Here is a 72,089-nt window from a genome sequence, read left to right on the forward strand (position 1 = left end):
GCTTTGTTAGAGAAGGATGAGCTAGGGATCAAGTCAATTTGATGACTGATGTCTCTTAAGGGAGGAAGGTTTGTGGAAAAATCATTGGCAGTCACATCGTTGTACTTTATCAATAGATCCCTGATTTCATTTGGTATTGGTTATTTGTCTTTAGAACCAATGTTTTCCTTTGGCTGAGAAACATGTATAAAACCTTGAGAGATAGTTTCCTTCAATGATCTCATCATTTCCTTCTCTCCTATGGTGACTAGAGTAGATTCTACCTTAGGATGAGGTAGTGGTTTCATTGTAAGATTACCCTAGTCTTTGTTATGGAACACACATTTTTCCTACAATGGTGTGTGGAATCCACATCATATTGATAGGGTCTACCAAAGAGAATGTGAGAGGCATCCATCTCAACCACATCACAAATGACCTTGTCCTTAAACTCTACTATAGAGAACTGTACCCATGCTTGTTCAATTACCAAGGTTTGCTGACCTTTTATGAGCTAATAAACATGATAGGGAAAGGGATGAGGCTTCTTAGGTATTTTTAATTTTTCAATCATTTCAGAGGACACCAAATTTTTTAGTTGAACTATAGTCAATCAAAAGACTAGATACCTTGCCTTGGCATTTGATCTTTGTTTTGAATAGGTTCTTCTTTGGGGTGGTTCTTGGGTCTAAGGAATTTGTAAGAAAGCATGGCTCATCATCAAACATGTATGTTCTTTAGGTTCTAGATCCCTATTATCCTATTGGTCCTCTTCAATGAGTTATTCTCTCCTCTACCCTTTGTTATTCTTCCACTATTTAGGACATTTTCTAACATGGTGACCCAATTGGTTGCTATTATAGAATTTAATGGGGCATTTTCCTCTTCCTCTTCCTTTGTTGAAGGATTTACCTCCTCTATAGTTCCCCTTGGAACTTGACTCTCCCTGCTCCTTGTTCTAATCAATGGTCTTAGTGTCATTATTCTTTCCCTTACTCCAAGAGTTGTTCTTCCCCTCGAATTTCTTATTGCTTTTATTTTCCTTACCTTTGCCTTGGTCTTATTTCCTCTTCTATTTCTCCTCTATTGTGATGGATAATTGGTAGCACTTATTCATATAAATAGGGGTGTGTAGACTTAGTTCCTCTTGGATACATACCTTTAGGCCATTCATGTACCTATTAAGTTTTTCTTCCTCATCCTGCATTGTGTTTTTCTTTATGCACAATTTTAGGCACTCCTTTGTATAGAAACTCACATCTAAGTCCTTTTTCTTCTGACTCTACTTCCTTCTATGGAGTTGTACCCCATAATCTTTAGGCACATAGGTCTCTCTAACTAGTGCCACCATTCCATCCCAAGATGAGATCATGCTCCTTCCCTTCTTCACCCTTTCAGTTTGGATGAAGTTCCACCAAAAATGGTTGCCCCCTTCAACTTGGACTTTACCATTTTCACTCTTTTTTCCTTTGGAATTTCTTCACATTCAAAGAAACTTCTCAAGGCCTCAATCTAATCTAAGACCACATCTATGTTCATCTTGCCATTCAAAGTTGGTAGTTCCAACTTCCACTCCATGGTCCTCTTTTCCATGGATTTGAGAGCATTCAAAAGAGGTCTCTATTTTGCATGAAATTTACTATCCTAATTAGGTTATTTCTCTTCCTCCTCTCTTTCATCTTTATAATGTACCTTCTTGTTCTTATCCAACTTGCTTTCAAGTTCTTTCAACCTCTTTGCTAAATCAACATTTGTTGCCATTTTTTGGTGTAAATATGTATTTACTATTTACACTTTACTTAAGTTTACTTAGTTTAATACATCATTTTATTATTAGGCATTATTTTATTATTTATTTGGTGAGACACTTAGGATTTTGCATACTTTTATGAGTTTTCATGTTGAAAACATAGAAGTAAGCAACTCTAATTCAGCACATGGTGTCTACAACACGAATTTGCATGATTAACTGAGTTGTCATGTAAACAACACAATTATTCACACTCCTATTTTAGCACATGGTGTCTACAACATAATTTTTCATGCTACACCCTTGTAGGCTTATCCTCTCATCATCACACTTACTCATGTGCTTAATGGAGGATAATCCACTTCCAGTGGATATATGCCTAGTTGTATGACTTATCATCTTGTTGATTCCTATGCATTCTAGAAAAATTGCAAGGGCCTTTATACAAAATAAATCCTAGTGTACTTTCACATTGAATTGAATACATATCGATATTCTGATCATACTTTTTTTGGTCTACTATTGTTCTTGTGCTTGAATTCCTTGATCTTGGGTGAATTTTTCCCTAAGGAAAATTCTTACATGGTATCAAAGCTTGGAGAATTTCTCTTCACATAGCCATTTGAGACCATTGTTCCTTCAGCACCTTAGCCTAGATCCATAGTATCACAGTCATTGGGAGCATCTAGAGCCAAAATAGACCTAGCATTTGTATCCAAAATGTCGATTTAGTGAAAATTGACTATAAATTCGCCTTCCCTAGGCCAAAATCAATTTTGGGACAAATTTTTTTTTGCAAACTAGCAAAGGTTTGATTTTCAAATTTAGGTATGATCTATCAAATCTATAATTTAATTTAATTTAGATCAGTATTTTAATTTTCTCTATATTTTTGTCAGCATTATTTTCCTATTTTCAGAATTTTTTTGAATTTTTTTTAAGGTCAGGTTAGCCTGCAAAGAATTTTTTTTTTGCAAGAACTAGGTAGTGACACCCTGGTTCCTATAGAGAATATTCTATTTTAATTGGTGGCATATTCTTTATTTTTTGGTAGTCACCTTACCTCAATTGGCAAGCACCAGTAATCTTGCCCACCACCATCTAATCCTCTATGGTGGCCAAATTGATTTAACATCTACGACTACAATATTTTAAACACCATGCAAGGTGTTATCCCATCTCATGTGTGATATTTCATACCATTCTTGATGGTGAGCTACACATCTTTCCAATCATTTCATTCCATCAATGACCATCTCATCCTCACTAGTAGTGACCTATCTTTTTTGACCATGGGATAATACTCTTCAGCACCCATGAATCATTCTCGGCACTGCTCAGTGACTTCTAACACCATCATTGTAACTCATTGGCACTGAACATAATTTAGTGCCCATCTTTTGCTACTCTAACACCAAATCCCTATCCCATAGATAAACACGAGTCCACCACGCAGACCCATTAGTAGCTACCACGTGACACTCCAAAATGGTGTGAAGGACCCCACCACATCAACACAATGCTATCCACCCTACACTTCCACATGGACTATAGCTCACCATCTAGTCAACATGTATAGGCTCCATACTTAGGGACACCTGTCAATTAGGGAGGACCTTCCATGTTAGTGGACTTCTATACATTGTTCATACTATTCGTACCATTGCCACATCAGTGTACAACCCTATCACATTAGTTATGAGGGCCTGAGTTTTTGTTGATCTCAGCATTTCATAGCACTAAATTTGATGGTTGTCTAACCATCACTTCTAGGAATTTTTCAACTACTAAGATGGTCATTTGACCATCAAATTTTAGCTCATAGTTTCTTTCCCAAACCCCTCTCCAGATGCAGTTTTGATTTGATAGTCCAACTTTGGGAGGCCATAACTTAGTCATTCAAACTACAATTTAGGTGCAATTTTTTAAAAAAAATTTACGTAGAATTTCCTAAACTCTTCAATGATGCAATCCATTTCTAATTTTGGGTAAAAATTTGTCAAAATTTGCATTTTTGGTGACTATACTTGTCCAATCCTGCATTTTGCAACTTCAAACGCTCCATACAGGCTCACCTAAACACATTTTTAGGTTTTGATTTTTGAAAGTGTGTAATTTTTCTACATGCAAAGATATTGTATGGAGTAGATTAATGGAAAAAGGTTTAAATAATTATGTTTATGGTACAATTCCCAAACCCATTGATGCTACAACACTCTTTGATTGGTTAATTAAAGACCAATAGGCTTTTGGAATTATTAGGACTTGTATACATAGATATCTCTTCTTCCACATTTCCAATTTCAAGGAAGCCAAACCTTCTTGGGACAAACTTGAATCATTGTATGGTAAGGTGGATGAGGAAAAGGGATACCAAATTGAGGATGACCTACTTGTATTGGATCCAAAGAACTTTGACACAATTCAAGATTATATCAAAAAAGCCAATGAGTTTTGATCACTACTTAAAGATTGTGGCAATCCCATGAAGAATGATTGGTTGATTCATCACATCCTAAAGAGGCTACCTTCAAAGTATGCTTCCTTTGTTCCGAGTTATAACACTCATAGGTTAACCATGGGAAGTGCTTTCCAAAAGCCTACATTTGATGCATTTGCAGAAATGTTGATTTTTGAACAATCCCACTTGATAAATATGGTACTTCTCACATCATCAAAGACCAAAGCATTTGTGGCTAGTGATGAGCACCACTCAAGTCAAGGATGAAAAAGTTCTAATAATAGAAACAAAAAGTAGTGGAAGAAAAATCACAATCTGAGACACAACAATCCTCCTCACAACAAGGCAATTCTTCTTCCAACAAGAAGGGAAATAATGAAAAGAAGGATAAAAAAAATTGTGCTTATTGCAAGAAGCTGAATCATGATGAGAATCATTCTAAGACTAAGAGAATTGATGAGTTGGAAAAACTACTCAAGAAGAACAAAAATAAAGTGCCAAATGCTTCCAAGAATTTAACTTCAAAGGGAAAAGGGCAAGCACTTATGAAAAATACAAGTTCTTCATCAAAATGGATTCTTGACTCAGGTGCCTCATGTCATATGGATTCTTTAAAGGGAGATTTTTCTTCATTGAAGGAGCCATAGGTACCACACATATTTGTGGGAGATGATACAAAAATGGAAGTTGAAGGGAAAGGACATGTGGAGATGGAAAATGGAGAATTCAAAGATGTTCTCTATGTTCCACACCTAATCTCTAATCTCCTCTCAATTTACCAAATTACTCACCTTGGAGATGGCAACAAAGTTGAGTTCCTTCTAGATTTAGTAATGGTGCAAAGTGTCAAAGATGATTCATTGGTTGTAGTGGGGAAAGTCAATCATGACAAGAGGCTTTATTCTTTCTCCCACTTTGTGCCTAAGTCTCCTTCACAAGCCTTGTTCACTCAGTCACATTCACAAATCAAATTATGGCATGAGTAGTATGATCATCTTTCCTTTCACTATCTTTAGCAACCTTTCTCAAAAAACATGGTCAAAGGTCTACCTATAATCAATTTTTCTAAGAGTGAATGTTCAACGTATTCAGTAGATATGCATCTTGAGGAGAAGTTTGATAAAAGGAAGTCTTCAAGAGCACTAGTTCTTCTTCAAATGGTTCACATGGTATTAGCAAGTCCTTTTGTAGTGACATCAGCCAACCATGGGCACTACATACTCACTTTCATTGATGAATTTTCATGCTACACATGGGTCTACTTCCTTCATCACAAGAATGAAGTGTTTGATAAGATACAAGCCTTCAAGAGTCATGTTGAGCAGAAATCAAGGAAAGCCATCAAGGTTCTTTCAATGGATAATGAAAGTAGATATGTGGACAGAAGACTTAAATAATTTTACAAACTTGAGGGTATTGATCTCCAGAATCCACTAGCATTAAGTCTGCACAAGATAGATGTTGCAGCACTGAGGATATGAACTCTTAATTCCTTGGCAAGTTGCATGATACAAGCCAAGTCGCTTGATCCAACACTTGAAGTCGAAGATATTAGTAGTGCCATTCACATACTTAATAGGTCTCCTCATAGTGCCTTAGATGGTAAGACTCCTTTTCAGGCATGGTGTTACAAAAAACTAGTTGTGAAACACTTCAAAGTCTTCAGTTGTCCAGCATGGGCAAACATATCTTCCAGGGGATGCAAGGGACCACCACCTAGGCCTTGTACTTTAATTAGATATGAAGATAGTGTTAAGGCATACATACTTATGGATCCTAAGAGTCATGAAATCTTTGTGGAGAAGGATGTTCACTTTGAGGAAAGTTCACCTAGCTTATTCTCTAATCCTCTCTACACTTCTTACACTATGGAAACTGATAGTGACACCAGTGATAGTGATTCAATACACTCATATTTGTGGGATGCTATTGACGGATGCTCAGAGAGGTCACCTCATTAGTACATTCCACATGCATACATTACTACAATGATAGGTCCAACATAATAGGGTACACCTTGTCTTCTAGCTTTAGCAATAGGGGATGACTACATAGTAGATATTTTAGGTTTGTTTGTGGAGTTATAAATAGAAAACTTGGGGGCCATCCTTGATGATATTCATCATCCCTTTGATGACAATGATCCTTCTTCAATTGTTGTGAGGGTTCACTCTAACCCTCATGTCCATTCTCTACATAATCAATCTTCAAAAGTCGATATGATTGTGGATCCTTATGTATAGTAGTTGCAAGAGGTCTCTTTATCTTTTGAGAAGATGGTTCTTTGGGATAGGTTCTACATCCATCCTTACCAAATCTACACTTTTTCTTTTTAGCAATATTGGAAGGGGCAACCAATAGCATTTACATAGGGACAGTTGAACAAGTTTCAGAGACATCATTCATCAATGGGATTCTTTCTACACACAGGGGAAGCATCTCACTTATACCTTTGCCATTATTTTTTCCAGAGGGGAGGACCATTATTCAGCTCTCATGGACCATCTTCTACCTTGGAGTAGCTATCACTGATTGGCACTCTTCATTATGGGGGGGACTACCTTGTCTTTCTTCTTCTTTCTTATGGGATGGGGTTTTGTCCTTCTCATACTTCACTTTTGTATATACTTGATGTATGTATTGATGGGGAGTCTTGATCACTCCATCCATCCATGCATCTTTCTTTTTTCATCTCTCTTTTTGGGGATAATTTTTACCATGAGTTTTTCCCTCTTTCTCTGCTTTATGAGAAATTGCATTTCATTATGTACATGGGTACCTAATATTTCCTACTAGCTGGGACCCATTATGCACTTCATCCTAGCTTTTGTGAGCTTAAGTGCATTCCCCTAAGATGCACTTAAGGGGGGGTCTTGGTGTAAATACATAGTTACTATTTACACTTTACTTAAGTTTACTTAGGTTAATGCACTATTTTATTATTATGCATTATTTTATTATTTATTTGGTGAGACACTTAGAAGTTTGCATACTTTTATGAGTTGTCATGTTGACAACGCAGAAGTAAGCAACACTAATTCAACATATGGTGTCTACAACACTAGAGTTTTCATAATTAACTAAGTTGTCATTTAGAAAACAAACTTATTCACACTCCTATTTTAGCACATGGTGTTTACAACATAATTTTTCATGCTACAACTTTGTAGGCTTATCCTCTCATCATCACACTTACTCCTGTGCTTAATGGAGGATAACCCACTTCTGGTGGACATGTGCCTAGTTGTATAACTTATCATGTTGTTGATTCCTATGCATTCTACAAGAATTCCAGAGGCCTTTATATATAGACACTCCTAGTGCACTTTTCCATTGAAATGAATAGATATTGATATTTTGATCATACTCTTTATGGTCTACTATTGTGCTTGTGCTTGAGTTCCTTGATCTTGGGTGAATTTTTCCCTAAGGAAAATTCTTACATCCTTTGTTCTTTCATCATCTTTTAAAGTTCTAGATTTTTTACCCTTGTAGGTATTTCTTCATCTTAGTAAGGAACATGGCTTTAAGACCACTTGATGTAAGGAAACTTGGCAATAAAGAATATAACCATTTCCACATAACCCATAATAGATCTAAAATAAACACGGAATTAAAATCCACATGCAAGAGAATAGACAACATACCCACAAAATTGTGACACAAGATATACCCTGGGAAACCCTCATTGAGGGAAAAACCCAGCCTCCAAAAGCATCCATCACCATGTATTATTCAAAAAAAAATACCATTGCCATACAACCATGGAAGTCTTCATGGCCATATCCACAACCGAAAAAACTATGTGAACAAGCATGAATCCACACATCCCATGCCATGCTTTCAACCTTCACAAATGCTCCCTTGGCTAACTTGTCAAGCCTTGTCCCGCTCGACTCTTGCCTTTTGTCTTCTCCTTGTCACTCTCTCTATCTCTATAATAACTACCCTTGTGGCTGCTTATATAGTAGCAAGTCCCACAAAACCACTAAGTGGTATTACATAAACCATGTGCTAAAACCATGTGCTACCTAACCCATTGACCCCACATTTAATATTGGGCATTTAATTCTTTTCCCCAATATTAAATAATTACATAAAATATTTTCACAATGTTACAATACAACTCATCAAGAATATTCCATGGGAATCTTTACATGTTGCACGTCCACCTAGGCACAACATTACATAATAAAATAAAATAATAAAATAACAATATTATGCAATGTGTGCAACACCCATTATCTCAACAATCTCCCACTTGTTGTATACATTGCATAGGGTCAATCTGTAGCCACACAAAATGAACAAGGGAACAATCCCTCCCAGCACATCCACCATCATGGATCAAAATACACCAAGTGCTCCATCCTGGTACCCGTGACAAAATCAAAGTATCTAGCATCTCGAACATGAATGATCTCACCTCCTATTATGCCACTCCCATTGGACATACATAGAAGCCATCCAAAGAGAAAAGCCTCCCAACCTGTCGCATTAGAAGATCCTAAAATCTTGTACCAACTAAAATTCAAAGCACAAAAAACTTGATCCAAAGGTAATCACATGTATCCGTAGTTGTCAAAATATCCATAGCTGAAATAGAACCCACAACAAGTGCCAAACCCATCCAACTATCCATACCTCAAAGGTATAACAAGTGAATCTTATATCACTGACATATCCAATCTGCAACCTACAATCACAAGCCTTAAGAGCAATACCTGCCACATATATACCGAGAAGCTCCCACTGCAAAAGATAATGTCAAATCTATAACCAATCCACTCAACACATTTCAAAAAAGTGAATCCATGTAGCATCAAGGACATCCACAATACATAAATTGATATTCTGCAAGAACAAATCTCATAACAAGTCTCCAATGCTCTCTAAAATTCACCACAACCAACAGAGGAAAGAGAAAGCAATAACCATGTCATCTCTCACATGACATACATGAGCACAAACTAGTGATCACAATCTCAAATCCAATGTAGGCAAAACTGAACATCCAAGAAGATAACCAAGAACAAAGAAACCATGCAAATCATAACCTGTATCATGTCCTTCCACACACACCTCTAGATATAAACTGTGCATATATGATCTCCTCCATAAAACCCCAACAAGAAGCCTCAACAACACCCAAAACCATATCATATAACTAATCATGGATGTAAGCCTCTCACAAGAAGATCAAACTCATAAATCCATTCCTAAACCAAGGAATAACCATTCCTAATCCAAGGAATATGCCCAATATAAAACCATCTCCCAAAATCAACCAGCATAACAACATATGCACATGGAGATAACCAATGCTAAACCATCTCTCAAATGAACCCTCCAGAACTAACTCATGTACCATAGCTCAAGATCCATATCCATGAAAGACAAGCATAAATATAATGCAACTGAGAGAAACAATAGGCTATACCTCTCAAGTAGCAAACTGCCGAGTAGACCAAGAGTGGGGAATGAGAATACTCATCAAGATACCCAAGTCTCCAACCAAGACTCATCTAAGAACAATCTCCTCTCAAGTCCATATCAGGTGACTGCCCCTCGGACTTCCTGCTGAAACCATCAACCGTCCCAACAAATACTTCTCTAATCCAAGAGAAATTAGCATCACCACCATCTCTAAGTATCCATGAGCACCTGTAACCAATCAATCCATGCCAACTCCAAATGCAACATAGCAATATCATGAAGTATCCAACTTATGATTAGTGTACTCAATACCAAGAAACTAAACCAAGATCAATGTCAAAGTTCCAACCATGGCCTCAGGAACATAAACATGACAACATGATCTTACCATCTCAACTAAAGAGATAACATGCTCCATATGAACATACCATAACATGTCACAACTCTAAACGCGTATCAAGAGTATACCATGACATAATAATGAAACCATCCTCATACCAAGGATAACATGTCAAATAAAAACATAAACCACACCTTTGCCAAGAACCCTGTGAGTCCTCAAGATGCAACCATCTCCATACACCATGAAGAAAACCATCTCCACATACCATGAAGAACCATCTCCGCATACCATGAATATAACCAAGAACTCCATGAGTCTTCAAGATCTAACCATCTTCAAACACCATGAAGATAACAAGTGCACCATGCAAATGTCAAAGACGCTTCTGCAACAATAGGATCTAAGACAAACCTCCAACATCTGCAAACACTCAATAAATATATCAATGCCAACAACTCCTACTCAACTGTGGTACCAAGTTACCTATGGCATCATAAAATCCATCCTCTCCAAACCAAGAAGATATAAACCAAACCAAGAACTAATCCTGCACTGTCACCCCATCACTGTCACAAGCTCCCACTAAACCGTGTATCCAAGCTATCCATGACATAATGATGAAAAACCCATCCTCTAACCATGAGAATCAATTGAGGCATCAAACCATCAAAGAACTCAAAGTGCACATCATGAGCTCCTCAAAAGAAACTAAATAACCATGATCCTCAACCAAGAAGATATACCACCATAACTGAATCAAAAATCCAAGCTAATGAACATCAAGGATGTACCTGTATAACCAATCATGTCATGCCAAAATTCATGACACCATGATCACATCCATGAACTAAGCATCTGGCTCTCAATATGTCCAACCTGTCAGCATAGTCAACCACAATCCTCTACCATGACTGTACCTGGTAACAACATCTCATCCCTTCTACATGAACAAAATAGCAAATCATGTGACTCAGGGCATAGACAACCCAAATCCAAGCCACCAATCTGAATATGCACTAATAATGAAAGATCAATGGGCAAAGACAACCCATAACCAAGCTATAAATACAACCTATAAGTATAGACCGCTTACAACACTGCATAACTTATAGACCCAACAAGTCATCATGCATATCCAAACCAAAACAATGATAACCATATCATCATGAGACCAATCTAAATATGAACTGAGTATACAATGACATCAAAACTTAAATCTCCAATGTCATAAACTCACAATGTTACCATAGTCAAAATATATCTATAAACTATTCAGATCAATATATCAACAAATAAATGATGCCAAACCTACACCAAATCTAAACCAATGTGTAGAGCTCTCCAAGAGCTTTCCGTTGACTGCTTGAAGTCCAAAATCCGACTCTGTATGCCCAAGTTATGCCCTAATCAGTGCTCAAAATAAAAAACATCTGACTTTAGGGCTCTTAAATCCTGACAAAATTTTAAAATCATAGAACCAAACCTACACCATCTTGTAGTGCTCTGAATTAGCTTTCCAACACCTATAAGAACTCTAAAATCTGATATTCTGAGAGAAAGTTATGGTCATTTTACTAAGACAGTCTTTTTACCATTTTTAGTACAATTTTTCATTTTTTATTTTTTTTTCAGTGACGAAAATTCCGACGGGATTAAATTCGATGGCCATCATGGGATGAAACTAAAAAAATCTTTCATTTCCTCTAAACATGGCCAAACTAGGGCATATTATATATCAAAATTTATGGAAATGTCGACTCGGATCCAATGGTGAGGTCTGTTTTTACCCAAGAGGTCATTTCTGCAAGCTACCCCCCAAAACCCTCATTTTAAATGAAACATCTGAAAAAATATTTTTGTCCAACAATTTCACATGCCCAAATATTTTAACATCCCATCATAACAGCAAATCCAAAGTCCTCAGATTTGCAATAAATCATTCATATATCTTGCCCTTTTCTTTTATCCTCTCATGCATTCCCATGGATTCAATCTAGGGTTACAAATAATAAAACCATAGCTCTGATACCACTTGTAAGGAAACTTGGCAATAAAGAATATAACCATTTCCACATAACCCATAATAGATCTAAAATAAACACGAAATTAAAATCCACATGCAAGAGAATAGACAACATACCCACAAAATTGTGACACAAGATATACCCTGGGAAACCCTCATTGAGGGAAAAACCCAACCTCCAAAAGCATCCATCACCATGTATTATTCAGCAAAAAATATCATTGCCATACAACCATGGAAGCCTTCATGGCCATAGCCACAACCGAGAAAACTATGTGAACAAGCATGAATCCACACATCCCATGCCATGCTTTCAACCTTCACAAATGCTCCCTTGGCTAACCTGTCAAGCCTTGTCCCGCTCGACTCTTGCCTTTTGTCTTCTCCTTGTCACTCTCTCTATCTCTATAACAACTACCCTTGTGGCTGCTTATATAGTAGCAAGTCCCACAAAACCACTAAGTGGTATTACATAAACCATGTGCTAAAACCATGTGCTACCTAACCCACTGACCCCACATTTAATATTGGGCATTTAATTCTTTTCCCCAATATTAAATAATTACATATAATATTTTCACAATGTTACAATACAACTCATCAAGAATATTCCATGGGAATCTTTACATGTTGCACGTCCACCTAGGCACAACATTACATAATAAAATAAAATAATAAAATAACAATATTATGCAAGGTGTGCAACACCCATTATCTCAACACTTGATGCAATGAAGGCCGGTATAGTAAGTCTTAGATGACTAACTAGCCCTTAGATCCTCTTCACTCAAGGAATGTCCAACAAATATATCCTTGAAATTTTTGATGTGCTCAAGGAAAAATCACAAGTGCTCAAATTATAAGGTTAAGGTTATCATAACCTATCTCCAAACAAGGAAATTCCAATCAGAAGGAAGATCCCTTAATACAAGATAACTTATCACAAATTGCCTTATAAGCACAAAATGAAATTTTTTAAACACAAGACCCCGAAAACACACAATAGGATTAGGGGTGACTCAATTTTGAACTTGTTGTATATTTAGGTCTAGTATAAAGTGGATTGAAGGTTAAAACCATACTATGCAAAATTTAGGCAATAGTTGCTTCACAGATCCACTATTTTAGGCTAGTGGTCCCTTTTCCTGAAAATCAAACTTAACTTCAGCCATCTCCACATAACCCTATAATCAAATCATAGATTAAAATACCCTTTTGGGGAATACTAAACATTCCCAAGCACTAGGACTAGATGGTGTAATAAAATTTGGTTTTTCTCTAATTTCTTCTCTATGAAATTAGCCCTATTAGATCTCCTAATACAAAGAAGGTAAAAATTTTTAATGACCAAATCCCAAACCAAGAATTTGATCATGAAGGGGAATACAAAAAAAAGTCATAAATCTGATTTCAAGACCTGGTGTTACTTCTAGAATGAGTTAAGTGAGTTATTGATCAATGCTATAAGCATGCACATGGGACTTGCATGCCTAGTGCATCAAATTTCTCCTTGTCAATCTGCATATTAAAATTTGAAACAAAAGTCATCTTAATATACATGGTAAACACTTGGATTTTACCAAATTCCATTAAATGTCCATGGTGAAATCCAAAGATATGGCGAATTTTGATTGAAACCCTATGTATGACAACGTTTACAAATAACTTCTACACAAATGTCAATATCTTGAGTTAGGTGATTGATCAAGTTATCAAACCGAATAAATCTAAAAGGTATTTCATCAATTAATGAAAAAAATTAGATTGATCCTCCTGGTGTGTTTGTACATGTTTGTATAACTTGTTACAGCATGGAATTCATAGGAAATTTGAGTTATTTTATTGATTCAAAGATAACAAGTACACAATTTCATCCTACCACCCACCTGAAAGAGCTTATGTAGGAATCCCCAATGGTCACAACATATTTTCCAAAAAAATTTGGCCATTGGAGAGTGAATTTACAAAAATATGCAACTTTTTGCTAAAAGTTGCTTGACAACTTTTTAGCAACTTTTTCAATTTTTGATCCAAACATGATCAAACTTCATCTAAATTATCCAACTAGGACCAAAACATGATAAAACATCAAAATAAAAATATATCCTAAGACTTCAGGTTATTTGGACACCTTTGACCATACTTGACCAAGGGCTTATAATTGTGCCAATCTTAGAACTAGGTCTTACAAGTGGATCCAAATGTATATCCACTATTTTTAACCTATCCTATAGGTTCTTATGACCTTGAAGATGTCCTTGAAATGTATCAAGGATCTTCATTTTTTTAGGGTTTTTTTCCAACACAATCTTTTTCTTGATCTTATGCCTTTTGTTAGAGGCATTTAGACCTTTGAAATATAATGATATTATCTTTATTGACCTTGAGGAGAACACTTGGTTCTCCTCCTCTTTCTTTTTGATATTGTGAATTTCTCTTCAATTGTAGATTGTAACCCTACCTCTATTTATTCTTTCTCTTTTGATCTCTATAATTTCTACCTCTATGTTTAGGTGTTTTATTTTTCACTAATTCAATGTAAGGATATTAAGATATTTTTAGGGTTCATGAGAAATCCAAACCCTCCTGTACTTGTGGATGAAGTGATGATGAAAAGTAAGGAGGGGTGATTTTATCCTCCTATAAAGAGGGTTGATGGTTTTCTTGTAATTTCTTATTGATACTAAATATTCCCAATGATTTTATATCAAAATAGTCATAATCTTCTAACTACATGTAAAAGCCCTCCATATTGATCTTCTTGATCTCTTGCTTATCATCTACCAATTGAAAATTCTCATTCCCATAAGTGATAAACCTATCCTCTTCTACTAACTTATGTACCTCATTTACTAAAAATTCATGATTTTTTATTGTATGGCCACATCCTCCCATGATACATTTGTGATGGCTTAATTACCTCCATCAAATTAGATAAAAAGAATTTAAAGTTGTAAATTCCTCAAGTATATCATGTTTTGCAATATCATCATATATTTCTTATGCTATAAATATATCAACATCTTCTGCTAATATCTCAAGCTCTTCATAACACTTCTTGGTAGTATTTAAATTCTTTACCATTATGCTAGTCAAGATATTCATCAAGAAATTATGGAACATTAGATGTTTTACTAAATTATCCAACTTGCATGAGCTTGGTTATTTTTCAAGGTACATGTGTGGTGTATCTACAATCACATATCTCACCTAAACTTTTGATTTAGGGAAGCTAGCATCTGTATTCCATTATAATGTATCCCATTGAGAGATAAAAGGAATATCAATATTAATGGACATTCTCACAAATTGAGTTTCATATGAATAGCACATAGTTAAAGTGTTTCCTTCAAATATAATAATTAACTTGGAGATGATAGTAGAGACCTATTTCTTTTCTCTGAGCTTGGTAAGATGAAGTTATTATTTTGTGTATGAGTATGCATGACTAACTTCTAAAGATTATTATTTACTAGAAGGATATGGACACTATCTCTCACATAATGAATAATATATAGGTAATGTTAAAAATTATGTTAGAAGACATAATGCTTAGGGTCTGTAGAATAGTCTTTAAAAACTAAGATCACTTCCTATCTTTTGGCTTGGCACTGAGTGTTGGTAGTGTCCTAAAGTCATCACATGTTTATCCACTACAACTTCATCTTTGATTGATATGTCTTGTTTATAGAGACCTAACTTTGGCAAAATAGCTAAAATTGGAGGAAAATCTTATGTGAGATTCAATAACAAGAAAATGTTAATAGGTAACTGGGTATGTTTAAAAGGAATAAGATCATGTTTAACAAAAAAAACCCATATTATTATAAAACATCTCTACAATCTCTAGGTCCCAATATTCTAGAGATAAAACTAGGAAAGAGAACAAGAAGCACATAAAATTGTAGATACACTGACTTGGCTTAAGATTTAGAATGTGTGCTAGAGTGAACAAACCATAGACCTTACAAAACTAACCTTTAAAATAATGGTCCACATCTCTATATATTTTATAATGAAAAAGAATAATTAAATAGGAGGAATTTTAATCAAAGAAGAACACATCCTTAATTCCCTCCAAACATTCTTTATCCCAACCCTTAATCACATTAATTTATGATGTGTAAGTTGATAGATTACCAATAATATTATTTTTTCCTTAAGGAAAGAAATGTGAGGAGCTTGAGTAGATTAGCAAGATGAGTGATTTCATACTAGCCCTCCTTCTACATGACTAGATTGACAAAACTAGGCTTTAGATTTAGATCTTACAAAAATAGTAACTATTTTCTTTTAACTACATATCCTGACCTTTCTCCTTAACATTTAATGTTGACTCACATTTTGTGGGTCCTAAAGATGACTATTTATTTTCATTTCCCACCTCTTACTTTCCTTTGGACAATGTCACTTAATTATTATTTTTTTGAATCCCTACAAGTTTATGTCTATCTAAATTTAGATTGAAAGGAGGTCATGCATGTTGAATAGAGTCATCTATCCTAGCACAAAAAGAGACATGTTACATGGGGAAGAAGACAAAATGACATGCCTTGACATGTATGGCTATGAAATGTGCACCCATTGGGTGTGGGTTCTAATGATGATGACTACTACTTCTAGTTAAACACAATTTAGTAGAAACAACACAAAAAATCCATATTATATCATCACATTATGAACTATATTTTCTTCATTCTAAGAAAACTAGAGGATAAATAGGATGGTATCTAGAGGAAGAAAAGAAGCAAGAAAACAAGGCCTATGGAAAATAATGTGTAAAGAGAAAATTTTCACATTAATCCTAGCAAGGAGTTTCTTTATTTCGATATTTGATGGCATGTATCTTCTTTTATTGGATTTTGTAATGAAATTCACATTCTATGAAGCAATTCTGTGTTGGTATCTCTAACCATTATTGTCTATTAGTTTCAAACACTTATTCATTTACAAGGTAGAGTCAGACAGTCCTCATTATGACTGAGCTACTCTATATAGGTCAAGTCAAATGCATAAGCTAGTATAGACCAAGCTACTCTATAGGAGTTGAGTAAGTTATTCTCACTGAGTATTTTCTATATGATCCAAGCTCAATAGAGACCAAGCAAGTTTCAAGTATACAAGTGTTGAGTTCCATAGTGTGTGTTGAGGGCAATACATGTCGAGCATCAAAAGAGCATAATGCAAGTCAAGCAACAACAATGTCAAGCATCAAGAAATAGTAAAGGTCAAGAAACAAGGAGTTTGCATAAAATTTAGGAATGGATTAGAATTTGAGGTAAAAAAATAATCAAGCTAACTTGGAAGGAACATTTAAATTTTGTAGAGGTTGTTATCAAACATTTAATACTTATAGAGGTTGTTACTGAACATTTAATACATGAAGAGGTTGTAACAAAAAATTTACACAATGTGGATCACAGATCCCTATGTTGTGTGTCCAACAATTCAGATGAAGAGGAAAAACATGGAAGCATATACAAAAATCTTTACTAAACTCTTTGAATAGTGATGATCTTAACCTAGATGAGGGTTGAGAGAGTGATGATGGTTGAGAGGAGAAGGGAGATGAGAAGAAAATATGTGCACTATCAAATCAAAAGTCAGTGAAGGGTTTTGTTATCACTTAACAGAGCAAGTGACCTATTCATGGTAGTGAAGTGAAAAGGGAAGAAAAGTATTATCAAATCAAAGAAGAGGATTACTTAGCAAGGAGAAGACTTGAAATCAACTTGTAGAGAAAACTGAGAGTCATGTATTGAATCAGTTCTAGTCAACTTGAATTAGGGTAAATCTCTTAACAAAGTGGTTCTAATAGATCTTTGTAAACCTCCTAATAGATTCCTTAGTTTATTGTAAGTGTCAAATCCTCTAACAAGGTGAGACCTAGTAGTCTCTTAAGCTCTTAACTGGGTAGACCCCTCATAGAGTAGATAATATCTTATGATAAAACATTGTAACCATCAGAAGTTAACTTTCATTACTGCAATAGTGAAGATTTTTGGGTGTCATCCCCAGCCTAGTTTTACCTTCACCTTGGAGGGTTTCTAAGTAAAAAAATTTTGTTATGTGTTTATTTTCATGCATGTGATAGATCAGATTTACATGTTACAACAAGTTCACATTACATGTTTTACATCCACAAGTTTATTGATAGATCTAAATGAATTGGTGAAATTTTTTAATTTTATTTACAACTCCATCAATCAACATTCTACCCATTTTGTAATTAGTAAAGGGGATTTGATGGAGATCAAATTAGCAATTAGGGAACAAAAGATATACTTGTAGCCTTATAAAATTATCATGCTTCTTTGGGTTCTCGTGCATCTCTGGAGGGATAAATTACTAATGATTAGACAACTCATATTATTGCACTAAAACATATTTTCCAAGATTAGTGGATAAATTGCTTTAGATCATTTACTACTTTGAATATACGAGTTAAAAAGTTACAAAACCATTTATTTTCAACGGTCAACAGAATTAAACATAATTTTATTTTGTAACAATAGATGGTGATGGACTATCAATTGACATAACACTCAACTATTAAATACTACCGTAACCAATATTTAAAAAATTGCTAACACTAGTAATACATGTGACCAAGAATATTTTTCAATTTGGCATGATGCTATAACTATCCATAAGAGGATGTTGGATCATATTTTCCTTTCATGTCATGGAAGTAGTAGGAAAAGCCAAATGATTGTTTCCAAAAGATAAGAGGGACAAAAAAATTCCTAAGAATTAATAAATAGGAACCAGGATGCACTTGTGTCATGATTATAAATAAAAATAATGAATTCAATAGTAAATAATTTGATTTGGTAATGGGTCATGGTTGCAAAAAATGAAATTGTTTCATCGATAAAAACTATCAAAATAGTTAGTATGGCATGTTAACACATATGTAGCATTAACTCTATTTACCATAGCCACTTGGCGAGCATAACTTTGGATGGTTGAACAAAATGAAATGATGTGGAAAAATATATTAGTTTCTTCATTTTTTATAGGGACAAAATAGAAGCTGTTGTAATATTCAAATATGGAAAGAGTACTTATGGGGGGGGGGATGAATCAGAAGTATCACACTTTAGCCAATAAAACTTTTAATTGAAAGTAAATTGCATGCATGTAAATACATCAAATAAACATGAAACTAAACACATATATCAAGAACTCATAACACTGGAATTTGGTAACCTAAAGACCCTCCAGGAATAAGAAGGTAAAACTGGGGTGGGGTTGATACCCACAAAAATTACTGTAGCAATATTGTTCAACCACTTCTGATGATCTGCCCTGTTAAAGGCCTGCCCTATTAAAGGCTTTACACTATATCAATAGTGACCTGGTTAGAGAATTTATAAACACTTAACATGAAGTGTCACCCTGTTAAAGGATTTAATCACCTAATTAAAGGATTTATGAAATAGCTGTTAAGCTAACCTATCACCTTAGGATTTTCATTCTAATACAATTGCTAGAGAGTATTAGGTACAATGAACCTGATAGATTACAATCCTTGATTGCTGAATGCAAGCACCTATTCTATTTTCTCTGATCTTGATCCTTTTGTGATCTGATAATCCTCGCTTCTAAAAATAGAATTCCTTGTGCACCCTTGTATGTCTACTCATATATTTACAATGAAATTTTGTCTTCCTTATAAAGACATTTGAGAATTTAGGGTTAGGTATGGATCTACGATCCATATTCAATCTTCATTTTTCACTTATTATTTGCACTTCTTCTATTGGTTGCATGCCTTCATCATTTTTCTTATTGGCTGCATGTAAATTGCATAGGAAAAATAAAAGATTCGATCCCATTATTAAATCATTCAAGATTTACCTTATTTTGGCTGTAAAAACTGTTTGCATCATAGTTTGTGCAATTACAAACTCTTATGCTGATATACTGAGTTACTCAACTCCTGAAGTATTGCTGATACTCGGCACATGTTGTTTCCTAGATAGCTCGACACCTAAACAAAACTGTATCACTCGGCACCTTATGTTACTCGGCACTTGTTAACACTCGGCACCTTGTGTTGCTCGACACTTACACTTCACTCAATATCTAATCTTCACTCGGTATCTAAACTTTACTCTACATATGATCTTCACTCAGTATCTAAAATCTTTCCTAACTCGGCATTTATTGTGGCTCGGCATGCATGGTGTACTCGGCTCCAATGTGGAATGTGATCAAGTGTGTTGGCACTCAAATGTCAAAAACCATTATGAGGTTAACAATCTCCCCCTTTGACATGAGTGACAAAAACACTTAACAAACCTTATAAGTACATTTACTAATCTGATTGGTAAATACAAAGTTGAAAGAAAACTTGATCAAAATTTGTAACTCACAATCTTACAATATATACCTCAAAAATTTTGTAACTCCCCCTGAGTTGATTGTACCTTATCTGTATATCAAGCTCCTCCTTTGTGTCTTTTCTCCCCCATTAATTCATCTCATAATATCTGTATCTCCCCATATTATGTCTGTTTTCTCCCCCTTTTTTCACACTTATGTCAAAGAATGTTTAAGGGTTAAGACCATATTTAGCCAAAAATGTGCTATTTACCTCCATAATCATCCTGAGAGCTGCATCCCAATTTTTCAAAGCAATTTCCAGTGACTTATGATGGATGGCAATCTCGGCAGCAAGATGAATAAGTCCATCTGATGTAGAAAGATTTGGGTCTTTCTTGAGAATAGTTTCAGCATATACTTTCTCTTTATGGAGTATCTCTAAATTTGGGGTAATGGAGGACTGGAGCTATATTAATTTGGCCTTGATATTAGCCTCATCTACTGTTAATATAGCTATTTCTTTGTGAGTGTGAAGCGATTGAGAAAATGCTTCTCACTTTGAGTTGGATCATTTGGTAGTTGCATGCTTGAAATGTTTAAATTTCTTTCCAAGCTCAGTATCTTTTGGCTTGTTTCTTATGTGAAGTATGAAAAATCACACAACTTTTTGTACAACGAGAATATATTCTCAAGTACCTTTTTCACTTTGTCAATAAGTTTTGCCAATTCAACTTGTGAAAGTACAATTTGACTTGATATTTTCTCATTCACTTTCCCTTGAAATTTTCTTTCTGACCATTCCATAAGTTTTGCATTTGTTTCTAGGTCTTCATTTGTCACCTGGTCAACAATATCTGTTAATTGCTCTGTGATATGCTTTGACTCATCTGGTGATTACAAACTGAAGGCATCCATAAAGATGTCCTTAATCTCATATAGTGTTTTCTTATGTTTATACTCCTTGAGTATTTCCTATCTTTTCCTCCTATTCACTGCTTCTTGCACCTCATTGATTTGATCAATGGTTATTGATTTTGAGTCATAGCTTGGTATGACTATCTCCTCATCTAATTCAGGGTCTCCATAGTGAAGTACCCTTGCAACTCTGGTAGTACTAGATGTTGGTACAAATATTTGCAATGGCTGGTGTGAAGGAGTTCCCGAGGTAGGCAAATCTATTAATGTTTGTATTGCCTCCTATTCTTTAGGGGTTTTCACTATTTCCTCCTTCTTCTGTCTACCATGATCAATTACTATAATCTTGGGAAGTGCACCTTGTGTTTGTGCTATAGGATCAGATGTAATAGTCTATCCTATTTGTTCTATTCCTTTTTCTATAGCTGCACTTGGCTTCTGTCTTGCAGCATCAACTATGCTTGTTGGTATTTGAAATTGAGTACTAGTAGTTGTAGAGATGATAGAACGTGGTTCTTGTGGATTCACCTTATCTTTGACTATATTTTCTACTAGTTTTTGCAATTCATCTATACTAACGAATACTGGATCTGTACACAATATTGCTTGTTGTGTAGATTGGTCAAGAATTCTTTTAAGATCTTCTGTAGTTAATGGATTGATATTCTATCCAGAAGTATCAGGAACATCAGTAATAGTTACAGTGTCTGCAGGTGAGATGGATGCTTGAGGAGGGCTAGGGGGTGGCAATTGTGTGTCTTGCACACTCTAATCTGGTTGCTGCTCTTGCTCAGCTGTTGCCATTATATCCTATTTTTGTGTCTCTTCCTCCTCTCCATCTTTCTTTTCTTCTTCCTTCTTCTCTTGTTCTCTTTTCTTTTCTTCTTCTTCTTTCCTTTTTCTCCTCTCCTTTATTGGTACATCAGCTTCTTCCTTGTATTCTTCCTCAAGAAAATCTTCAATCTTTTTGTACAAGTTTTTCCATGATTTCATTATTCTTTGAACAATCTCTTCCATCCTATTTTGGAGTATGAAGAATGCCCTGTATTTAGGTGTAATCCTATTATTATGCCTTTTGACTACATTCCTTACTTGTTCCCTAGTCAAATCTGGCAATACACTTGCTAGGGTTGATTCCCTCATCTCCTTCTCCATTTTCAAACAAAAATGCCATCTATCTTCTACAATTTTTGACAGTTCTTTTGGCAATTGTCCATATAATTCAAGTGGAGTGTACTTGAACTGTGCCATTATTCCATAAAGTATTTCTTCTATCTTATTCTATTCTTCTTTAGTAAATTTACTGAAATCAACTTTATTTAAATTACTTAAGTCACCATTTCCAATCTTTTTACATAAGGTATCAACTGATGAATGACTTACCTTTTCAGATTGGTCTTCTTCATCAGTGTCAGGTTGAGCCACATATCTTCTTCTTTTCCTTGGCTCTTCCTGTGTTTCCTTGATTTTATTCTTCTTTGTAACTTCCTCTTTGGCCTTTTGAGTGGAGGCCCTTGTTGATGCTCATGTTGTTGGCTTTTGAGGTGATGGTGTGGTAGATTTCTTTGATCTGGGCTTAGCTGAAGGCTGTTCTGTTGCCTTTCTCTTCTTTGGCTCAGCTTCAACTAGTGCTTCCTTGGCTTCTTCTTTCTCTGCACCTTCCTCCTTGTCTTCTCCAAGACCTTGAGTTAATTCCATTGGCCCTTGTTCTTGCTCATCTTCATCATCACTGTCATCTTCTTCTTCTTATGCTTCAGCCTCAATTACTTTACCAAATTTCTTCTTAATCTTCTTTACTAATTTGTCTTTCTTCTTCAATGTGGAAGCAGTTTTTAATTCCATGTTTATCTTTGATCTTACCACATCATAAGTGCCAAAATGTGGAGCACTTTTATCTGTTTCTTCTGCCAATAATGCAGTTATTGCTACTAATGCCTCATCAATATTAATTTTATATCCAAATGGACTTAGCCATCTTACCCTTGGTATTACTAATTGAATATAGGTAAAATCAATGTCAACTAAGAAACATATATCATTAGTATGTTTTTCTACTAAGGAAGCTGGTATCCTTGATCTTTGCTTCATGGATTTCTTGAAATCCTCAAAATAGCTTGTCATCAAGGTATCAAAATTTTCTCCCATTTGCTCTATATATTCATTGATTTAGGCAATGATGGTTCTATCATTCCTCCATGCCACTTTTCCAAAAGAAGGAAACTCATTCTGAACATATAAGAATATGCAAACTAGGATTGCTCCAAATTTGCATTAAGTGCCTTTTTTTCTTCTTATGGCAGCTAAGTTTTCATTGATCTATTGTAGTTGCAGTTCTGCAAGATCATAAGTATGATCTTTTCTCACCAATTTGTAACCTACATCTACTGCAATGCATGATACACTGTTGAGTCTACTGGATTGATAGAATTTATGGGCGATGACTCTAATAGAAAACTCAACTAGAGGATCCTGTATGGTATGAATTGTCATTCCTCTTTTGTTCCACTGTGCACCAATATTCTTTTCAATAACCTCCTTTGATTCACTTCTTAGGGTTTTGTACCAATCTAGGGTTAGGTACCCTATTACTCTATGTATGATTTCTTTTGTCAATTTGGTGGGAATATCTTCTAACCACAAATTTCCACCATGAATTCTGCTCAGTACAAGTCTAACCCATTTTGTTTTGAATACAGTGGGAAAGCTTAAAACTCAGGTCAAACCCTTTCTTTCAATGATTTTGAATTCTTCTTTCAAGACTCCATCTACACACAGTTTATCATATGCTTGTCTTATTTCCATGTCTCGTAGAGCTCCTATCTTATAGTTGTAACATTTTATCATGTCTTGAACCATTACAACTATTGGGGGAATATGGGAGAGAGCTCCGACTGGGTCATTTTTGTAGGAAATTTTGAGAATAGGATAGAAATTAGGTTGCTTGACCTCATTTGAAACTAACTTCAATTCAAAAAACTCTTTTTCCTCGGTTTTCTTTGAAGTTGACGCCATTTATGCAAACTAGGGTTTTCACAACAAAAGGATATGAAACTACGTAGCTCGGCACAAATGAAAATACCTCAAGATTGATGAAAAAATGTGTTGAATGTGGTTGCAATCTGCTTGATACGCTAGATTCTTGCTATGAAGTCACTCAGCTCTCTTTCTTCTTCTTTGCTTCTTGATCACAATGAGTAAAACTGATTGAAATTGTGATAATATACCCTATTTCCATCGCATTAAATGCTCAACTACCAATTCGGCTTCTGAAGAAATTTTTACCTAACTCGGCTTTGCAATACATTTCCACTTTACTCGGCTTCCATTGGAGTTATCCAACTCGGCATCAGTTATTAGCTCAGTTGCTATTGGGAGCTTGGCATCTGTTGGAGTTTAACTCGGTATCCAAAGTCAACTCGGCAACAACATTTAGTTTTTGTCTTGACATCTTGTTTCATGTAGGTTTATACCTTGCTTAGTTTCTTTGTCTTGGAACTGATGTGTGATATAGCTTTGTATATCAGTCCTGTGTACTTCTCATGCTTAGTTTGATGAAGTGTGATCACTTGACCCATTGGGTGAAGTGATCCCTCCACTTGACGTGTTGCACTCATCTTTCTTTTTCCAAGTCTTGTTCATTTGCCCCCTTATCTTTTTGACATCAATCTTTTGTTTTCCTTTTTTTTCTTCAGTCTTGGGTGCCTTTGATCTTGTAGGATAGTTTCTGCTGATATGACCAATTTTCAAACAACTAAAACATGTAGTTTGATTCAACCATCTTTTGTAGTTTCCTCTGAAATGTGTTCTTATGCAGTTCTATGGTATATGTCCATATTTTTGACAATAATGATAGTTGTACCTGGTGTTGTAATCCCAATGATAATGACTTTCATTCCCTTCTATTTTTGCTGTTTGATTTGATGTCCACATAGGTTTTGATCTGCACTCAAATGCCCTATGTCCATATTTTTTGCAATTATAACAATGTCCATCAAATCTCTGAGTCCTTGTGACATTGGATCTATAATTTTGTGTCATATGTCCTTGCATGTTGCATTTGTGACAAAAACTCTAATTTTTGGGTGTGTTTGATTGATTGAATCTTTTACTCCTGCACACATTAGTTGTATGCCCCTTCTTATTACAGTGATGACAAGTGGGCTTTGAATTCTTACCTTTGTCACTTCTTTTTTCAGCATTCTTTTATGATTCCCCAACTTTAGTGCTATTGTATCCTAGTCCTGATGTATCATGGGCAGATTTTGGGGATTTCAACAACTGTTCAAAATACTTGATGGCTTCACTTGATTTGTTGAGATTCTCTACTACCTCTTTTTCTCTATTCAATTCATTCTGCATTTGTTCATTCTGCATCTTCAAAGTAGAGATCTCCATATCTTTTACATTGAGTTCATGGTGAAGGTTCATCATTTGGGCAAGTGTATCCATCTGCATGTTTGAGATCCTTGTCAGTTTAGTACATTTTTCTTCAAGTCTGTTTGCAAGATTTCTTTTTTCATTTTCCATCATCACTTTATCTTCAACTACTCTTTTCTTGTGTTCAATAATTTCACATATCATTATGCCCTATGATTAATGTTCCATCTTGAGAGATCTTATCTCATCTGCTTGAACTTTATTTTTCTCCATCAATTCTGCTATTGCTGCATCAAATCTTTTGTATCTCCGTTGGAAAATATGTTGGTGGTATCAATCTCCTTGTAGTGTACATCATTTTCAGCTATGGCTAGATCCTTCCTTTTTTTAATGAGTTTCTCAACTTGTTTCTAAATTCCTCTAAGCTATGTAGAGCAAGTTGCACATCTATCACCTGATTTTCAATTATCTTTCCAAGTTTTAAAGCTTCCATCTTTAGATCTTTTCCTCCAAGCTGTTAGGCTTTTCCTTGTGAGAACCTAGATTGGCTCTGATACCAATTGTTGGAATATTCAAATATGGAAATATTACTTATGAGAGGAGGGGGGGGGGGGTGGTGAATTAGAAGTATCACACTTTAGCCAATAAAACTTTTAATTGAAAGTAAATTTCATGCATGTAAATACATCAAATAAACATGAAACTAAACACATGCATCAACAACTCATAACACTGGAATTTGGTAACCTATTGTATTTTAATCTTCCTGCCAAATTCATAATTCATATTGCCCTTCCCGCCTTTGAAACATCCATAGCCAAATACCCTTGGAAATATTTAAATACCAAAGTTTTAAACCTTATGATATATTTTGTGGCCCGCAAGTTCTCCATTGTCAGATCTTGAGAGATCAAGGGCAGGCACCATCGCCCTATGGAGAAGTTGCACGAGATTTTTGTTAGTGACATAGTGCTTTTCGATGCGTGTTCGGTGGGTCTAGCTTGCAACGTAGAGGTTGGGTGTGGGTCAAAAAATTTTTGTGGCACCATGAGCGCCATGTCGCTATCGTGTGTTGGTTGGAGTAATGTCATAGCGACATAGCACCCAGTCGGCTGGAGGGTGCTTCGACAGTGAGTCCCAGTGTTTGGCGGGCAAGGTTTGCGGTACCAAAAAATGTTTACAGTGGGCAAGGAAAACATGTTTTGATGGGCCAAAAAGTTTCAAAAAGCGGCAAGGCGCCATGGCACCAATGGAAAACTCACAAGTTTTTCGTTAGCGATATAGCGCCCAAACAGAAGATCAGACCACGACAAGAGCAATTAGGCACGGTGGGTCCCAACAAGTACTTCGCATGCACAGTAGGAAAGTCCAATGCTATGATAGCCAATCAGATGGAGACACGTCTACAAAGGAAGGGAGTATTATCATTGGGTGCTATGGTGCTATGGGGATTTGGCCTTGATTTCCCCATAACGACATGGTGCTTGGTTGACACGTGGCATGGTCAGGATCAAACAATACCAGAATTTTCTAGATTGGTGCTTCAAAGGCCAATAGGGAGGTGCCAAGTGTATGAGTTAGAGCATATGTGGTTCATAGGCCCAACAATTTTTAGGGGGAAGGATGTGCAAAGTATGAGGTGGTTCTGATCGTCAGATTGAGATTGATCTATGATGGGTGCCATCAAGCTATGAGGAACTATTTGAGAGATATCAATAGCAACATAACACCCAAGCACTTTAATAAAACATGGTTAGCACGTGGAACCTTGAGGAGGTGGCAAAACAAAGAGAGACAATTGGCCCATGTGGCTTAGTTGGCACATAAGGAACTATTTGACTTGCTTTGAACTCGCCAATTCATGAGCCAAAAATAATGAATCAGGATTTTGCTGCGAGATTTTGATCCTATGATCAATGCCACTAACTCAAAAGTGAATGCAAAGTGCAAGGACATTCTACTACCATTACAGATCTATCTACTGTGTCAGGGGATGTTTTTTTGGCACCGTTTCTGTCTTCTCCAGGCTCTTTCTCAGAGGAATATTGGATTTTTGGTACTCAAAACCCTATTCAAATCAGATCTTTGATCAAATTCTCAGGGTGAGAAGTTAATGCCAGTAGGTGAGAATTAAATGTAATGCAAAAATCCTTAGTTATGCCTGAACTATAAAGGCAAGTTTTGTTTTCATTTTTTGGGGACTCCTTTTTTGATTTCTCTGCTACTACTTGCAGGTCTGCAGTGTAAAATTCCCTTCGTCTCTGAGCTGTATAACATTCTATATCATCTCCTTCAGCCATCAATGTGTATGTGCATCCATCTTGCCTCTCATTGATGTATTGTTGAGTTCTGTGGCTTGCATAATGTATCTATTCTCGGCCTATTGGATAATATATAAGTGAAATCCTTTTCCTTGTGTTATTCAGTTTGGTTTCCTGATCTGTATGCGGTTGTTGATTGACATAAGTTTGGGTGTGTATGCCTTTTGAATGTTATCTTGGTTTTGTAGTGCATATATGGGCAGAAATGAGTCTGAACACTCTATTTTGGTGCATCACCTCCTTAGATTAGACTAGGTATATTTGCTTTCGTGCTCTCCTTATCCCTTTTCCTCTCCAAGAAGTAGATAGGTGCACCTTGATAGTAAGAGGAAGCCGACCTTCTTCGAAGACTCAACCTCGCAGTTCAAGTCCCATAGCTTAGAGGTTGTTTCCATGTTTCACTAGGTTGTCCTCATGCATAGGCCTTGGACAAGGGTGCAAACCTAAGTGACAATAGTTTTTGGCATGCTCGGTGGGACAACATCTTATTAAAGATTTAAAGTCTACTGGTGTCAAAGAAAAAAGAGTTTCAAGATTAATACTAAAGAGATAGTACTAGCTTCAGTGTTTAAGCCTTCAAGAGGCTAACTCTTCAAAGTACTTGGTGACTTTGAGCTTCGACAAATCTGGTTCCAAGCCAAAGTTGTAGAAATTCATGCCCAGAGCTGAAACAAGGGCATCTTCTAGAGGTAAATTTCAATATCAAGAGCTTTCTCTTTCAAATGCTAGAAGGAGGACTAGAACTTCATTATCACCAGTTAGGGGTGTAATAATAGTTAATATACCTGTAAGATCTGTCTCTAATCCTCCTACTATTCGAACTCAGCCTAGATTGCCATCAACACTCATCAATAGAACACTTGTTTACATGGCACAACCAAGAATCCATGCTTTTTCCACCTTTAATGGTGGAAGTCCTCTATTGTTAGCCCAAAGACATGATAGACCAGTATCTGCACTAAAAAGTATACTTGATTTTACTGGTGAAACTTCCATCTCCCCTTTAGAGCATATCCAAGAAGTAGCAAATGTTTGTAATATTCATGGTATTATAGAGGATGATGTTGCCATCAGACTTCTAGCCTCATCTTTAAAAGGAAAAGCATTACAGTGGTATAGAGGCTTAGCTCATGGTTCTATAACTGATTAGGATGGACTAGGAGCAGGATTATGCAAACATTTTGAGGATAGAAGTGACTAGCTGTCACTTTTAAAGCAATTGACTACTATTAAAAGAGCCCCCCATGTGTGTATGACTGATTTTAACTATAGATTTCAAAAGACATGGGATAAAATACCTACTACAGTGAAACCTACCCCTGGTAATGCCTTCTTGCATTACCTTAGAGCTTTTAACAGTGATATTTCCACTACAATCCAAACTATGGGAGGAGATACCTTGCCCAATGCCTATGAGATAGCCATAAAAGCTGAGAACATCCTAATACAAGGAGGAAAGTTGGCTCCAAGGCCCCCTATGCCTTTCTTTCCTGATGTTTCCAACCACCAACCAGCAATGGCCCCTCTTCCTACAACTTCTACATCACAAGCCCTTCCTCTAGTCCCTCAAGCTTCCACATCCTCAAATGGGATAGATGAACTCAAAGAGATGCTCCAAGGTCTAGTGCTAAATAGAGATAAGAGAGAGAAGACCCTAGATAAAAAATTGTAAGAGCAGGGGAGGGAGTTGAAAGACCAAGGAAAGAGATTAGAGGATACTTTTTCTATGATACAAAAAATGAGTAACAAGGTGGTGGCCTTAGAGAGGCACCAAGCTCAAGGTGACAAGCCTCCCCAATTGCAATATCAAGCTCCAAATGGTGGTAGGACTCCTAATCAGTGGAATAGCTCTTTTGATCAGGGTAGGCAAAATAGTCATGTTTCTGCTTCAAGCTCAAATCAGAACAGAGCTATAGTCCCTCAAAATAACTTGGCCCAAGATCAAGATTTCTATCCTTCCTGCAACTATTCTTATGCCTATTGCATGTGCCATAAGGTAGAATCTTATTTGGCCCTAGCTGTCCAAGAACCTACAGCAAAGCAATCATACAAGGAGGATCATCCCAAGGAGGCCTCATACATTCAAGGGCATGATGATTGCTCTTTCATGAATCATCATATTGGGGAGCACTGTAATGTAAACCAGGATTCCATCGCTTATAACACTAGAAGCAAAAAAAGAGATATGGAAGATGTTGTCCCTCCTCCTCCTAATCAGGCGTCAACTTCAAATGCAGCATCTCATGAGCAAGTAGCAAATGGACGAACAAGTACTTCGTAGCAGTAAAGGCAAGATTCTAGAAGGAAAGATGCAAGTGATCCTTATGTTGCTCCATCTCAACCCCTTGTAAGTGTGGCTCCCAAAGTTTCTACCAAAGTTCCTAATGCACCATTTAGTGTGGTAGAGAAAATGAAGAAGACAAATGTGAACATTTCTATGTGGGATGTTGTTGCTACCATACCAATGCAGAAGAAGATGCTGTAGCAAGAATTAGAGAAGATTGAACCCAAGGATCAGCCATCTACCATGGAGAGTGCCACAAGTCTAGTACAACCAGTAGGGGATGTGGAGACAAATAAAAAGGTTAGACCTCCTCCATTCTATGTTTCTCTAATTATAGGGGGAAAATTAGTCCAAAATTGCATGATAGATTCAGGGGCTAGTAGCTCAATGATGCCTAGGTGTGTTGCTGACACTTTAGGAATGAAGTATGAGCCCATCATTAGGGATGTGTTATAGTTGGATGGTAGTACTGTCAAAACTATAGGTATGCTTAGGAATGTGGAGATGGCCCTACATGCATGCCCTAGTTGCACTATGATTCAAGACATATCTGTTGCTGAAGTTAAGCCCCACTTTGCTATCTGTCTTTCAAGAGACTTCACTACTCAAATTGGTGGATTCATATCCACTGATTGGTCATATATGTCTTTTAAGACTAGATATGGAGCCAATGCTTCAATCAGAGCAGAACCTCAAGCCCTTCATCACACTAAATCCTACACCCCCAACTTCATCAATATGAATTGTTCCATTTTAGAAATGAACAAAAAATGACACAGTAAATGAGCCTGCCACTTCCATAGTGGAGATTCCTGATTTCTTCTTGGATGAGTGGGCAAATGCATATCAGTTTGAGCCTATGTCAGAGACTCTTGAGACAGGCCTTAGTACATATTGCATAATAGAGAAAGATGTCCAAGTTCTTGATCTTGTTGGGACTAATGATGATATAAATGGAACATGGAGTATGTATTTTGATGGCTCAAGGAATAGAAATGGATTAGGGGCTGGTATTATGTTGATCTCTCATACACAAATAAGATACTACTTCTCCTTTAGACTCCAATTTAGTTTCACCAATAATGTGGCCGAGTATGAATCCTTGATTCAAGGCCTCCTACTTGCCCAAAAGAGAGGAATTTAGGCCTTGAAAGTATATGGAGATAGTGAGTTGGTAGTCAATCAGATAAGAAACTAGAACATCACCAAAAATGGCCTGCTCAAGTCTTACAAACACAAAGTCTGGGACTTTCTTGAGGGCTTCAACGCATTCAATATTCAGAGCATTCCTAGGAAAGAAAATAAACATGCTGATAGACTTGCAGCAATAGGTGCATCTTATGATGTACCGGGGAATCTTGAGGAGAAGAAGAAGCAACAAATAATGGTGGTAGTGAGGCCTGCCATCCCTAACAACAACACTCATTGGTAGGTGTTTGATTCTGATGAGAAAATTGTGAGTTTCTTATAGAATGAGGTAGAATTCTCAGATAGAAACTAGTCAAGACTGCAAGATCAGTATGGTGATCAGATCATTCATCTTAGTTATAACAAGTTGCCCAAGGGTCTCATTACCTTGGAGATTGTCTTGAATCCTGATGATCAAACAGGAGGCAAAGGAATGAATCTAGCTACAGAAAAGGATGATCATGCCCCAGTTACAATTGGTGATGGAAAATCTCTGAATATGGGGAAGGTATGTTCTGAAACTGAGCAAGAGAGCTTCATTCATCTATGTCAAGAATTTAATGATGTATTTGCTTGGACATATGATGACTTAAAAGGGTTTGACCCTAGTTTGTTTCAGCATACCATAGATTTAATTGATAAGGACAAACCAGTAATGAAAAAATAGAGGCCAGTGAATCCTAAGATTGAACCTCTGATGAGAAAGGAGCTATCCAAGTTGATTGAGGCTAATATAATTTTTCCCATGAAGAACTCATCATGGGTAGCCAACCTAGTCCCTGTTAGGAAGAAGAATGGAGAAATCAGACTATGTGTGGACTTTAGGGATCTTAATCAGGCTTCCCTTAAGGATCACCATCCTCTCCTTCCATGGAGCAGATTCTGTCAAAGGTCAGTGGTTCAAGGAGATTCTCTTTTCTTGATGGATTCTTTGGTTATAATCAAGTGCTGGTTAAAGAATCTGATAGACATAAGATGGCATTTACTACTAAATGGGGCACCTATGCTTATTGCAAGATTCCATTTGGGTTAACAAATGTAGGTGCTACATTTCAAAAGGCAATGGAGATGGCCTTTAAAAAATTAATTGACAAGTTTATCTTAGTATACCTTGATGATATAACTATATATTCAAAAAATGTAGAAGATCATTTTGATCATCTAAGACAAGTATTTCTAAGATGTAGAGAGTTTGGGGTCTCCCTTAACCCAACCAAGTGTGTCTTTGCTACAAGCCAAGGAAAATTATTGGGACACATTGTATCTAAGGATGGGTTGACCATTAATCCCGAAAGAACAAAGGCAATACTTGCCCTTCCTATTCCTAAACACAAGTAGGGGTTGCAAAGTTTCCTTGGTAGGATAAATTTTGTAAGAAGGTTTATTCCTAATCTTGCTGCCATGGTGAAACCTCTTACAACTATGCTTAAGAAAGGTATGGTCTTCTCATGGACCAAGGAAGGGAAGGAGATTTTTGAAGAGATCAAGGCAGCCATAGCCTCAGCCCCTACTCTCATGAACCCAAACTTTGAGAAAGATTTCATCCTCTACACTTTAGGTGGTGAGTCAAGTATCTCTACTGTCTCGACTCAAACAAATGACAAGGATGAGGAGTAGCCCATAGCTTTCTTCAGTGAAGGGCTTAAGGAATATGAAAATAAGTACAACTTTGTTGAGAAGCAAGCCCTTGTAGTCATCAGAGCCTTGAAGAAATTCAAGCACCTCTTATCCCACAATAAGATCCATTTATTGGTGCCCCATGCTAGTGTAAAAGACTTCTTGTTAAGCAAAGATATCAGTGAAAAGAGAGCTGGATGGATCACTAAGGTAATGGAGTATGATGTTGATATTCAGATTACCAAGCTGGTAAGAGGGAAAGGGTTGTGCAAAGAAATGTTATCAGGCCAGGATTCAGATGAAGAGGCTGCTATGGTAATAATAGAGTAGCAAGAGTTAAGAAATGTTAATGGCCCAAGGAGCTAGATAAATAACATGAAGAACTTCTTATTAGGGAATGGATACCCTCAAGGATTGGACAGAACTAAAAGGAGACAATATAGACTACAGTCCATTCCCTATGTTGTAATTGATGGTATCCTATTCAGGAGGGATTTTAATGGGACCCTATTGAGATGCATTGAAGAGGATTAGGCTAAGAGGATGATTAAGGAACTTCATGACGGCCCTGATGGTGGCCATTTCTCTGCAAGAACAACTGCCATGAAGATCATCAGGGCTGGTTATTATTGGCCATCTCTGTTCAATGATTGTTATGGATATGTGAGAAAATGTGAGAAGTGTGCTTTCTTCTCAGGCAAACAGAGGCTTTTAGCTCTCCCCCTTCGTCATGTTCAAGTGGATCAGCCCTTTACCCAATGGGGGTTGGATTTTATAGGCCCCATTAGTCCTCCATCTAGTGTAGGTCATAAATGGATTTTGGTTGCTACTAATTATTTCACTAGATGGACAAAGGAAGCTCTGCCTTGAAGGATGCCACATAACCATCAGTTGTTGAATTCCTTGATGGAATTGTATCTAGGTTTGGTGCTCCTTCTACTATCATTTCAGACAATGCCAAGTCTTTTGTTGGAACCTAGATTTGTGCATGGGCAATGAATCACAATATCTACCTGAGCACATCATCAAATTACTATCCCCAGGGTAATGGTTTGGTTGAGTCTCCCAACAAGAATCTGATTAGAATCATGAAGAGGACAATAGAAGACAATCAAAGGGTCTGGCATAAGAAATTAAGAACTGCTCTGTGGGCTGATAGGATAACACCCAAGAGATCTATTGGGAATTCACCTTTTGTGCTGGTATATGGTAGGGAAGCCAGACTCCCAATCTCATTAGAATTCCCATCCTTGGAGTTGGCTCATCAGCTTGAATTGATTGAAGATAGTGCCATGTCAATAAGAATGGTAGAGCTAATTGAGTTAGAAGAGAAAATAAATAAAGCTATGTAGACCGTAGAGATGCATTAGCAGCAGATGAAAAGGAGTTTTTATAAGAAAACTAGGGTCAGAACCTTCAAAGAACAAGATTTAGTTCTAAAGTGGTATGCAGATAGGGAAAAACCAGGAAGACATTCCAAATTTGATGCAGTATGGAGTGGCCCCTATCTGATTGCCAGTTGCAAACAAGCTAATGCATTCCAGCTAAGCTAGCCCAATTGAGAGATTTTGCCCATTCCAGTCAATGGGATCTATCTGAAGCCCTGTTTCTAAAATTTTGGAATCCATGTACATAAGTAGTTTAGTTTCTTTTCTTTTGTTTCCTACTTTTTGATAAGTGCACGTGCATGTGGTTCTCTCTTTGAGTTTCCAGCTTCTAAAGTTTTGACAGTTTTGAGGTTATAGAAGCAGAGCTAGGGTTTTCAATGTTTTGATCTCCTCACAGAAGGGTTAGGGTTTTGCAGTTCTCAGATTCATACTTTTTTGACTCCATGACCCAATGGATTGTTTATAGGCACTAGTCATGCATCAAGCAGGCTCATGCCCCCTGTGAGTCGCCAGAAATGTTGTATTTTAATCTTCCCGCCAAATTCATAATTCATATTGCCCTTCCTGCCTTTGAAATATCCATAGTCAAATAACAGTGGAAATATTTAAATACCAAATTTTTAAACCTTATGATATATTTTGCGGCCCGCAAATTCTCCAACGTCAGATCTGTAGAGATCAAGGGCAGGCACCATCACACTATGGAGACGCTGCACGAGATTTTTGTTAGCGACATAGTGCCTATCGATGCATGTTTGGTGGGTCCAGGTTGTAAGGCAGAGGTTGGAGGCAGGTCGGAGTAATGTCATAGTGACATAGAGCCCAGCTGACCGGAGGGTGCTTCGACAGTGAGTCCTAGTGTTCGACGGGCAAGGTTTGTAGTACCAAAAAAGTCTACGGCGAGCTGGGCGAACATGTTTTGACAGGCCAAAATGTTTCAAAAAGTGGCAAGGCACCATGGCACCAAAGAAAAACTCACGATTTTTTCATTAGCAACATAGCGCCCAAACAGAAGATCAGACCACAACAAGAGCAATCAGGCATGGTGGGTCCCAACAAGTACTTCGCACACACGATAGGAAAGTCCAATGCTACGGTGGCCAATCAGATGGAGACATGTCTACGAAGGAAGGGAGTATTATCGTTCGGTGCTATGGTGCTATGGGGATATGGCCTCGATTTCCCCATAGTGACATAGTGCTTGGTTGACACATGGCATGGTTAGGATCAAAAAATACCAGAATCTACCAAGTTGGTGCTTTGAAGGCCAATAGGGAGGTGCCAAGTGTATGAGTCAAAGCATATGTGGTTCACAGGCCTAAAATTTTTTAGGGGGAAGGATGTGTAGAGTACGAGGTGGTTCTGATCGTCAGATTGAGATTGATCTACGATGGGCACCATCGCACTATGAGGAACTGCTCGAGAGATATCAACAGCGACATAGCACCCAAGCACTTTAATGGAACATGGTCAACGCATGGAACCTTGAGGAGGTGGCAAAATAAAGAGAGACGATTGGTCCGCGTGGCCTAGTTGGCACATAAGGAACTGTTTGACTTGCTTTGACCTCATGGATTCATGAGCCAAAAATAATGAATCAAGTTTTTTGTCGTGAGATTTCGATCCTATGATCAATGCCACCGACTCAAAAGTGAATGCAAAGTGCAAGGACATTCTACTACCATTACAAATCTATCTACTGTGTCAGGGGATTTTTTTTGGCATTGTTTCTATCTTCTCCAGGCTCTTTCTCAGAGGAATATTGGATTTTTGGTACTCAAAACCCTGTTCAAATCAGATCTTTGATCAGATTCTCAAGGTGAGAAGTTAATGCCAGTAGGTGAGAAGTAAATGTAATGCAAAAATCCTCAGTTGTGCCTAAAATATAAAGGCAAGTTTTGTTTTCATTTTTTGGGGACTCCTTTTCTAATTTCTCTACTACTACTTGCAGGTCTTCCGTGTAAAATTCCCTTTGTCTCTGAGCTGTATAACATTCTGTATCATCTCCTTCAACCATCAATGTGTATGTGCATCCATCTTGCCTCTCATTGATGTATTGTTGAGATCTGTGGCTTGCATACTGTATCTATTCTCAGCCTATTGGACAATATATAAGTGAAATCCTTTTCCTTGTGTTATTCAGTTTGGTTTCCTGATCTGTATGCAGTTGTTGATTGACATAAGTTTGGGTGTGTATGTCTTTTGAATGTTGTCTTATTTTTGTAGTGCATATATGGGCAGAAATGAGTCTGAACACTCTATTTTGGTGCATCACCTCCTTAGATTAGACTAGGTAGATTTGCTTTCGTGCTCTCTTTCTCCCTTTTCCTCTCTAAGAAGTAGATAGGTGCGCCCTGATAGTAAGAGGAAGTCAGCCTTCTCTGGAGACTCAACCTCACAGTTCAAGTCCCACATCTTGCAGGTTGTTTCCATGTTTCACTAGGTTTTCCTCATGCATAGGCCTTGGACAAGGGTGCAAACCTAAGTGATAACATAACCCAGAAACCCTCTAGGAATAAGAAGGTAAAACTGGGGTGGGGATGATACCCACAAAAATTACTGCAGCAATATTGTTCAACCACTTATGATGGTCTGCATTGTTAAAGGCTTTACACTGTATCAATAGTGACCTAGTTAGAGGATTTACAAACACTTAACATGAAGTGTCACCCTATTAAAGGATTTAATCACCTAATTAAAGGATTTATGAAATAGCTGTTAAGCTAACCTATCACCATAGGATTTTCATTCTAATACAATTTCTAGAGAGTATTAGGTACAATGAACCTGATAGATTACAATCCTTGATTGTTGAATGTAGGAACCTATTCTATTTTCTCTGATCTTGATCCTTTTGTGATCTGATAATCCTCACTTCTGAAAATAGAATTCCTTGTGCACCCTTGTATCTCTACTCATATATTTACAATGAAATTTCATCTTCCTTATAAAGAAATTTGAGAATTTAGGGTTAGGTATGGATCTACGATCCATATTTAATCTTCATTTTCCACTTATTATTTTCACTTCTATTGGTTGCATGCCTTCATCATTTTTCTTATTGGTTGCATGTAAATTGCATGGGAAAAATAAAAGATTTGATCTCATTATTAAATCCTTCAAGGTTTACCTTATGTCGGCTATAAAAACTGTTTGCATCATAGTTTGTGAAATTACAAACTCTTATGCTGATATACTAAGTTAGTCAGCTCCTGAAGTATTGCTGATACTCGGCACATGTTGTTTCTTGGATAGCTCGACACCTAAAAAAAATTGTATCACTCAGCACCTTATGTTACTCAACACTTGTTAACACTCGGCACCTTGTGTTGGTCAACACTTACACTTCACTCGGTATCTAATCTTCACTCGGTATCTGATCTTTACTCGGCATCTGATCTTCACTCGGTATTTGATCTTCACTCGGTATCTGAAATCTTTCCTAACTCGGCATTTGTTGTGGCTCAGCATGCTTGGTGTACTCGGCTACAATGTGGAATGTGATTAAGTGTGTTGGCACTCAAATGTCAAAAACTGTTATGAGGTTAATAGAAGCTACATAATATAAATAAGGGATAATATGAAGGTGCACTAATCAAAGATTTTAACAAAATATGACACTTTTATTTGTTAATATTGTGTATCTACATTTCAATTAAGCCTAAAAAATAGCTTAGTGGAATTTTCCCATAGATGTGACATATCCCATTGAAATACCAATTTTTTCCTTCTTTTGATACTTGATTAACCTAGCCAATAAGAGAAACATATTGCAAATTAATAATTAATGGTTGTGTGTAGATTCAAGAAAAATATGGACCATGTCCTCCTACTAGTAACCATAATGAAATATGTGACACTTCATGATCACACTAAACAATAATGTTATCAACATAAATATGGAAGTTTTGGTAACTGTTAGATATTTTTGCCACCATCCATTCCACCATGGATAATTAATATGAGAAAATTCCAATGGCTTGAAATCTATCCTAGTGGGTTAACATGTAAAGTGTATGGTTGACCATCATGCAAAGCTTGATTCTCTATTTCATAGTATTCACTCTTTTCCCCTTACAAAATGGACAATCCTTTATGCTTTACCACATAATTTATATTGAAATTAAGGTCAATTTTTCTATTAGTTACTCACACTTAGTCAATATACAATTGCTACCAAGTTTCTCAATTTCTACCAAGCTTTAGAACCAATGTATAGTTTATGCCAAGTTCCATAGCGTTTACTGAGTTGTTTGGTGCAAGTGATGGAAACTCTAGTGTTAACCAAGTTCCATAGTGTTAACCAAGTTTCACATTGTTAACCATGTTCTCTAGTGTCTACCAAGCTAGGAATATTAGCACTGTGAATCTAGTGTTGACTAAGCCATAGAGTGTCAACAAAGTGATTTAGTATATGTCAAGATTTACAGTGTTCACCAAGTCACACAATGTTGACTAAGTTCAAGCTACTTGGAAGTGATCAATATGAACCGAGCCTCTTTGTCAACTGAGTGCTAGATGATATCAAGTGTTGATAGTGATTTCCAAGTATTAGAATATCACCAAGTTTGTCTTTAGAACTTGAGTTACAAAAATTTGGCCAACTTTGTAGATTTTGGTGAAACTGGTATTGTAGCCAACTCTAATAAGTTGTGATTTAGAATCATATATATGTAATGCATTATATCATATCTAGACAAGAAGTGTAAGCATATGATAAGTAGAAGTGGGAATTAAAGAAATCTATAAGTAGTATAAGGGACAAAAAGTATTATCTATCATAGCAAGGTGATCATTACAATTCAAGGAATCTCAACCAAAAAGTTAGAGTTGAAAATCATAGATCAACCACTAGTTCATCCTAACAAGTGCATCAGTCAAATACTTTAATAGGGTAGACTTGATAGTATTTGATAAATCTCTTTAATAAGTGCATGCTTCATTGTATATTTTGTAAATCCTTTGACAAGGTGAACCTCAAAGTCCTTATTGCTCCTAATAGGGTAGATCATCAGAAGTGATCAATTGTAAGCCTTAACAGGCCAACTTTATACTATAGTACTAAACCTTGTGGGTACCATCCCCACCCCAAGTTTACTTGCTATTTGGAAGGTTTTTGCGTCACCATATCTTGTGTCAAATTACTATGAATGTATATTTTCTTTCATTCTTTCATGCATGTAATTAGGTCAGAATATTATATAAAGGAATAATTGATGAAATAAGATTAAGTTTTATTTGTTCTTGATTCACCCCTCCCCTCTTAGTAACCTTGCATACCTCATTTTTCCAACAATTGTTATAAGAGCATTGTGGTTCTCATAGAAGAAGTTTAAAAACTTGAGAAAGATTAGAGGCAATGGAGGTATACAAGTTAGATAAAGCTATTGACAATTAAAAGTTGGATCTTGAATTAGCCATTGGGAAAATAAGGCATGAAAATGAGCAATGCTCTCAATCATTGAAAGAAGGAAAGATCTTGTAGTACAAATAAATGGCATTATCAACACTAAAGAAGGAATTAAATATATCTATCCAAAAAGAAACTTAGATAAATTTGATGAAGTAATCAAACACCTATTAAAAAAGAATTCCAATCTTCAAGAAGAAGTTAGAAAGCTAAAAAGAGAACAAGAAAACCAATCAGTAAGATTATGTGAAGTCATGGAAGAAAAAGACAAAGCCAAAGAAGAGATAGAAGAAAAGAACAATTAAATTCAACATCTATCCCTTTGGTAAACAAACTTCATTGATCAAATCACAAATGAAAATGAAGAACTTATGAATCTTAGGTCAAAAAATGAAAGACTGCAGAATGATCTAACTACTAAAAAATAAACCAATGAAAGGATGTTGAAATCTTAAGAAAGCATGAATTAGTTGAATGAGAAAAAATAGTATAGACACAAAGGCAAAGAAGGATTAGGTTATACAGAAGAAGGCGAATCATCCATACAAGGAGCTCTAAAGAATAAAAGGCCTACTTGCAATAATTTTGGTAAGATAGGTCATACATCAAAAAAATGTTGAAGTAATGGTAAAGAAAAATTTAATAGAAATTTTTGCATCAGCAATAAGCATGGTCATAGAGCAAGTGAATGCAAGGAGAAACCTAAGTTTGAAGGTAAATGTCACAATTTCAAGAAATAAGGACACAAATCTTTTAAGTGCAAAACCAAGATATTGAATCCAATAGAATATATCATGAAAGCAATATTTGGATGGGACTCAACATGTGGTGTAGATGTCACTACTATAGAGAATTTGAGTACATTGGAGAAAAATGTGTAAAACATCATATGAGGAAAACAGATACCACTAAAATATGCTTTATTTGTAAAGAATTTGGACATCTTGCCAAGACCTGTATGAACATAGGAAGAATTGAAGATGAAAAGAAAGCTAAAGCTGAAAATATTAGAAAGAAGATGAAGAAGCAATAGATACCAAAATAACTTTAGAATGCAATCCTAATTCATGAAGCAAATGTCACTCAAGAGTTGGGTGACTAAAGCATCTCAACTTAAATCCCTATGGGAATAACTAGAACTAGGACTCTGAAGTAGACATCTCTCATCAATTCTATCTAGCTAGAAGAAGAGATCTATATCAACATTTAAGATGCAAAAGGATCATCGACTGGTTATTGAAATCATAGACCTTATTGAGCTAGGTCGAGTCACAAGTCCCTACCAAGCAAGGTTGAGATACACTAAAGTGTCGTATGTGGGCACCAAGTTATTAAAGACTTTACCAACTAATAATGATTCTACCAAGTTATGAATGTCTACCAAGCATTAAAATCTAAACCAAGTCGAAGATAGCTTGTTGCCAAGTGAACAAATGAACCAAGCATTAATGGTGATTGTAAAAAGGAAATTGTTAAAAGGAAGAAAGTGAATGCATTGTTTCACCATGAATTTCCAAAGCTAGTTGAGAAGAGTGATTTCAAAGCTTAAGAACAATTTAAGTGTTTGTCATTGAATAAATTTCTAGTTTTCCAAAAACCCTACTGAGCATGGCATCTTCTAGTAGAAAAATAAAAAAGGGGTCTAAAATGTTGGCTCGAGGAGGTGATTACAAGGCACCAAACTTCAAATTAAGTCTAGTAATTGCAAAATCACTTGATCCAACTAGTGCACAATCACAAATTCTACCCAAAGTGTTTCTTGTACACAATATCTATTCATATTATAAATGTTCTATCCAAGAGCTAGGCACTCACGAGATGAATGAAGCATTGAATGAGTTATGTGCGAATGGGATTCTAAAACCTAAGCATCAACATATGGAAGCTAAGGGCTTAACACATATTTCACATATGCCAAGAAAAATTTAGTCAAAGTAGATAAGATTTATAATAGGCCAAGTTCACAATGGAAATTTATGGTTAGACCAACCTATTCTAATCACAAGGAAAATGATTCACATAATTAATAGTCTTCCCATGTTTGACAAAGAAAAAGTGACCAAAAACCTAGGTCAGGTGCAACTAGAAAAGAAAAATCTTGCTGAGTGGGATGGAAAAGGAATGAAGATTAGCAATGTAAATGATATGAAATTAGTTCAATAAGAACATGGAGAGCATTAGAGGTTCCAAGAACAATTCGTGTAAGTTTTGCCAATCTTGACTTGCTTATTTTTCTTTGTGCAAAAATTCTTCCCTTCTAGAGGATCACTAGTATGGAGAAAAGATATCCCTATTTTATATCAAATAAATGAGTATATAGTAGAAATAGGTGAAAACTTTGAAAGAATCATGGACAACTACTTTGGAACATTCAAAGAAAAGATGCAAAATAGATATAGGATACCTATGAATCTTGTATAAGAATAGAAGGATGATATATGTTTTATGGTAGATTGTGACAAGGTATATATTCAGGTAGTCAAGTTTAGAACAACATGGGTTAAGCCTTTGCAGTATGAGGTTAATATAGATGAGAGGAGAGATATCATTGAGGCTCTATTGAATGAGCTTGTGGATCCTAAGGCACAATATTTTGGGACTTATGAAGAAGCCAAGGCAAGAATATAACTTTAAATTAAGCTTCCTCAAGTAGTTTTCAAAGGATGAAAGAGGATAGCAAGACTAAATCAAGCAAGTTCTACTCTCCTACTAATAGAAGGAAAAGGTCACAATGTAGAAGAATACAATGCAGAGGCTAAAGATGAGGAATCCAAATTTGAGGAAGAAGAGCCTATAAGAAATAAAGGTAAGGTTATCATAACCAAACCTACTAAGTCATCCTCTATTGTATTCACAAGAAGGGCACCAAAATCTAGGAAGAAATTGAAGTTAGGTGAGGAGGGTGCTGAGAAAATTATCTTCAAAAGACCTGCACCTACTTTTTAGGGAAATTTAAAGGAATTGGAAGAAGGAATTAGCATGGCATGTTTCAAGTTCCTCAAATATGAATCAAGGAATGCATATGGGAAAAGACATATTGAAGATGCCATTATGACCAAATTGGTAAAATGGAAGTATTCTGCTAATGAGCTTATGCAAGCAATCAAGCCTAGATGGGAGCATGCAAATAAGACTAGAAAAGATATCTTTGAATAGACTTTGAGGAAGATCATGTAGAGTCTCAGTGAAAACTAGGTGAAAGAATATTTGAAGAAGAATGAATAGAAATTCACTCTTAAAATGAACATTTTTATGATACTTATAAATAACATTGAATATGTTGTGAAGGTTTCTACAAAAACATGGAGGAATATTTACAAATTGCATCAACCTAGTGATTTTATCATTCATGTTAATGACAAATGTGATGATGGTGATGAGGAATAGGATGTGGAAATAAAAGATGATGAAATAGATGATGTAAATTAGGATGAGGAGGAGGAAGAATATGAAACTACTAGAGGAAGTCTTCTAGAGATTCAAAGCATCGAGGAAACTAATGCAAACAAGATTGCAGCAGTAGTAATGGCTTCATTTCCTCATTCTCCAAGAAAATCCTTAGTGCAATTTGGCTCTACGAAAGATTATACTGATTTGTTTGTGACTACCACTACAAAACCATGCACCCAACCAAGCTCAAGACCTATTCATCTAGGTATTCTATTAATCGAAGTGGTCAACACTTCATTTACCAAGCAGCAAGCACCTCCATCATCAAGTTATATTATGCAACAACAATGTATTTCTACTATTAGTAGCATATCTATATTTTTTGCTAGCCCCTTTAATTCTACTATTGTTTCTATTCCACATATAGCTAGTATAATGATAGTTGAGAACAAGTCTCAACCGATTACTAAAGTTTCAAATAAGGGTAAGAGTAAAGAAGAAGATATTGATCTAGATGAGGATATAGTTATTCCAAATTGGGATATCTCTACTCACAATCCTAATCAAATGAACACCATGGGTGAATTATTGCAAAAGAGAGCTAAGTAATAGAAGCTTAGAGAAGAGGTGAGAGAGAAAACCCAAGTGCTTGAAGATATAAAGGACATATTTGTAAATTCATTAAGTATTGAGGTTGATAGTACAGAACCTATTTTGGATCAGTTAGTAGAAGTTGCCTAGAAATTAAATGAAGACTAGAATGGACAAGATAAGTTTCTACAAAGAGAAAAAAGAAAATTTGAGAAAAAGGTATTGGAACAAATGGCATAGAAAATTACAATAAACCAAGTAGAATTGTCTACTACTCTTGTTTTATTGGACACATCTATAAATACTGTCACTTTATTATTTGTTAAGTTGTGTGACACATCTATCTTCACACAAGAAATTAAAAATAAACTATCAAAGATTAATGAATACATGAAGGCAAGTGCACACCAACTGCCACTTGACCCAAGCTATAGTTCTGCTAATTATTCAAAGATCAAATTTCTAAAAAAATTGCAAGCAAAATTAATAATGGAAGAAGTAAGGATCAGGGACACACTTGCAGAAATCTAAGGCATGATTCTTCCAAACATGGATGCATCATAGACACACACTACTTATGCTAAGGCAATCATCCATTAAAATAACCTCTCTGTAGTTGTTCACATGATGGAGTCATTAGTAAAAGTTCATATTGCATTGCATGCAAGAAAGGCGTTACAAGAAAATTGGGACAAGACAATGGAATTAATCTTAAAGGTACACTATGAATTCTTGTCACATTTTGGTATTAACATATATATATATATATATATATATATATATATATATATATATATATATATATAAAGAGGGAGAAGTATATGTAAAGAATTCATGTGTGGGGGAGAAATAATCCAAGTATATGTATGGGAGAACAATATTGTATTGAACAAATAAGCAGAAATCATCCTTTACAAAAGAAATTTTGAAAAATCTGAAAAACAAAGTATGTTACCAAGTTGTAGACACAGAATGGAGATAAAAGAACATTTTGACTTATAATTCCGAGTATTTGGTTTTTGGATGATAAGTGCTTTTGTCACTAATGCCAAAGGGGGAGATTCTTGACATTAAGGTCAATTTGTCTATTTGTGACTCATACTTATTCAATATATAGTTGCTACCAAGTTTCTCAGTTGCTACTAAGCTTCAGAACCTATGTACAATTTATGCCAAATGTAATAATGTTTACTGAGTTGTTTAGTGCAAGTGATGGAAACTCCAGTGTTAACTGAGTTCCATAGTGTTAACTAAGTTTCACAATGTTAATTGACTTGTTCAGTGTCCACTGAGCTAGAAGTCTTAGCAATATGAATCTAGTGTTGACTGGGCTATGGAGTGTCAATAGAGTGATTTAGTATATCTTGATTTTCATAGTGTTCACTAAGTCACATACTATTGACTAAGTTCAAGCTACTTGGAAGTGATTGGTATGAATTGGGCCTCTTTATCAATCAAGTTCTTGATGATGCCAATTGTTGATAGTAGTTGCTGAGTACTAGAACATCATCGAGTTTTTCTTTAGAACCTAAGTTACAATAGTTGGGTTGACTTTATCGATTTTGGTAAAACTTGTATTATAGCTAACTCCAATAAGTTGTGATTTGGATTGGTATATATGTAATGCATTGTATCATATCCAAACAGGAAGTGTAAGAATATGATGAGTAGAAGTGAAAATTAAAGAAGGCAACAAGCAGTATAAGGGACAACAAATAATTATCTATCATAACAAGGTGATCATTACAATTTAAGGAATCTCAACTACCAAGTTAGAATTGTAGATCAAAAATTAGCCACTAGTTCATCCTAATAGGTGCATTAGTAAAATCCTTTAATAGGGTATACTTAATAGTCTTTGATAAATCTCTTTACTGAGTGCATAATTCATTATATATTTTTTAAATCCTTTGACAAGGTGACCATCTATTGGAAATTTGATTGAAAAGATCATTGCGAGAACACGATTGATTGAAAGAGAGAGATTGTTGATAAAGAATGTTTTCAATCATTGTTTTGTCATTGATGTCAAACCTACTATTTGTAGGAATGACAATTTCTTATAAGATACAAGTATCACCACTTAGTTGATTGATGAAGAGAATTTAATCAACAAGATGTAACAAGAACACCTAAGGGAAAGATTGAGTTATGGTTTTGTAATGAAGTCCAAGGATCGGCTAAGACAATGGTTAAATTATTTATTGATAATATACTTGAAGATACAAAGGTTGGTCACACATAGAAACACTAAAGGATTAAGTTGTAACAAGGTTGACTGCAAAGTTTAACTAAGATCTTCAGTGAGTGCCGAGAAAGCTAGTTTAAGCCAAGAAAATTTTCAGTTGGAGCAGAGCAAATGCAAAACTTAGTGTATGCCGAGTGAAGTTCAAGTGCCAAGTGATATAGTTGGAGGCAAGCAAATAGAAAACTTAGTGGATGCTAAGTGGATCCACAATAGGTGCAAAGCATCAATAAAATGTAGTGGATGTTGAGTAACTCAGTATGTGTTGAACACCATAATTTCAATAATGCCAAGCTACTGCATTATTGGAAATGTCAAAGATTCACCAAATCTAAGCCAACAAGTTTGTTACCTTGAATTTTGTGAACTAGTTGGAGGATAAGGATGATGAGCTGGTGGCACATAATTCTATGTAAACTATTTTTGAGTGAATTCAAGAGGATTCTTCATGATGTTTCTAGAAGAAACAAAATGTGGGTTAGATTCAATGAATCCTACCTAATCCATACAAATTAAAATTGAAGTAGGGAAGAATCAAGTGGAAAAAGAATTTCCTAATTTCTATTTAAGGAGTCATAGACCAAGAAGCAAGAGTTTCTAGTGTGCCATATTGGGAAGTGGTTGAAGGGTGTCAAAGAAGAAGGCATCTAGGAGAAGGAAGACCAGAGTATAGAGACTTTTCTTCAATCAGTGGTTAGAGAGAGATGATTGCACTAGTACATTGAGCATGGAGACTCAAAGATACAAAGCTTGAAAGGAGGGAAAGCTATCAGAACTATAGAGACTAAAAGCTAGGCAATGTTATGAGCTGAAGAGTGATCTGGAATCTGCAAGTTAAGTTGTATGTTGTAATCAGGTCAAAACCCCTTATTGTTACTCTCTAGCAATTGAATCAATTAGGATAAAAAAAAAAATCCTATGGACTTAGGTTGGTTTAACAACCATATGTAAATCCTTTAACAGGGTGACAATCCAAGTGAATGTTCGAAGTTCCTCTAACCAGGCCCACTTTTAACAGGGTGGTTAAATCCTTTAACCAGGTCACATTTAATAGTGTGTTGTAGTCTTTAACAAGGTAGGCCTTTTACAGTGCATCACTTAAGAAGAGTGAGAATTGAGTAGCATGTTACTAGTGGTTTTTCCCAAATTGCTTTTCCACATAAATCACTATGTTATGTTTGCATGTTGATTTATAGTAACTTGTTGAATATGAATGTCTAAGCTTGGATGAGTAAATAATTAGATGGGCACACTTCACTTGATGAAAATTTTGAATTGGACATTTGGACCTTGAATAAATGATTCAAACACCCCCCCCCCCCAACCCTCTTAGTTATTATAAAGCATTTCTCACAATTGGTATCAGAGCCATTTGCTGATTTAGTTTCAAGGTACTAGAAGTAAGAAGATTAAGATGTCAAAGAGAGAAGTTCCCAAGCTTAATAGAGATAACTTCACTGCATGGAAAAGTCTAATAAAATTTCACCTTGGATCAATAGGTGACAATGCAAAAACCTCAATTGGAACATAACATGTAGACCCAACTAGACCTCTTACTGCAAATGATTTGAGCAAAAGGAAGGAGCATAATCAGGCAATGTTGGAGATTTCCTCTGCACTTAGCTATGCTGAATTTGATGATATCAAAGGATGTGACACTGCATTGAAAATGTGAAAAGCCCTGACATATATCTATGGAGGAGACCATAATGTTTAGAGAGAGAAAAGAGAAAGCTTGAGAGGAAAGTTTGATCACATGAAAATGGAGGAAGGTGAAAATGTCACTCAATATGCTGCTAGAATGAAAGAAGTGGTAAATACAATAAGAAGTCTAGGTGGTCAATTGGAAGAAGGGACTATCAACAAAAAATACTTGAGAACCCTACTCCCTATCTATGCTATTAGAGTTTCAACCATCCAAGAGCTAAGGTGTGTGCAAGGAAACACACTAACCTTTGAAGGTATAGTCATAAGAATTACTGCATTTGAGTTATCCAACTTTGACAACTATAGACCTAAGAACCTTGAATATACTTTCAAGATACTCAGAAGGTGACATCAAAGAAGAAGAGTAGAAAAGGAAAACATCCATCCAGTGATAGCAACACAGATGATGAAGATGTGGAATAGTTAGAGGCACTACTGGCTAGAAGATTCCACAAAGGAAAAGGTAAATTCAAAGGTAAGTTGCCTATCATTTTTTTTAATTGCAATGAAGTAGGTCATATTGCTCCAAGGCATACATAGAAGAAGAACTACAAATAAGGAAACACGTACAAGAACAAGAGAGAAGATGATAGCAGAGACTACAAGGACAAAAGCAAAAGATACCACATTATTGAAGAAGATTCTAATGAGAATGATGATGAAGTAGTTTATGTGGCCATGAAAGATGAATCAGATGAAGATGAGGCAAGAACATTGGTAACTTGTGTAATGCCCCGCGTGAAGATCCTTCGAAACAAGGATTCAAATCAAGCCAAGATATTTTTTTTTTACAAGTATGAATGCACAAGATAACATCATACAGCGATCACAAAGATCACAACGGAAGACTTCAACACAATCTCGGCAACCAACAAATCTTCGAACGCCACTACCCAACTGACACTACCAAACAAAAGCCAACAACCACCACAACAAGATGAGGGCACAAGAAAAGACCACTCATCAACAAAACACCAACCTGGGGTAAAATGCAAAATCCCAAAATTTGGCTAAGACTGAAATCCTAAAGACCTAAAAATTGGCTAACTCTGGATTTTTGAAGCCCTAAAATTTCCTAGAATCCATAACTTATCTCCAAGAGGTCTGCAACCTATCTCAAACAATTTGTCGCATATATTAAAATATATCTTAAGTATCAACTTATACTTAAACGATATATTTTAAACCCCAAGAGACTAAAACAGAAACACGAAAACTCGATTTAAGGAGAAACCAACAGAATTCAAAATACAATAGCATAAGGTCAAAGAATGCCCAAAAGGGTATCCAAAACCACTCTCAAAAAGATCAGATCACGAAGAAAACTGCCCGCAGATGGTTTCACAGAAATTGTGCGATACTTTTTACTAAGGGAGGGTGATCCTTCTCCTTAAGGCGTGCGACACTCTTCTAGTGTCGTACGATATTTCTCAAGAAGGCATACGACACTTTTTAGCATCGTACAACATTTCTCAAGAAGGTGTGCGACACTCTTCCAATCTCATACGACATTTTTCAAGAAGGCGTGCGATACTTTACAGTGTCGTACAACATAGTTTGCATGGGCGTGCGATACTTTTTAAAGTGTCACACCATGCTAAACAAATGTCGCCCATAGAAACACGAAAACACTCAAAGAAGAAAAAATGACCAAAATTAGAGCAAAGAACCTCCACACTAGGGAGTACCGGATCCACAAAGGCTCGAGGAATGAACACTCGAGTGCAAGAACAACACAAAAAGGAGAACATCTATCCATCTAAACTACAATAGCAAAGAACACACTAAAATAAACATCATAGAGAACTGAACAACCAAACTAAGTACATGGTTCCTCCCAATCGTCAATAACATCATAAGAACATCATGGATCCTTGCCATCCCCCGCACATAACATCCCAAGCCATCGACCAAATCATCAGTACTATCATAATAGGGATGTCACTACTAAAACATGCATAATAACAGCATAAGAAAATCTAACATGCTAGTGATAACGCATAAGATAATCCTACAGTAGATAACATCACCTATCACATGCTAAACAATAGTAAGAAACATATATACTACTAAAGAAAATCACATCATCTAATCATATGCTAAACATCATAATAAGGGAATGCACCAAATAAAATAACATCATCTAAACATGATATACAAGCATCCCAATGAAAGCATAAATCACAAGAAAGCATACTCCAAAACCCGAAGTACCAAGTGAAGACATCCAACAACAGTCGCACTAGGACAAAAGATCATCTCTGTACACCGATCCCTAGTAGTAGTGAAGGTAGCTATGCCTCCCAACTACGTGGCACCCATAGGTCCACACCTGCCGTGCTAATGGAGATAAAGATCCAACCACAAACACACAAAAATCACAACATCCATGGCTAACACTCACGCCAGATAGTATGATGGCTGAACCAAGAACCTAAGACAATGCAAGGAGTACAGGTCTTGGTTAGACACTCAATAGGCTACTATGTAGGGACTAACATCATGGAGAGTCGCTTGGCATCAAAAATCCCAAGCTAAGACTTGCACAGATTCAACATCCCTCAACAGAAAGGCTCTTGCACCCCAAATATTTTATTATCTTAAGTTTTATTACCAGTCACGCATTTTCTTAATTTTCACTTAATTGAAGCTTCCTTCGCCAACCCTTTGGGCACAATGATCACTAGGCTATGAGGTAGAAGCCCCCTCCATATGCTACCCTACCCTACCCATGCTCATCCTACAACAAGTGCCCGTGGGCATGCATACTTCCATCCCAACCCCAACGATCATAACTTTTGGCAAATCCATGAAAGATCGGGCCTCACAAGTCACCCAACAAATGTATGCGCACATACTCGTGTGTGGCACACCACCATCACGAAGATCATAACACAAGGAAAAGAATGAGAACACAATGCAAAGAAAACACCCAACTGAAAGCAACATGGGAAGGATGCATTCTACATGAAGCCCAAAGCCAATAAAATCATACATCATGAAATCACTCAACCGGCCTCAATCCGAGAGTATGGATTCTACATGAATCCCAATGATGTAACAAGACCAAACATCATGAACTCACTCAACTGGCCTCAATCCGAGAGTATGGATTCTACACGAATCCTAGCATTCACTAAAAAAAAGCAAAGGTCCAACAAAACTATAACAAGTATAAAATCACTCAACCAAACACAACGTTAGGAGTACGGATGCAATGCGCATCCCAATGCAACATAAAAGTGCAAAAGTGGTCTGACTAATATCCAAATGAATCATCAAGGTCCACGACCCACATTATGCTAAGAAAACTCAAAAAAATAGGGCAGCACGCAAAATGAGGTAAAAACCTCAAAAATTTGAAAAACTTCAAAATTAAAACCCATTTGGCCTTTGGGTTCAAAAACCCCAAAAATCCAAAAATAAATGAAATCGAACACCATATGCAAAAACGACCAGCATAATGGCATAAAATCCCAAACCCTCATCCCAAAAAAAAAGGAAAATATTCATACCTGTCCAATCAGGTAGAACTAACATACAGAAATGAAGGGGAACACTAGTTCTCAGCCTCCAAACAAACGGCTACCAAAAATAGAAGCTGAAAGGGAGCAAAAACAACAAAAAAGGAAAGCCTTACCTCATAGCCAAAAGGGAAAAATGAGAATCTGAACCATAAAATAAATATCTCACAGAAGTAGCTAAAAATCGCAGCAATCCAAGGTTTCCTCGAGCTGGATCCAACAAGCCCAACCTCACGACGATCCCATGCCCGTAGCTCCCACAATGAACAAAATAGTAAATCCTCATGAAAAGGATTTTGGGTTTTACTCTCCAAATTTCCAATTTGAAAGTGAGAAGTGAGGAATTAAATTTCTCTTTGGATACTTATTCACTTTTCAGGTGAATAATCGATTAGGGCATTTAACCAGCCAATAAAGTTAAACCTCGAATTGACCCAAACGAAAATAGGCTATTCCTATAAATAGGAATTCATCTATGGCAAAGCTATCAGAAATTAAAATAAATCAATTAAAAAGCCCAAAAACCCAAAAACACAAAAATCTCCTTAACAACTTTCACGACAATGCGAACCTCTAAATGCACAGACACACTCACTGGTCTAATCACATAATGCAAATGAGTTCAAATTTACTAATCACCACAAGGTTTAATTTAAACATTTTAATAAAGGATATGTTGACCATACAAGGACGACATTGGTAAAATATGAAAGGCTGAATCCTTAACTCCATGTGCCACTACCACGGATATAAACCTGCACACTAAACAACACGATCAAGTGTAATTGCATATAATAAGATAGCCAAAGCAATAAATGCATTAAATCACCTAATTTAACCATTTATTTAATTATATTAAAATAATCTATTTACATCACTCACGTTCGCATAAAGCATAACAATGTAGGAATGAAGTAAATAACCATAGCATTAAATCCATCACATAACAAAATCAGAGGTATGTCCAAATACCAGATAACCAGATATCATCATGCAATATGATTAACTGAACAACATAGTAGTCTAATATCTATGATAATGGAATCAAAGAGTAACATTTGACCCTCAGGTCATCTCAAATGTAAAACATCACATAAGAACAGATATCTCTCAAATCAAAATAAAACAAGGTAAATGTCCGCAGCACATAATCAAATAATCCAACAAGAACAATCCATTCTAATTACTTAAGCATTTAATAATGATTGATTACTCTGCATTAAAAAGGCATTTAAAATACATAAGAAAACACAGTCATAAACATGACTAACCACTGCTACAGGAACCCAGTCCAGTGTAGCATGGTAAAAGAACATAGTGCAATCTTTGCACACATCTTAGGGTAATCACGGAACAACCTCATGATACCACATCGATCCTAGTAACCACTGGCACAAACCTCAGTGAACCAAAAATCACATCATAATCTCAAAGATCAATCAAAAGCATAATCAATTCAATTGATAAAGAAACATAAATCCAAACACCTCAATGGTGTAGACCACTCAGGGTCACAATCATGATCCATCACAAAAAAAGATCAGCAAGGGTGCATCCATCAGGATGACTTACAAAAGTCAAATGAGAGAGGCACTACATCATCCCCCCCAAAGACTAGGCTTACTCCTGGAAGCCTGCAATCCAAGAATAGAACCCAAAACACACAAGAACCAAAATCAAAAACGACCAATAGGAATGACTCAACAACTCTGTACAAGTCAAACCCAAATCACTCCAACATTCTCAAACCATCACGTTAACCCCCAAATAGGTTAACCACGAGAGAATGAGTGTCACATAGACACAAGGTCCTCCAACAAGGAACCTTCTATGTGCTAGGAAGAACCCAACTAGCCATAGAGTCAACAATACAAGGTAAGGAAAATCCCTCTCTACCTCTTCAACAGGTGCCCAACTACAAAATGCACCAACCACAAGACCACAAACAAGGTCAAAACAAGACACACTTCCAACAAGAGTTGAAATCATGGGGAAAAACCATCCCATAATTCCTAAGAATGCTATCATGTCACACATGATCATTCTAGAATCCACGTAAACTCACCCTTAGGACAAAGAGGATGAAATTTTACCAACAAAAGGACACACTCCAAAGGACTACTCACCACCAAGCGTAGGAGCACAACACCTCACCAAGGCACAAAAACTCAACTACCACTGGAAACTAGGGTAACATAACCCAACCAGACAAGATATCACCTTTCCACAAGGTTGCACAGACTTTCGTCAGTGGACACAATCATCAAATGTATGCATACCAACTCACGAGATGGTAACATGTGTCCAATGATAACATGTCCCTCTAGCACCATGCTAGGAAAACTACACCCAATCTACTACTAAACTCAATCTCTAGCCTCAAGTCAATAGTTAAGGAGAAAACTTGACTTAGACAATCCACATGAAGATATAAGCTTAGGGAGAAGGATACTATAGAGTATTAGGACTGAGAGGGAGTCTCTCTCTCAACCTCTACACTAACTAGTCCATGATGCATTAGGAAACTCACAATTTCACCAACCATCAACATACTCACCTGAAAACACTAACTGAGTTAGTGGCATAACCATACTAGCCTACTCTCACAAGAGAGAAAAGGATACAGAGGTGCACCGAAGACAACGTCCAAGAAGGAGAATCTAGACTCATCAAAGAACTGAGTCACTCCCAAAAGACAAGGCAATAACAACCTCAACCAAGGAATGCTCACAAACCACACTACACCTCACAAGGGTGGGTCAGTGCAATAGGAAACACAAAAACCCAAGCACAAACTCCAACAAGTACCTAGTAGATTATGAAGACAAGATAACTCTTCTGTTATGAATAACATGAGGAGTTAAACTTCTCCAATGGCCATAAATACAATATGTCATGATTGAATTGGACTCTACTCGAAAAGGTACTCAGAAAATTGATCAACAACTCCAAAAGCCATAGCTTTCACATCTGGACTTAGATTGGATAGAATCCATTTGAAAAGCATCAAAAAGATATCGACAAGGACTACAACATGAAGAAGCTAAGAGAGACCTAAGACCTACGATCTGAGTCACCACTCAAATCAAAACAACAAAGACAAAACCAATAGCCTTGGTCACCAAGACAAGTAATGGATGAAATGTCCAAATCCACACAAGAGCACACATGCCCAAAACAACATAAAGCATGGAATGAAAGGTAAATCACACATTGAAACCATCATTACTTTTCTTTCATAATTTCATTAATTAAACATAATATAAGCACTAATGCACAATGAAACTGAAAGATTTCAAGCAAGGGTCCAAGAGTCACCATAAAAAAAGTACATACCTTTCAATTTCTGTCAAAAATAACATTAAGTTTATTCACCATTTAAACCATTCAGTTACGATAACAACTTTAGATCTAACAAAGACACACTAGCATGTTCTCCATGATATTATCCCTTGAACGTACTACCAAAGGTTTGAGATGAACATGATAGAGTCACAACACACAACCGAGCGGCAGTAAAACACATCCAGAATAATTATCATGAAACAAAATAAAAAACCCAAATGGGAGAATTGCCGATTCCAATAGTAAGTACCAAAAAGAGCTCATTTCAACAATAAGTCAAATGTGACAACTGCCACAAAGAGAGCGATAGATAAAATTTGATGACTACTCCAAGAGAGGAAAGTACTAAAAACCAATGCTAGCCCAACAACATGAGGAAAGTACCTCTAGCCCAATAAAATAAGGCATCAAACAAATCACTTTACAGGTGATGACTGAGTACAGTCAGACAAGAGGGATAATTCACCACACAATGCTAAGGAATACATCATCCTAGCAATGTTAGAGAACACATCACACACATGTTAGAGAACACATCAAATAGTATACCATCAGTAATCTCATGCATATGCAAAAAAAAAAAATTTCCATGCAATGCAACATTTAGATATCCATCAAATTAATATAGTTTTACATAAGCTTAAGAAATAATCAGATTGGGGACTTAAGTCACTAACCCAAATATATAATGCAAAACTACAACTTTGCAATGATTCACAATAAACACTCATTTTCAATGAAAGGAACCATTTCATCATTATAACAACAAATTAAAGAATCACAAATAAGATTCATTCATCAACTTACAATCAGGAGAAAACAGGGAAACAATGCACCTAACCCCACAAGGAGAAACAAGAAGAGGCACACAAGCGAACAGATGGAAACCAATTAGTGGCTCCATCCAAAAAGGGTCACACATGCAACCAACCAAACAAGGCACATCGATCCCACCTACAAGGCCAGGAAGACTCACTTCCTTCTCCACACACTATTCTAGTTGCATCTACTGGACAAGCAAGTCCATCACAAGTAGATACCAAAGCAACAAAGATCATGAGTTCTCACCAAGACACTCACACTCAACCAACACAGCAACAACTACATGATCAACATAAAAATAGAGATCGCAATGTTTGAACATGGGCTCTGATACCAGATGTAATGCCCTACCCAAAGATCCTTGGAAAAAAGGATTCAAATCAAGCCAAGATATTTTTTTTTTACAAGTATGAATGCACAAGACAACATCATATAGGGATCACAAAGATTGCAACGAAAGACTTCAACACAATCCCAGCAACCAACGAATCTTCAAATGCCACTACCCAACTGAAACTACCAAACAAAATCCAACAACCACAACAACAAGATGAGGGCACAAGAAAATACCACTAATCAACAAAACACCAAGCTGGGGTAAAATGCAAAATCCTAAAAATTTGGAAAACTTCAAAATTAAAACCCATTTGGCCTTTGGGTTCAAAAACCCCAAAAATCCAAAAATAAATGGAATCGAACACTGTATGCAAAAATGGCGTAAAATCCCAAATCCTCATCCCAAAAAAATAGAAAAATGTTCATACCCGCCCAACCAAGTAGAACTAACATACAAAAATGGAGGGGAACACTAGTTCTTAGCCTCCAAACAAATGGCTACCAAAAACAGAAGTTGAAATGGAGTAGAAACAACAAAACAGGAAAGCCCTACCTCACAACCAAAAGGGAAAAATGGGAATTTGAACCATAAAATAAATATCTCGCAAAAGTAGCTAAAAATCGCGACAATCCAAGGTTTCCCTGAGCTGAATCCAACGAGCTCAACCTCGCAATGATCCCACGCCCATAGCTCCCACAACAAACAAAATAGTAAATCCTCATGAAGAGGATTTTGGGTTTTACTCTCCAACTTTCCAATTTGAAAGTGAGAAGTGAGGAATTAAATTCCTCTTTGGATACTTATTCACTTTTTGGGTGAATAATCGATTAGGGCATTTGACCAGCCAATCTAGTTAAACCTCGAATCGACCCAAACGAAAATAGGCTATTCCTATTAATAGGAATTCATCTATGGAAAAGCTGCCAAAAATTAAAATAAATCAATTAAAAAGCCCAAAAATCCAAAAACACAAAAATCTCCTTAACAACTTTCGTGACAATGCGAACCTCTAAATGAACAGACACACTCACTGGTCTAATCACATAATGCAAATGAGTTTGGATTTACTAATCACTGAAAGGTTTAATTTAAACATTTTAATAAAGGATACATCAACCATACAAGGATGACATTGGTAGAATATGAAAGGCTAAATCCTTAACTCCATGTGCCACTGCCTGGGATATAAACCTACACACTAAACAACATGATCAAGTGCAATTGCATATAATAACATAGCCGAAGCAATAAATGCATTAAATCACCTAATTTAACCATTTATTTAATTATTTTAAAATAATCTATTTACATCACTCATGTTCACATAAAGCATAACAACATAGGAATGAAGTAAATAACCATAGCATTAAATCCATCACATAACAAAATCAGAGGTATGTCCAAATACCAGATAACTAGATATCATCATAAAACACACTGTCATCTCAAAATGGCATCATCATGCAATATGATTAACTGAACAACATAGTAGTCTAATATCTATGTTACTAGAATCAAAGAGTAACATTTGACCCTCAGGTCATCTCAAATGTAAAACATCACATAAGAATAGATATCTCTCAGATCAAAATAAAACAAGGTAAATGTCTGCAGCACATAACCAAATAATCCAACAAGAACAATCCATTCTAATTACTTAAGCATTTAATAATGATTGATTACTTTGCATTAAAAAGGCATTTAAAACACATAAGAAAACACAGTCATAAACATGACTAACCATTGCTACAAGAACCCAGTCCAGTGTAGCATGGTAAAAGAACATAGTGCAATCTCTGCACACATCTCAAGGTAATCACAAAACAACCTCACGATACCACATCGATCCTAGTAACCATTGGCACAAACCTCAGTGAACCAAAAATCACATCATAATCTCAAAGATCAATCAAAAGGATAATCAACACAACTGATAAAGAAAATAAATCCAAACACCTCAATGGTGTAGACAACTCAGGGTCACAATCATGATCCATCACAACAAAAGATCAGCAAGGGTGCATCCATCAGGACAACTTACAAAAGTCAAATGGGAGAGGCACTACAACTTGTGTGAACAAGAATAAAAAGTGGATCATATATAGTGGATGCTCACATCACATGATAGGAGATAAATGTAAGTTTATTACCTTTACTCAATATGATGGAAATAGTGTTAGATTTGGAAATGATGCTCCATGCCAAATAAAAGGAAAAGGTTCTATTAAAATTAAAAAGAAAATCGCATGCAATAATGGATACTATGTTGAAGGATTGAACTACAATTTGTTGAGTGTATCACAGTTAGGAAATGTAGGTTGCAAGGTAGAATTTGGAAACAAAACTGTCAGAATCTATGACACTGATGGAAATCTGATAGGAAAAGGTGAAAAAACTAGGAGTAATTTTTTTATTTAGATATGAAAGATGCAACATGTCTTGTTGTTAGACTTGATGATGTTTGGCTATGGCATAAAAGACTGTGTCATGTTAACTTTGACAATCTGATTAGCATCAGAAAAAATAAGAAAGAGAGGTTTACCCGAACTAAAGAAACTTGAAAACACAATGTGCAAACAATGTCAACTAGGAAAGATGAATAAATCTAGTTTCAAAAGAAAAACATACACTTCCAAAGACGTACTAGAACTAGTCCATACAAACTTATGTGGACCAATAGAAGTGCAAAGCTACTTAGGAGATAGATACATAATGCTATTTGTAGATGACTACTCCAAGATGATGACTGCTATGTTTTTTAAGAAAAAAATAGATGCATTTCAAATGTTTAAGTGGTATTTTGCCAGAGTTGAGAAGGAAATAAGAAAGAGTCTGAAGTGCCTAAGGTTAGACAGAGGAGGATAATTTACATCAAAAGAATTTGAGATATTTTGCAATGACAAAGGTATCAAAAGGAAAACATCAACACCAAGAAATCCACCTCGGAATGGTATTGCAAAAAGAAGAAATAGATCAATGATAGACTATGCTAAAACCTTGATGATGGAGAAAATTGTTGCTCTAAAGTACTGGAGAGAAGCTATAAGAACTATTATTTACAACCTGAATAGAGTCCAAGTCAAGAAAAGAACAAATGTAGCACCTTTTGAACTATGAAGTCCAAGTTGATGAATCCAAGAAACTAGAAGATTATAGATCCTTTGTATATTTCTATGAAGGAATGACTGATGAAGATAATGATGCCAATCAAGTTGAGAATTAGCAACAAATCTTAGTATCAGCCAAGTTACAACCAATGAATGTTGAGTTACATTTAGAAGTCAAGTTGCAAAATGAAGAAAATGCACATTCTAATTTTGAAAATAGTACACATGAAAGAGATAATGAAATACCAAAAGGAGAAGAAAAAAATGACTCTAAAGCTAAAGGATCAAATATGAAAAGAAGAATAGAACCAAACTTAGCCAAGTATGTGAGAAGACATCACCCTATAGAACAAATAATTGGTAATAAGGATGCTAGACCAATAACAAGAAATAGACTAAGGAATGAATCATGTCTACTAAGCAAGATTGAGCCTAAGATATTAAAAGATGCACTGCAAGATGAAGATTAGTATAAAGCCATGGAGGAGTAGAAAGATTAGATTGAGAAGAACAAAACCTAGACCCTAGGTCCTAGACTAGCTAATAAGAATGTAACTAGTACTAAATGGATCTTTAGGAATAAACTTGATGAGAATGGTGAGATAACAAGAAATAAGGCTAGACTTGTCTACAAAGGTTATGCATAAGAAGAAGGATTGGATTATGGGGAAATATTTGCCCCTATTGCAAGAATGGAAGGAGTAAGAACACTACTTGCTTATGCTACCTACAAAGGATTCAAATTCTACCAAATGGATGTGAAGTCCCCTTTTCTGAATGGTATACTAGAAGAGGAAGTCTACATAGAACAACTAGAGGGATTTGTTGATGATAATAACAAGGATATGGTTTGCAAATTGCACAAGGCATTCTATGGCTTAAAGCAAACACCTAGAGCATGGTATGAGAGACTGCACAAATATCTTGTGAAGATTGGATTTGAGAGAATAGATGACAATAGCAACTTGTACATCAAGGTAGAAAAAGGTAAAGATATTCTTATATCTGAAATCTTTGTTGATGATATAACATTTGTAGGAAAAGATATTCTATGCAAAGATTTTTCTGATCAAATGAAACATGAGTTTAAAATGTCAATGTTTGGAGAAATCAAATTCTTTGTTGGTTTGCAAGTACATCAATTGAAGCATGGCATATTTGTGACTCAATCAAAATACATCAAGGAGATACTCAAGACATTTGGACTAGAAGACTCAAAATTAGTCAACACACCAATGGTAATAGGGCATAAGTTATCCAAGAATGATGAGTCAACTAAAGTGAATTAGACAATGTATAGATCAATGATTCAAAAGTTGTAGTATGTTGTACATAATAGACCAGACATTGCATTAACTATTGGAATACTGGCAAGATTTTTAGTAAATCTAAGAGAAAATTATTTGATGGCAGTCAAAAGAATACCAAGGTACCTAAAAGGAACTTATGACTTTGGTTTGTACTACAAGAGGAGTGAAAAGTTTGAGCTAAGAACCTACACTAATGTAAATTGGGGAGGTAATATTGATGACAGAAAAAGCACCAGTGGAGGAGCACTTTTCTTAGGTAAATAAATGATTACCTGGACCAGCAAAAAGTAATGTTGTACCTCGTAGTCCATAGCAAAAATTGAATATGTTGCAGTTGCTATCAATTGCACCAATATTGTATGATCAAACATTTGCTGGAAGGTATGAAGAAAGAGGTAAATGAGCTTGTGATACTTTATTGTGATAATACAAGTGCTATCAACATGTCAAAGAATCCTATGATGCATGCCAAAATAAAGCATATTGCAATCAAGTATCACTATGTGAGAGAATTAGTGGAAGACAAACAAGTGAAGATGGAATATGTTAGTTCAAAAGAAAAAATTGCTGACATCTTCACAAAAGCACTACCTAAAGATGCTTTAGAATATCTTAGAGGTAAGTTAGGGGTGATACCCCTAGCTAGGGCTACTTAAAAGAAAACAAGACTGCCCTACATCAAATGAGTTGATTGTTGAAATATTACACATTGATGCAAAGGATACTTACTTTAGGATTTTTCTTGAAGTGATCAAAGTGCTAAAGTTCCAAATCAGTCACAAGCAAGGTGATAGAGGGATAAATTGAAAGTTCCATAAAATGCTACACTTGCATGTTAAGATGTTGAGATAATATGTCTTTGGCATTGTTGTCAAAGAGAGAGAAACAGCAAATAATTGATCAACAACTAATGGGAGAAGAATGTAAAAGAATGAAGATTGAGGGAGAAATAGAAAAAATGATCAATAGTTGTAGAATGAGTTGATATCAGGATAATAGAAGATGAGAAATGCATATAGAGGGAGAGAATGTAAGAAGGGTAGAAAGAAAAGAAAAAGGACATAGTAGCTAAGAGGGAGAAGTAGAAGTAAAACAATCAGGATAGTAGATCAAGAGAGGAAGAAGAAATTGTGTACTCCAATTTTTGTTTTGGCATTTGACTTACTATTCTAACCTAGTTAGCATTTTGATAACATGGTTGAATAGTTTGGTCTCATGGTTGATCAGTTTGGTTTGCCATCAATGCCAAAGAGGGAGATTGTTGGAAATCTGATTGAAAAGATCATTGTGAGAAGAAGATTGATTGAAAGAGATAGATTGTTGATAAAGAATGTTTTCAATCATTGTTTTGTCATTGATGTCAAACCTACTATTTGTAGGAATGACAATTGTGTATAAGATCCAAGTACTATCACTTAGTTGATTGATGAAGATGATTTAATCAACAAGATGTAACAAGAACACCTAATGGAAAGGTTGAGTTATGGTTTTGTAATGAAGTGCATACTTGAAGATGTAGTGGTTGGTCACACTTAGAAATATTGGAGGATTAAGTTGTAATAAAGTTGACTGTAAAGCTTAACTAAGTCCATCAGTGAGTGCCGAGCAAGCTAGTTTAAGTTGAGAAATTTTTTAGTTGGAGCTGAGAAAATGTAAAACTTAGTGTGTGCCAAGTAAACTTTAGGTGTCAAGTGAAGTTCAAGTGTTGAGTGATATAGTTGGAGCCAAGCAAATAGAAAACTTAGTGGATGCTGAGTGAATCCACAATAGGTGTCGAAGATCTGTAAAATGTAGTGGATGCTAAGAAACTTAGTATGTGCCAAGCACCAAAATTTCAATAGTGTCGAGCTGTTGCATTATTGGAAATGTCAAAGATTTGCCAAATATGACCCAACAAGTTTGTTACCTTGAATTTTGTGAACCAGTTGGAGGATAAGGATGATGAGCTGGTTGCATAGAATTCTATGAAAACCATTTTTGAGAAAATTCAAGAGGATTCTTCATGATGTTTCTAGAAGAAACAAAATGTGGGTTAGATTCAATGAATCCTACCTAATCCATATGAATTGAAATAAATGGAGGGAAAAATTGAGCCAGAAAAGAAGTTCCAAATTTCTATTTAAGGAGTCACATACCAAGAAGCAAGAGTTTCTATTGTGCCAAATTGTGAAGTGGGTGAAGGGTTTCAAAGAAGAAGGCATTTAGGAGAAGGAAGACCAGAGTATAGAGACTTTGCTTTGATGATTGGTTAGAGAGAAATGATATCACTGGTACATTGAGCATGGAGACTCAAGGAGACAAAGCTTGAAAGGAGGACAAGTTGTCAGAACTATAGAGACTAAAAACTAGGCAATGTTATGAGCTAAAGAGTGATCTGGAATCTACAAGTTAAGTTGTAAGTTGTAATCAGGTAAAAACCCCTTATTGTTACTCTCTAGTAATTGTATCAGTTAGGGTAAAAGAAAATCTTATGGGCTTAAGTTGGTTTTACAACCATATGTAAATATTTTAACAGGGTGACATTCCAAGTGAATGTTCTAAAGTTCTCTAACCAGACCCACTTCTAAAAAGGTGGTTAAATCCTTTAACCAAGTCACATTTAATAATGTGTTGTAGCATTTAATAGGGCAAGCTTTTCACAAGGCATCACTTTAGAAGAGTGAGAATTGATTAGCATGTTACTGGTGGTTTTTCTCAAATTAAGTTTCCACATAAATCATTGTGTTATGTGTTGATCTTTTCATGTCTTATGTTTTCATGTTGATTTATAGTAACTTGCTAAATAAGAATGTCTAAGCTTGGATGAGTAAATAGTTAGATGGGCACACTTTTCTTGATGAAAAGTTTGAATTTTACATTTGAACCTTGAATAACTAATTCACCTCCCCTCTCAGTTATTCTAAAGCATTTCTAACAACCTCATAGTCCTTATTGCTCCTAACACTATATATCATCAAAAGTGATCAATTATAAGCCTTAATAGGCCAAATTTATACTACAATACTAAAGCTTGTGGGTATCATCCCAACCCTAGTTTTACTTTCTATTTGGAAGGTTTCTAGGTCACCATATCTTGTGTCAAATTGCTATGAATCTCTATTTATTTTCATTCTTTCATGCACGCAATTAGATTAGAATATTATATGAAGGATTAATTGGTGAAATAAGATTAAGGTTATTGGTTCTTGATTCACCCCTCCCCTCTCATTAACCTTGCCTACCTCATATTTCCAATAGTTTCATGTTCAACCAACATGTGTCATGGGCACTTAATATTTCCATATTTTCCCAAGTTTTGTGTCATTTATCTCTCTAATGTTCAATGACCCAAGTTCCTTTTGTATTTTTACAATAAATTTATAAAGATCCTTATAAAATGGTGATAGTCAATGGGTCATCTTTGTACATTTTTGCAAGTGGATTAATACTTTTATTTATCCCATCCTGATAGTTGTTTTGTAGTGGCATGATTTGATTACTTATGCCCACAAAACATTTCGAGTGCATATTCATTTACTTCCCCCATTTCATGAACATGTTATACCTTAGTCATAGTCCCAACATGATTTCCCAAGAAACTAGGAGGTTTATTTTTCTCCAAGTTAACATGTCATATTAGGTTGGGAGTATTTTCAATATGCCCTCCTCCAATACATCCAAGCCCAAGATTAACAAGCTTATCTCTGAGAGCAACAAGATGAATACCATCAAGATCTCTTTCACTCCACATAGTGCAAGGCATTGCATAAGAAATTTTTGAAGGACCTTACAACAAGGATTGCTATACCAAATCAAGAGGTAATGCTTAAGCTTTTGCAAGTGCAAGCATATGAATCCACGAGCCTCTTAGATGAAAATTTGATACCTTTATACATAGAAATCATCTCCCCTTGTAGGTTAATGTACATGAGATGTTGCTAATGTAGGATGAATCTATCCTAAAACAAGTGAAGGTGGAGGAAGATATAAAACTAGCCATGCCTTGAAAAATATTTCTAAGCCAATAGGATGCAAGTGTTATAGAGCATAACAACATGATCAAGATGTTGGAAATAATTGATTAATTGTGAATTATCTTTGATGTTACAAAAAATGTCATATCATTTCCAGTCAGTGTATGCCAAGCTCACTTAGGTATTAAAGACAATTTCCTATGTCAATAGAGAATTATAGAATTTTCCTAGTTCAGAAGACAATGTCTACTAAGTTAACTCAAGCGACAAAGGAAAGTTTATAGAAGTTGACTATTAACCGAAATCACTAGGTTAATGAAGGAAATGTTGGATGGAACTAGTGTTAATCTAGTTCACTCAATTACCAAATGAATTTTGTGAATATGCAGTGTTAACCAAGTTCACTTGGTTAACATAGGAAAATCACTTTGAGTTACTATCTACCAAATAGGGTTAGGTAATGAAGTATTTTCTTGTTTTGGCATATTGAGTTTAATTGAATTGTTTGTTGGTTCTAGCTAACTGAGGAGATGAATATTAATTATTCTAAGTAGTATTCAAGCGAAATTGATAATGTATAAGGTATAAATATAAGGTCAAGATGAGGATTGAATGTGTAGAACATATTTGAAGATTTTGATGATGTTGGGAGGAAGAGAATTAGAAGGATAAGAAAAATATCCTTGATGAGCTACAAAGATACTTTCAATTAGGAAGTGTCAAGTATAGAAGCTAGAATTAAGACTTGTAATCAGTAATTCAATTGCATCAAAATTAGGTCATCTCATTGTTACCTTCTAACCATTGTAATATTGATCTAAATCTCTTAATAGAGATGTCTTAACAACTATTTGTAAATCTTCTAACAAGGTGGCATTTCTATTGGATTGTCTAAAGACCTCTAACAAGGCCACTCCTAATAGGGTGATTAAATATTCTAATAGGCTCACACATAATAGTGTGTTTTGTAACCTTTAACAAGGTTGGCTCCTAACAAGGCTCACTTCAAAAGAGTGAAAAATAGTAACTAGTTGTCATTGGTAGTTTTTCCCAAACTAAGTTTCCACGTTAAATCTTTGTGTTAATTGTGTTCATGTTATTTTATTTTATGTGTATTCAACTAAGTTAGGTTAATCATACTAGGATCAATACATTCAATTTTTTCTAAGTCAAAGTTGATTTTCAATATTTATTGAGTTACAACATTTGCTAGTATAAACCGAATGAATGTGTGTTTGCTGAGTTACAACAAAATTCAATTTAATCAAGTTTTTGATTTGTCTTGACATCTAAGTGATCTAAGATTTATTTATGTGGTAACTAATTCACCTTTCCCCTCTTAGTTACTCTTCTTATATTTCCAACAAATGGTATAAGAGATTTTGGTTCTTGCAAAGAAGATTTCAAGGACCTAAGCTAAAGATCAAGATATCTTACATAACAGAGATTCTCAAGAACAAAGATAACTTTGCAGCATGATAAGGACTTATGAGGTTACATTTGGAAACTATCAATGATTCAGGTTGTAAGTATCTTAATAATGAATACAAGACTCCTACAAGAACATTATCAGTTGAAGAAATTTTTGAAAAGAAAATCATAACATCATGATGATTGGCGTTGCTTCTTCTCTTAATTATGTTGAATTTGATGAAGTCAAAAGTTGCACTATAGCTTATGAAATGTGGATCAAACTAAAAGTTAACTGTGGAGGAGATGATAGTGTAAGAAGAGATAAATTTGAAAGTCTCAAAGGATAATTTGATCAGTTGAAGATGAGAGAAGATGAAAACATTAGAAAATATGTTGAGCAAATTAAAGCAAGTGTGAGTGCAATCAAACCATCTACAAGAGACATTGATAATAAAACACTTGAAACAAAGGTACTCAGAACCCTTTCTCCTATCTATGCAATTAGAGTTTTTTTTATTCAAGAGATGAGATGTGATCCAAATAACAATATAACTTTGGATGCTCTAGTTGGAATATTGAGAGCTTTTGAATTGGATAACTATGATAACTATGTCCCTAGTTCCAAAGGTATTGAGTCTACATTTGAAGCCAAGCTTTCACTCAAGAAAAAGGGTAAGTAATAAAAAGCCAATCAATAAAAATGTGAAGAAGAGGAACAAAGTTCAGACAATGATCTTGAAGTTGTTGAATCCCTACTTGCAAGCTAATATTCCAAAGGCAGAGGAAAGTACAAAGATAACATTCCTCTAGTTTATTTTTCTTGTGAAGAAGTTGGTCACAACACTACAAAATTTCCCAACAAAGAAGGTAAAGAAGAAAGGAAAAGCAGTAAGTTCAAAGGAAAGAAGGAATTCAAGAACTACAAGGACTACAAGGACAAAGGTAAGAAATCTTATTTTATGGCTAAAGATTTTGATAATAGTGAAGATGAAATGGTATATATTGTTGTAAAAGATGAATCTAATGATCAAGGAGATAAAATGGTACTTATCTCTCATGTTAAAAAAAATGATACATGGATTATAGATAGTGTCTTCTCACATCATATGAATGGTGATAAAAAAAGTTTGAACACATGGAATATTATGATGGTGGTAGTATGATATTTGGAAACAATGAACCTTATTGCATAAAGGGAAAAGGTTGAATCTCATTAACCAATAAAGTTAGATGTGACAATGCTTACTAGGTTGAAGAAATAAAGCATAATCTATTATGTGTGGCACAATTGAATAACATTATATTCAAGGTAGAATTCACGAATGGGAAGGCCAAACTACTGGATGGGAAAGGTAATCTAGTTGGGTCTAGGAAACAAAAATGAGATAATATATTCTATCTACAGCTCAATGAAAGTTCATGTTTTATTACTCAAGTAGAAGAAAGTTGGTTATGCCACAAAAGATTATGTCATGTGAACTTTGATAATATGCTAAAGATAAGAAGAAACAAAAGAGTAAGAGGTATTCCTAGCTTTAGGAAACTTGATATGGGTCTATGCAAAAATTGTCAAATTGGTAAGATGGGAAAAACTAGTTTAAAAAGAAAGAATTATCATTCTGAAGAAGTATTAGAGCTTGTACATACAAACTTATGTGGACCTATTGGAGTAGAGAGTTATAGTGGAGATAAGTTCATTCTATTTGGTGATGATTATTCTAGAATGACGACTATAATGTATCAAAAAAAGAAGTCTAAAGCATTTTAAAAATTTAAGTGGTATTTAGCAAGAGTAGAGAAAGAAACTAGAAAAGAGCTGAAATTTTTGAGATCTGAAATAGGTGGTGAATTCATTTCCAATGAGTTCAATGAATTCTACATTGAAAAGGGAATTAAAAGATAGGTATCAACCCCTAGTACACCTTAGTAGAATGGTATAGATGAAAGAAGGAACAAATATGTCATGGATTGTGAAATAACATTGATGATAGAAAAGAATGTCACAATCAAATTTTGGAAGGAAGTAATCATTACTACAGTGCATACACTAAACAAAGAACAATTGAAGAAAGACTCAAGTTAGACTCCTTATGAAATATGGGATGGCTAAAAACCTAATGTAAGTTACTTGAAAGGATTTGGTAGCAAATGTTATAACTTGAAGGAATTGAGGAAAGGTAAATTTGATGTCAAAGGTGATGAAGGCATATTCCTAGGATAATCCTATAGAAGTAAAGCATACAATGTGTGAATTTTTCTAGTCATAAAATCATAGAAAATGCACATGTGAGAATTTATGAGTTTGTAGAAAAAAGTGAAGAAAAAAGTAGCAAAGAACCTAAGGATTAAAAAAGGTTTGTGTATTATGAATCTACTACATTACCAAATCTATTTGGAAGTTAGGAAGCTTCATCTCTCAAGTCCCCAAAATCTCCAAAAATAACCAAGTTGTATCTAGTGCAAATTGAGTCATAGTCTAAAGGTCATCAGTTGTAGTCAGAAGCTACTGAGCTATTCCTAGAGGAAACTAAGTCTAATGGACCTGAGTCACAAACAATGGGACCTGAGCTTAATATAGAAGATCATGACGAGGTCAGTGGAACAAACTCCAAATTGAAAGTAACTATGTTAGCAAGATATGTTAGAAGACATCATGCACCTAATAAAATCTTTGGAGACAAGGCAAATGGAACCTAGAAATGTTAAAGATGCTTTGGATAAGGATAGTTGGATTGAAGTTGTGAATGAGGAAATAAAATAGATAGAGAAGAATAATACTTGGACTCTTGTTGCTAGACCCAAGGATGAAAATGTAATTGGCATAAAGTGGGTTTTTAGAAATAAGCTAAATAAAGATGGAGAAGTTTCAAGAAACAAAGCTAGGTTAGTTTATAAAGGTTATTCTCAAGAAGAAGATATGTATTATGGTGAAATTTTAGCTCATGTTGCAATATTACAAGATGTTATAACTTTAATAGAATATAAAGCATACAGAGGATTTAAAGTTTATCAAATGGATGTAAAATCTGTATTCTTGAATGGAATCCTTGATGAGGAATTCTACATAGAACAACCTAAAGGTTATATATCCTAGCAAAATAGATATGGTTTACAAATTATACAAAGCATTGCATGGTCTCTAGCAAGCTCCTAGAGCTTGGTATGAAAGAATTCATAACTACTTCATAAATATTGGTTTTCAAAGAACAAATGATAACAATAGTCTGTATATCAAAGAAGGATCTGACAAGAAGATTGTGTTGGCAGAAATATTTGTAGATGACACTTTATTTACATGAAATGATGACTTGTACAAAGCATTTTCAGAAGAAATGAGTAAAAAATTTGAAATGTCCATGTCTGGAGAGATAAAAAAAATTGTTGGATTGTATATCCAATAGAAGAAAGATGGTATCTACATTACTCAATCCAAATATATCAAGGAGATATTAAAGAAGTTTGGAATGGAATATTCAAGATCAGTTGGAACTTCTATGTCTATTGGGCATAAGCTTTCCAAATATGATGATTACAAGGAGATAGATCAGACCACATATAGATCAATGACTGGAAAATTGCAATATGTAATTCACACAAGGCCTGATATTGCATTATCAGTTGGTATGGTGGCAAGATTCTCATAAAATCCCAAATAAAATCACATGATAGCAATGAAAAGAATCATGATATATCCAAAAGGTACTAAAGACTATGGATTATGGTAAAAAAAGGGAGGCAATTTGGATTTAAAAGCATTCATAGATGTTAATTGGGTAGGAAGTGTTGATGATAGAACGAGCATCAATGGTGGAGCATTCTTTCTTGGTAAAAGGCTAGTGTCTTGTACAAGCAAGAAACTGAATTATATTTCTCAATCCATGGCAAAGGTAGAATATGTGGCAGCAATAGTTAACTATTCAAATGTTGCTTGGTTCAAGCAACTATTGGTAGCTACAAAGATAGAAATCAAGGATCTGGTGGTTATCTTCTATGATAATACTAGTGCAATTAATATATCAAAGAATCTTGTGATGCATACCAAAACAAAACACATTGCTATAAAATATCATTTTTTGAGAGAATTGGTCCAAGATAAAGAGGTAAGATTGGAATATGTGAATACTAAAGAGAAAATTTCAGAAATATTCAATAAGCCATTACCTAAGGAAGCATCTATTTATCTAAGAGGTAAGTTAGGTATCATTCCCCTATCTAAAGCTCACTAAATGAAGTTTAGTGATGCATCAGCCAGAGCATGTTGAAGACTAGTTAGTTGATGTAGTATTGACAATGGCACATTGCAAACAACTTAGTACATTAGGTACATTGATATTCACTAAAAATTATCTTTGGCATGAGATGTCAAAGAGAGAGAATTTTTGATGAAGGGTACTCCCCTTGATACCATAAACAAATAATAGAAACAAAGAAACAATAGAAAATGTGAGAATAAAATATGGACTTCTTACTTGTGCTGCAAATGTAGAATTATAGAATTCATAAGTACAATATGCTAACCCACATGAGTGCCTTCATTACAGTAATCTACAAGACAAAGCTGCGAACTACCACCCAGAGTTATCCTAGACAATATTCAGGACTTACTTAAATAGGTGATTTTTATGCCTCCTAGGAAGGTTCTAGATGCTCAAACTAAATACCCAGGGCTAACAGACCATAACAATATATATAGAGTTGGCCAAATACATTTTTGACATTTATTTTAAGAATTTTGAGAAGCACAATTTTGAAAGGCTATAAGTCTCAAACAATTTCTCAAATTGGCTATTATAACCACTTTTTGGAAATGTTGGCTCATGATCTACAAGCTCAAAATGGCACAAGTGCCATTCTGTCAAGTTTTTGGACCTCATTTGGGCACTCTAAGGCCTCCAACCATGAGCCTAAAGATTTTTCTACAAATTTTTCCAATGAAAACCTAGAATAACTTCTTTGATACTTAAGCTGGAGCAATGGGATTTTTATGGTAAGCTTATAACTCTAAAATGAACCTTCCTACAAAATGAGAACATTTCAAGCTTGTATGAAAAACTTACTAAAAATAGTAATCTCCCATAATTAGCAACCCCCCTGTCTATCAGTCCTTATTAAAATAGAAAAGACTAGAAATAAAATATTTCTAGGTGATGCAAGATTGCTCTTACACCCAATATGCTCCTGCGTCAAGTTTACTGTCATACTACAAAAAAATTCTTAAAAGGGAAAGTTTAGTCATACATCAGAAAAAGAGATGTCAAAAAAAAGGAGAATGAACTTGGTCTGATATCAAAGATAGAATTTTGCTAACAGAGGAGGAAATTGAAGGAAAAGGGAGTTCTAATGGATAAGAATCAAAATGAAACTAAGGATATGCTCCTCATTTTATTCTTGCTCTAAAATTTCATTGCATTATGACATGTTGTGTTACCATTAATGCCAAAGAGGGATATTGTTGGAAACAATTGACTAATTGTGTATTGTCTTTGATGTTACAAAAAATGTCATATCATTTCCAGTTAGTGTATGCCAAGCTCACTCAAGGATTGAAGATAACACCAAGAATTTGCATAGTTTAGAAGACAATGTCTACTGAGTTAACTTAGGCAACAAAGGAAAGTTTACAAAAGTTGTGTGTTAACAAAGATCACTCAGTTAATGAAGGAAATGTTGGATGGAACCAGTGTTAACCAAACTCACATAGTTACCAAAGGAACTTTGTGAATATGTAGTATTAACTGGGTTAATTTGGTTAACATAGGAAAATCACTTTGAGTTATTATCTACTAAGCAGGGTCAACTAATGAAGGATTTCCTTGTTTTTGGCATATTGAGTTCAATTGAATTGTTTGTTGGTTCTAGTTGATTGAAGAGATGAATATTAATTATTCTAAGTAGTATTCAAGCCAACTTGACAATGTATAAGGTATAAATATAAGGTCAAATTGAGGATTTAATGTGTAGAACATAATTGAAGATTTTGATGATGCTTAGAGGAAGAAAATTAGAAGGATAAGCAAAATATCCTTGGTGAGTTGCAAAGATACATTCAATCGGGAAGAATCAAGTATACAAGCTAGAATTGAGATCTATAATTAGTAATTTAGTTGCATTATAAATCAAGTCATCTCATTGTTACCTTCTAACCACTGTAGCAGTGATCTAAATCTCTAAACAGAGTTGGCTTAATAGCTATTTGTAAATCCTCTAACAAGGTGAAATTTCTATTGAAGTGTTTAAAGACCTCTAAGAAGGCCACTCCTAATAGGGTGATTAAATTGTCTAATAGGGTCACACCTAATAGTGTGTTTTGTAACCTTTAATAGGGTTGGCTCCTAATAGGGCTCACTTCAAAAGAGAGAAAAATAGTAACTTGTTGCAATTGGTGGATTTTCCCAAATTGTGTTTCCATGTTAAATCTTGGTGTTAATTGTGCTCATGCTATTTTCTTTTATGTGTAGGCAACTAAGTTAAAATTAAGGTTAATCACACTAAGATTAGTACATTTAATTTTTGCCAAGTTAA

Source organism: Cupressus sempervirens, chromosome 6, assembly GCF_028749045.1.
Source record: "Cupressus sempervirens isolate cs-2001-9-10 chromosome 6, ASM2874904v1, whole genome shotgun sequence".
Lineage (NCBI taxonomy): Eukaryota > Viridiplantae > Streptophyta > Pinopsida > Cupressales > Cupressaceae > Cupressus > Cupressus sempervirens.